The 72,089-nt window shown below is 43.2% G+C and overlaps 3 protein-coding genes and 1 non-coding gene across 4 annotated transcripts; 2 read left to right on the top strand and 2 right to left on the bottom strand.

The window, feature by feature from the left end:
• The first annotated feature begins 18,661 nt into the window (after positions 1-18,661).
• On the top strand, positions 18,662-21,500 carry LOC131217551 (protein RGF1 INDUCIBLE TRANSCRIPTION FACTOR 1). The gene is made up of 5 exons (XM_058212488.1): positions 18,662-18,669; positions 18,781-18,799; positions 19,197-19,442; positions 19,617-19,757; positions 21,149-21,500. The coding sequence occupies exons 1-5, from the start codon at positions 18,662-18,664 to the stop codon at positions 21,482-21,484; spliced, it is 750 nt and encodes a 249-aa protein (XP_058068471.1). The 3' UTR covers positions 21,485-21,500.
• A 9,143-nt stretch (positions 21,501-30,643) lies between these two features.
• LOC131217802 (small nucleolar RNA R71) lies at positions 30,644-30,750 on the top strand. Its single transcript, XR_009157392.1, has one exon. It is a non-coding gene; the product is annotated as a small nucleolar RNA R71 (small nucleolar RNA).
• Positions 30,751-61,474: 30,724 nt separating this feature from the next.
• On the bottom strand, positions 61,475-62,627 carry LOC131217550 (uncharacterized). The gene is made up of 2 exons (XM_058212487.1): positions 62,512-62,627; positions 61,475-61,949 (listed from the first exon to the last, which is right to left on the bottom strand). Exons 1-2 carry the CDS (start codon positions 62,625-62,627, stop codon positions 61,475-61,477), a joined length of 591 nt encoding a protein of 196 aa, XP_058068470.1.
• A 42-nt stretch (positions 62,628-62,669) lies between these two features.
• On the bottom strand, positions 62,670-63,239 carry LOC131217549 (uncharacterized). Its single transcript, XM_058212486.1, has one exon. It carries the CDS (start codon positions 63,237-63,239, stop codon positions 62,670-62,672), a length of 570 nt encoding a protein of 189 aa, XP_058068469.1.
• Positions 63,240-72,089: the final 8,850 nt, after the last annotated feature.

Genomic DNA, 72,089 nt, shown 5'->3' with positions numbered 1-72,089 from the left:
TGGGCCCTACATGCTATAGGTGGGCCTGCAGATGAATGGCCTACATGAAACACATACATCACAGGGTACCTGGCATGACAACACTGTCCAAACATCGTCCATGTAAATCAACACTGTCCAAACATTGTCCGTGTAAATCAACACCATTTAGACACTGTCCAACTCATCAGCAACGTCTAAATATTATCCAGCACCGTCCGGCACAATCTGGATGGTGTGGATAAAGTAAATACATCATGGTGGTCCCAATGCTGGCAAAACAGGTGGATGGCTTGGGATATACCCACATACATCACAATGGTCCTCACTGCACTGTCCATAATGGACGGTGTGGAGACACGATACATACATTAAGGTGGGTCCCATCAACACGTCCAGATGAACGGACAGGGATAAAATACATAATTCATGGTGGGCTACACCACCGTCCAAATACAGATGATATGGATACAAGGCACATCCATCAGGGTGGGTCCCACCCCACACGTGTGACACATGTGGGTGGGTATCATGACCAAAGCAGATGGACGGCTTGGATGTATAAAAAAATACATCACGGTGGGCTGCACTTACCATCATCCAAATACAGACGGTGTGTATAAAACTCTTACATCAAGGTGGCCCCACACGTGCCACACGTGCAGGGTGGCCCCACGAGCTGCTGATGGAGGGACGGCGTATATAACACATATATTACTGTGGGTCCACGTCACCAATTGGATGAACGATTTGGAATATAACACATACCATGTGATGGAATCCATGGAACTTGCTACTCCAGTACAATAACTATATGTCGAGGTGTGGTGCTCCAGCCAATCCACTTTCAGGTGGGTCCACATGTGTGGGACCCACCAGCTACATTACATCAAGCAAGCATTTGTGTTTTCATCTTCACCTGGGCTTGTCCAGACAGACAGGCAGTAAGGCCCTCCGCTGAACAGTCCAACAAGGTGGGCGCCACAGGTAGACGTCATGGATAAAATACATACATCATGGTGGGCCACACACACCTCATCATCATCATCACCATACAAATAGGAAAATAGAGAGAGGGAGAGAGAGAGAGAGAGAGAGAGAGAGAAACGTGAAGGGGAGGGACCCCGCCACTATTGAGCCCTCTCTTAAACAATGCATATATCAAGATGGGTCCCACCATATGTGGGCCCTCAAATCATCAAAAATCGAGATGATGAACACACACCATCGATCTCCTCTTCCTTCTTCTGCCAATGCGATCTAGAGCTCCAAGGGGTGAGATTCAATGGTCAAGATGGACTTTAAATGGTGGGATTAGGTGATAGGAAGGTGGGCCTCACCTAGCTTCTCTCCCATGGACGTCCACCTCTCTCATGGTTTCTTAGGAGATGGAGTTTGAAAATGAGAGAGAGATGAGAGAGAGAGAAAGAGGTGATGTAAGAGGGTGATGGGTGAAAAGGTGAGTGATGGGAGTGTACTTGACATGTAAGGGATGTGTAAGAGAGAGAGTTGACTTTGGGGATGGGTGTTGTACTTGACATGTGAGGTGATTGATGGGATATTCCTCTTGGGATTTGCAATGCATGACGTTTTCCTCAAACTGAACGCAAGCCCACATCTCCTGGCCCAGGTATCGCCTCAGCAAGTGAGACGAGGCGTCGGAACCGTGGCGATGGCACGGTCCTAAAGATATAAGTCTCGGGTCGAGCCGACTCTAGAATATGGGATACGAGTCAGGATCGTATACAAATGTCGATTTCGAATTGCGGATTATTGAAATTCGACCGGGAGGACTGCGGAAGCTTATGGAATGGTACGGGCTAGGATACAGGTCTCACACCTTCTATGAACCATATAAACAGATTTCTTTCAATGATGTAGTCACAAGGAATCTGTGTGAGGACCACATGGAGGACAACCATACTTACCATTGGTCCTACAACTAGAAACATTACCATATGGGGAGAAGTCGTGAATTGTCCATAGCAAGATGGCATGCATGTTGAACTTGTTTTCATGGTATGCGTCGACTATCTTCATCCCCTTCTGCCATAAGTCTTGTAACTCAAAAATCAATGGCTCCAAATACACATCAATATCCTTCCCGGGCTTTTGTAGTCCCTCAATGAGCAAAGTGAGCATAGCAAATTGCGGTTTCATACATAAATGTGGTGGAAGGTTATACGTCACACACATAACAAGCCAAGAACTGTACAACGTGCTGAAAGTGCCAAAGGGGCTAAACCCATCTGTGGCTAGACCTAATTGAACATTTCGAGTTTCTGCTGAAAAATGCTTATATTCGTTGTCAACAAACTTCCATGTGCTGGAGTCCACTGGATGCCTCATCTTTCCACTTTGCATTTTTTCGATTGAGTGTCAAGTCATCTCCTTTGCCATCTATGGTATACTATACATTCTTTGTAGCCTTGGTGTTAATGAAAAATATCTTAACACCTTTACGGATACTTGAGCTCGTCTCGACTTCAAATTAACTTCTGTCTTGTACATAGAAGCACCACAGTTTGGACAATCGTCTTCGTCTCATGCTCTCTCCAGTATAACATGCAGTCATTTGGACATGCATGGATCTTCTGGTAATCAAGACCCAACTTTATAATGATCTTTTTCACTTGGTAGATATTAATTATAGTCTTATTACCAGATGACAAGACACTCTAGAGTAGTTGAAGAAGAGATGTAAAGCTTTGTTCACTTCATCCATGGTTCACCTTTTAATTTAAAGAGTTGCACTATGAAGGTCAGGACGGTGAAATTGTTATAACTAGGATATAACTCAGTCATCGCATCTCGTAGATTGGCTTCAAATTCATTGGTTGAAGCATCTCCAGCAACGTCTTCAGCTTCGGGGGCTACATTGGGTTCATCTTGAATAACTTTGTCCAGGTTATTACCATCGAAGTCTTCAATAACCGCATTAACAATGTTGTTTAAGTCTGCAACACTAGGGTACTGGTGAGAAGTTGATGCACGTTCAGTACACTTGGGCGATGCATTCTCACCATGCATGTTCCACACCCTATATGTTGCATTAAATCCATATTTAATCTGATCTATCACCACATCATCGATTGGGCAGGGTAAACGTAGATATCTGCATTTGGGACATGGACAATGAATGGTTTCTCTACCAAGATGGGTCTGGGTAACGTAAAGTTATCCTCTCCCTAGAGTCCATTGGATATGACCTGTAGGTAGGCACATAATTATACCTAATTCATCATCCAACTAACTATTGACAACATTTATAAAAATGAAATATATCCAACCAATTTTATATAACAACTTGAAACTTAACCTACTGGGAACCGTCATGCACCGTAATATCTTATGGCAGAGCGAGTTCTAAGGAGTTACAAGTTGGATTTCTAGGTTCTTAACTCCGACAGGAGAAGTGGACTTCTAACAAATAGGATTATATTCTTAAAACATCTACAAGCATCATCTTTCAATTCAAGCTATATCAAAACATCACAGATATATGGTTCATTTGAATTAAAGAGGCATTTGGCATTCTATTGAAGTGTTTAATGCACCACATAATCCATTGCATTGTCAGAATCCATATTATATATTTGAATCAAGCTGACCGCTTTACTAAAAAGAGAAGAAAATTAGGGATGATTTCTTTATTTGAGTTAAAGGAATAACAATCATGAAATAAATACCAGTCATAAGGGACTTGAGTAAAATAATACATATTTATGTTATCTTCTTATGCTAGTTAAGAAGTTTGTACTCTCCTTATCTTTTTATGCTTATAAATAAATTTATTAATTTTTTTTTAAGAAAATGGGCCTCTGATTTCATTCAAATAAACAAGATTTACACAAATTTCAGGTAGGTCAGACAAAATTACGACCACACCTATCGTATAGGAACAAAAAAATCAAAAACTGCATAGGGGAAACCAAAACTGCCCAAAACACCTCTACCACGAAGCCTTGAAGCAGATCACTAAAGGCCCCTATAATCCCTCGTAATTGCTTCTCTCAGCATTCCCAGACCAACCTTGTCTAGAAAAATGCAGCCTCTGACCTTAGGCAGGAGATCATAGAAGCAAGAAAAAATTGAAGTGGAGTTGTGTTCGCTACTAAGTCACGCCATCATATCAGCCACCGCGTTATCTTCCTTGTATATGTGACAGAACTGGAACTCCCCCCTGCTCTTAAGCCAGGTAATCCTCACCAACCAATAATCCCACTTCCAGTTGGAAGCGGCCTTCCCCAGTAGAAACCTCACTGCAAGCAGTGAGTTCGATTCTACCACCACCTTAAGGTAACCTTTCTTAATACAGAGGTCCATCCCATCATGGATAGCCCTCAGTTTGGCATTGACATTCGAGCCCACCCCGTATCGAGACGAGAATGCAAACAGGAACTCACCTTTATCACCCCGGTAAATCCCTCCACCACTAGACTGCCCAGGATTCCCAAATGTAGACCCGTCCACATTGATTTTTATCCAACCAGATGGGGGCTTATTCCATCAGACTAGCATAGGAAGATTAGGCTGACGTGTATTCCTTGTGGCGTTGTGCTGATTGCCCTGTTCTCTAGGCTGATAGCCGGACCTATGCAAGGGCCGATTTGTTTGGCCATCATCGTCGGCCCTACCACCGTTGTTAGCATCGGGAAGGTGGACAGACCAGTCACTTGCTGCAGCCCAGCTTGCTACATTATTCCACCGATCTAATGTGGCGAACCACCAATTCACATGTGCAATGGCCGAAGGGATGGACAGCTATTTGCCATCGAATATAGCTGCATTACAACATTTCCAAATCACCCAAAAAATGACCGAATGAGCTAGCTTGTGAGCTACCAGGTTTGCTGAACGGTGGACTGTCGATCCACACCACTGTGAAAGCCTGCTGCCAATAGTTTGAACCTCCACCAGATGAATGCCAAACATGCTACTAACAAACGACCATAAGGCCCTAGCAATGGAACTATTGAGGAAAAGATGATTGATGTTTTCAGACTCATGACTCTGTTGAGAATTGCCAAGACAACATTTGTTCATACTTATCTCTATCTAGATGTGCTAATTGTCTATATCTATATGTGCTAATTGTCTCTATCTAGAGGTCCTAATTGTCTCTATCTCATACAGTTTACATGCGAGTCGAAATTTCGACAGCACCTCCCCATATTCACCAGATATATGTAAAATTCAATACTAACTAGTTGCCACATGTAATCCATTACATATGGATAGAAGAAACCAATTAGTAAAGAACCACATATCCGGAGAAAATATAGAGAGACACTACCAAATTTCAAATTACATGTAAACTGAAAATGATGACAACCTAAGTACATGGTATAGTACCAAACTATCCAAAATGGGGCAATTTAGGAATCCATAAAGAAAAACCATTTTCAGTCCAATGAATGTACTTGTTCAATATAAATTTCTAAATGGGGGGTAGAAGTACATTGCGAATCCACTAGGTGGCATAAATACTAATTAACAACATCATTTAACAAAGGATCATAAGTATAAACATTTAAAGAACAAATGGTTGACACTTGACAACATTTACTTAGCATACCTAGGAAATGTAAAATATATGGTTGCATTCATATGCCGAAATGAATGAATTGCAAAGATTTAGTTTAACCTAAACTACTGTAAATAAATGATGCTTCAAAGTATTAATGATGAGGAAGTAGCTGTCAAGATGCAGTTACATTCCTTTCAAATGCAACTTAAGAATAACATAGTTGTAATTTGGAGCCTAGATGCTCATTATGCATGCTAAGGAAATAACAATTTGGAATTTCTTTTCAAAGGCTACAAGAGAATTTTAGACTGAGAGTTGAGACATTAGACTGAGAATTTCTCTAGGTTCGACCTTGTGCTGCATGTGATGGTGTACCTAGGCTAGCAAACATAAAGTTTATAATGTGAAAGATAGATAGCAAGATATGGGAAATGAAATATACTTCCACCCTTGGTGACTCACTTTTCATACAAGTGGTGTATGCTGACAAGATCTGAACCAATCATTAAGGTAGGCCCTATTACAAAATTAACACCAATTGGATAATGAACATCTGAAAGGTTATTGTTAGATTAGTGTGATTTCTGAGGTTGGACCATCCAAGCTATAGACTACCTAAGGATTGATTTGGATTTCTTGTACATTTCCCATGCATGTGAAAAGCTTATAACTGATTAGCGAAGCCTTTGAATGCATGTCCCTTTCTTCTTCTTTTTATGTTGAGGTGTATGTGAAGAATGAATATTACTCATTTTTCACCATGCTTAATGTTCCAATCTACTACCAGTATTCTACAGACTATGGTATGTTCCATTTCCACATAGCGGAAAGTGAACATGATTGGAGAGAGGGTTCAGAATAGTACAGATTCATCGAGCATTGCCTTTCGTCAGCGGATAGGCAGAAACAACCATGGTTGATCTTTGTTGCTCATCATGTTCTTGGCTATAGTTCAGGGTATAGGTATAGCCTGAGTGGTGAATTTGCAGAGCCTATGGGAAGAGAGAGCCTACAAGAGCTTTGACAGAAGTACAAGGTTGATATTGCACTTTATAGTCATGTCCACCAATATGAAAGGACATGCCTAGTCTACCAGGTATGTATGAATAGAAAATGAATGTGGGTTTTGCTAGGTAATTGTGTGCATTTAAGATAGCATACATCCTAGCTCTTGAACTTCAAGATTACTCTTAAAACCATGATCCCATATGTGGCACATACCCATTTCCTAATTTAATTGCTATATATCACATGTTAGAGTCACTACTCCTAAGTGTGATCGGATTACTTAAAAATGCTAGTGTCTGCAATAGCTACAATGGACCCACACAAGTATGCTCTATGAAAATCCTAGGAATTCTATGCAAACGCACTTGATGGCACTTTGTAAGTGTTCTCACCAGACATATGGAAACGAGGTATGCATTTGCAAGATTAGAGCTTCTCATCAGTGATCCCCACTATTTACAATCCATGTCTCAGAAATCAGGCTGATGTGACCAGTGGGGCCACACCTATAAAACAAATCAATGGTTTAGATATATTAACCAGCAATCCAAATTCTACATAAATGCGTTAGATTGGCGTCGATTTTTAGACATGGAATCTGTGCAAGCATCAGCTAAAGCTTTAATCTTGTATATGTCCCTCGTAAGCACACTCAAACAAGCAGACTTAATAGAGTTTTTCTAAGCCCAGATGCACCTACTGTTCTCAGTCTAATGTCTCAACTCTGATACCTCAACCTTCTCACCAACACCCCTTTAGACCATGTTGGTCATCTAATAACCATTCATCCAATTTGGTTTTTTTAGTATTCATCCGTATTGTTAAATCTATCAACTAAACAATAAATTTATAAATTCCAAGAATTTATGGCCCTTGATAGAGTGGATTGGTGGAAAAGGATTCATGTAGCCAGTCCATTCGAGCACCATCTTCATTCACCTAAAAAGTTAATTGCACAGTAAAAACATAAAGTATGATAGGACCCAAGAAAAAGTGGTGAGCCAAGGAACCTTTAGACTTAAAAGCCAAATTTAAATTAAAACATGGAACCACAAAGAAAGCTATATAAACCTGCTGTTTACTAATCTCTGGTATCTAAGTCGTTGACAGCCAACACCAACAGCACCTGAAGTAACAAAAAACAAAAAACAAAAAACTCATTAATCTGAAAATGAAATGGCCAAAAATGAAAATTGTTGAATAACAGTTAAGTACTAATTAAACAATTTATTAATTTACAAAGTGACCAACTTCATACATCTAAACACCCCTTGGTAGCTCCTTCCTCATGTGACATGGGGTATTTATCAAACAACAAAAGTATTGCTAAAATACAATATTTCATGAACTGAATAACATCCACTATCAATAAAAGTGAAATAAATAAATCAAACATTCTAGATAATAGATACTAGCCAACCAGGTGGATGACTCCTACAAATATTTTATCATGTACTATAGTAGAATGGTTCTAAGATATTGTCAGTTTTTATTCGCATAATAATTTGTGAATTATCATCATAATTTATGAATTATCATCATCATGTAAGTTTCATCCTAACTAATTAGGGTCAGTTACATGAATCCTATTCTAGCATTTCACACCATCAAGGACCATTCTTTAACCTGTACATGTTCCATAGAAAATATATATATATATAGACTCTAAAATATGCAGTTGTGATTAGTCATGGTGTAACCCACTTGACCTTTGGATCGGCCAGATATTTAGAACATGATTTGATGCAGGGGAAACACCAGCTTTAGTGAGGTCATGTAGTGGAAAGATTTGATTGGGGCTGTGTGTTGCTGTTGCTGCTATCAGAGACAAGGCCAAACAACATCACTGAATCCATCTCTCTCTTGCCCACAACCTTTCCTTGTGTCTCTCAATTGTACAATGGATGAGCCATACCAACTAGTCTGTGTAAAATACAAAATAAATAAATAAATAAATAAAATTATAGGATCCCAACATGGGGACATATCATGATCGGGTTTTCTGATTGTACAAGCAAGGCATGTAGTTAAACAATCAAAACCTAGCTTGTAGCAAATGGATCAATGCAGTAAAACTCATTGTAATTAGAACATCCTAGCCACCAATCATGCCCTTTGTTCAATAGAATACAGTCCAGTGCTATCATCCCCAAATGATGCACCGACTACCATCTAACATTCCAACGGTTATCAGCTAAATACAATCGAATGCCTTAAAAAGATCTCTAATAAACAGATATTATGAGAAGCACTTTTTAATAATTCCTCCAGCTACATCATACTGACGAGTTTGATCAAGTTTCGCCAGAAAAATATAAATGTGAATACAGTAATCCAAGAACATCACCAAGAAAAAAAAGCTGATTACATTTCATGACTCACCTTAGCATGAAATATGTATATGAGCTTCTGGATGAACGGTCTGAATCATAACGCCACCGCTAGGCAAAAGGGCGATCAAGGGCGATGAAGATGGCGCTCGAAAGGGGGAAGGGAGAGGAAGAAAAGGGCAGTCAAAAGAGGGAAGGGAGATGAAGAAAAGTGCGGTCGAAAGAGGCAAAATGAAAATTCCTCTCAAAAGAGGGAAGGGCGAGAAAGAAATGGGTGTTCAAGAAAGGGAAAATGAAAAATCCTATCTGAAATCGTATAGGAATTAAAATCCATAAAATGTGAGTTTTACATATTTTATATAATAAACTGTATTCACAGCCGTACAATTATGGGGTCCATTTAGTGGATTGTTAACATGCTATTCCATAAGATAATTATAAATATAAATCATCTACAACAAGACCCATTATTTGGATGGTCTAGATAGCCATATATTAGACCCACAACTTCTATGGACGAGTTTCCACTATTTAACATAAAATGCAAATCTAACATGCCTTTAGCGTACAAATTAAAACGGTAGCTTGGACTTTGGATCTGGTAGGGATCTATGGGCCCCACCATGATGTTCATGTTTAATCCACACCGTAAATCCATTAGTAAGTAATTTTTTAAGATTGATACCAAAAAATTAGATCGAAATAAATCTCGGGTGGACAACACCACAGGAAAATAGTAGCGATTGAACATCCACCCTTAAAAATCTTTACTTTTGCTACGGATTCTTCTGTTTCAGCTACGGATTTTAGCTATCGCTATTACCCACAGCTAAAAGCCGTAGCCAAAAGGGCCACACATCCATCGGCTTTGCTCTATTTTTTGGTAATGCTTGGTACTGGGGATGCTCCAACGTCTAGACCGAATAGATACATGAGCGCTCGAGTGCCGAATACCAGTAGGTCGCGTCTCCCACTGTGTTGTGGTCGATTGGAAGAGGTGTGACCTTACCCGCCCGAATGAAGGGGGCTTGGCTAGGTTGAGTTTGACCAACTCGAGAAATGGGTTCGCTATCGATGAGCCGGGTACATATTACCAGACTACTGGCAAGGTGGATAGTGAGGTCTCTTCCACTCACCTGGTTGCGCACAATGGGGCGACAATCTAGAGTGAAGTGTACTAGACTACGGTGATATCCCAGAGATGTACGGTACTGATATTGTGATGCCCCGTCACTGTTGCACACGTGGGTGGACGCTGATGTGGGTGGGGCCTAAGGGCCTAGGTGAGCTACCAGTGGTTAGCAAGTTACTGTGTTGGCAGGCTACTGTGCATACAGTGGGGCAGAACCTTGTCCCACATCGAAAGTGTTGTGGTGGTTATATGTGGACTTACTGAGTAAAAGTTGCATACTCAACATTTTACTCTTTCATTCATTCATTCATTCGCTATCCACTCAGGCTGGTAGTGTGCGATAAGATCATTATGTGTACCCTCGCAATGGCCATGATTTTGGTTAGGTACGCAACCAACCTGAGATGAGTTTACCACCTTGAGCCTAGTTATACAAATTTAGGACTAGTTTGGATAGAAGTTCCTGGTGATGGACCCCACAGCTTGCGGTACCAAATACTACCATCCTGACTTCACACTCCAGCTTGGTTATCTCTTTTGCACCACATATTACATTTCATCCACAACATATGGCATTTGGTTTACTATCTTTCTGCATCACACGGCTTAAATAAGGCTGATGGTATTCGTGGACTCGTCAGGAATTGAATATTGCAATGCATCCTTAACATATGACATTTGGCTTACTATGACTACGCATTATATGACCGATCTGCACTGCATTCTCTAGATAAGGTCGATGGTAATTATGGAATTGCTAGTATTTTTTATTACTCTGATATTGTATGATTTATGGACTTGTTAATATTTCTGCTTACACTGATATTATATGCTTAGCACATGTATTGCGGGCACACACCACCCTCTGAGCTTCTTAGTAAGATTATGCATGACCGTTGTGTGCAGGTGACGTTAGGTCACAGCAGCATTGAAGCAGGAGGGTGTGCCAAAGCTTTGGAGTTTTATTTCATATATGTATTTCTCTTTCAGCACTATAATCTAATGTTTATATTAGTGGATATGTGGTGATGGTGTTGCCTTTGTGATTTGGGTACACTTATGGTTACGCTCGTTTATAAAAAAAAAAAATCACACTGAAAATCCTCCTTGTAGGATCCCAGGATCAGTACATGGCGTATGGGCACTAGGATTTGAGAATGGGGTACTACAGAGGCTGTCAGTATCGGATTCAGCAATTAGGAATTTTGTGAGCTTAATTTTCAAGTTTGGGGCATGACAGCTGGAATTAAACATTGGTCAGATAGTACCTTTATGCCCCATTCACTCATGTGGCCTAGACGAGCATGCCACATATGTACATACATGAAATCTACTACAGCTTCTGCCACTCCACCTGCTGAAGTGTTTCTGATTGACCTGTAAAGGTTACTGTACCTTTGTGCTCTCATAACCATAAGTGCCCCTTTTGTTACTTTAAGGACACCATCAATACCAATGAACTTCCATCCTATAGCCTCGAGTACACCGAGAGAAATCAGACTCTTCTTCATATCAGAAACGTTCGTGACATCAGTCAAGGTACGTTCCATCCCATCAAACATCTTGATGCTCACTGTACTAATAGTCACAACATTACCAGTATTGTCATTGCCCCTAAAAACTTGTCCACCATCGCATTCTCTATAACTGACGAACCAACTCCGATGAGGAGTCATGTGATATGATGCTTCTATGTCGAGGATCCACTCATCTCCATGATTGTTGTACAAGTGTCTGATCATAGACATAGACAGTACATCACCACCACTTATCTCTTCATCAGATGTGACAACATTGACCTCCTTGGAAGAAGCCACTGAATTTTCTTTCTTCACTTTAAGATTGGTATAATCCTTCTTCATCTGTCTAGACATCCCACAGTTTTAACACTTTAGTTTTCCTTTGCCATTGCCTTTATATTTGGATCTAGATCTTGAAGATCATGTACCTCACTTAGAATTCTTGCCTCTCGTAAGCAGTGTATCAGAATATGTTCTCATATCACCGTTTAGCTTTCTCATAGCCTTCCCTTGAAGGGTTGAGATAACGGTGTCGACACTCGGAATTTTATTTATGGTGCACATTACGTCTTTAAATGACTCATACGATGCTGGAATAGAATTCGACAACATACATGCTTGTTTCTCATCTTTGATCACTTCTTCCATATCTAGCAATTTGCAAACCAATTTATTAAAGTTACTGATATGGGGAGCTAAATCTCCACCCTCTGCCATCTTGAAGTTATACCACTGTAACTTCAAGTGTAGGCAATTTTCAAATGATTTTTTCATATAGATATCCTCTAACTTCACCCATAACTTAGCTGCAGTTTTCTCCCTGAAAATATTATAGAGAACCTCATCCGTGAGACATAAACAGATGGAGTATAAAACCTTCATATTAAGAGTATTCCAATCATCACCAGTCATAGTAGACTTTTGCTCCTCAAGAGCACCATCCTCACCTTGCTTGGTTAAGGAACTGATCATCTTGATCTTCCATAACTCAAAATTATTTTTCCCCAGTACTTCTCAATATCATACCTAGTGCTTTCCATTGATGATAATCCTGCATATTCAAATTTGTGCCCCAATGATAGATCTGATATCACTTGTTGGGATTTGTTTTACGAAATCACACAGATATGGATCTATTATAGCAATCCAAGAGCACCAAGCTAACACAAGAGAACACAAAGATTTAACATGGAAAACCCTTTCGAGAAAAAACCACGGCACAAAGTGACAGAAAATCCACTATGAAAGCATAAATCACAAAAAGAAAAGACTTATCTAATTCAAACAAGCTTGAATCTCACCCTTGTTACACCCTTCGCAACCCTAGAACCCCTTTTAGGAACTTCTATTTATAGTTTAGGAAACCCTACTTACGCACCGACTTTGAATAGTCCAGAAATCGCCTTAAATTTACACAGTCCATGTGCTATTTGTGTAACCTTTGATGAGTTGAGGATCATGAAAATTCCAAATACATTGTTGCTGGACTTCGAGCCGAACTTTCTTTGACCAGTCGAATTTTTTCCAAAACTTTTTAGATTTAAGACATTTGTTAACAATATAGATAGCCAAAATGGGTTATATTGAAAAGGTTTTGTACTACTTTAACATGTAAAATTCTAACACAGTTAGTACTCTATTCCTTGTTGATTGTAAATTATCTTCAGATAAGTGTCCTAGCACAGAAGTGGAGAAGGAGGATATGTCTCAATACCAAATTCGTCGACGGTAAAGAACCTTATATTTGTCATGGTGTATACTAGATTAGACAATGCACAAGTAGTGAGAGTAGTTAAAAAATTATGATGAACCCGGGTGGACATCATTGGACTGTTGTAAAAGCAAATCCTTCATTACTTAAAAGGAACTTTTAAGGCAATTATTTATTATAGTGGCCAAAATTTAGAGTTGGTTGGGTAGATGCAAATTATGTAGGAGTTCATGATAAAATGAGATCTACCATTGGTTATGTTTTCTCTTTGATTAGTGATGCGATAGTTAAATATTGATATTGTCATTAGTGTTATATGCGAGGCCCGTATCCTAGACCATACCATTCCGTAGGCTTTTGCGGTCCTCCTGGTCGAATTTCGGCGACCCGCAACGTGTAGATAGCAGTTGCACGTGACCCTGAGTCGTATCTCATATTCCAGAGTCGGCTCAACCCTATACTTGTACCCTTGCAATCATTCTGTTGCTGCGGTTCCGACGTCGCATCTCACGCGTCGAGGCGATACCTTGGCCAGGAGATGTGGGCCCGCATTCGGTTCAAGGAAAACACCGCCCTTTGTAATCCCAAGAGAATCCATCACATCAAATGTCAAGTACACATCCCATCACTCACACTCATCCCCAAGTACAATACCCATCCCCAAAGTCAACTCTCTCTCTCTTACACATCCCTTACATGTCAAGTACATCCATCACCTTTTACCCATCCCTCATCCATCACACCCATCTCTTACAACCCTCTCTCTCATTTCTCCATCCATTCTCCCAAGCAACCGTCATAGTAAAAGAGCTTCCATGAGAGAGAGCTTTGTGTGTGGCCTACCTTCCTACCACCTAATCCCACCCTCCATTATCAATCTCAACCGTTGAATCATATTCCATTGGAGCTCTAATATGCATTGGCGGAAGAAGGAAGAGGAGATCCAATGGTGGGTGTCCATAGCATTTGATTTTAATGTAGGGTCCACATGATTTGGGACCCACTTGATGTATGCATAGTATGGGGAGGGCCCATAGTGGCGGGGTCCCTTCCCTTCACCGATTTCTCTCTCTTTTTCTATTCCTCTCTCTCTCTCTCTTTCTCTTTTTTTGATGTGTGGCCCACCATGATGTTAGATGGTGGAGATCCACCACTCTATAATTTATTTATTATATCTACACCATCCTGCAGATTCGGACGGTGGAGATCCACCACACCATGATGTATGAGTTTTAATCCACGCCGTCTGTCCATCTAGATGGACCCCACTGTGATGTATTTATCTGCACCGTCCATCTAGACGGTGCTGTGAGGACCACTGTGATGTATGCTTCAGATTTGCACCATCCAGATTTCTGGTCGGTGGGCTAATCATGAGGTGTGCGTTATATCCTAATTGTCCTTGCTGCTGACAGTGGGCCAACACCCTCCCTTGATGTTTGTTTGAATGCAAATACAAATATCACCTTGATTCATAGTTAGTGGGGCCGTACACGTGGACCACACCCTGATTTGATGTAGCATGTGGTACATCCCAACCATCCATCAAGGACGGTGAGACTCCACCATGATGATGGCGTGAGTCAGGCCGTCCGTCCTGGACGCCGGGCGTTTAAAAATATATATATAATATAAATAATATATATATATATATAATATAATATAATAATATAATATACATTAGCAGATGTATATCCGGTGAACCACACTGTCCCTACATGTGGGACCCACCTTGATGTATCTATTCTATAATCCACATCATCCATCTGTCCAATGTACAGGTCTGGACGCTGGAACTTTTTCAAAAAAAAACAAAGAAAGAAGAAAGTATGATAAAGTAATAATATAATATAATATTATATATATATATACACATACATACATTGTATATATATGTACATGGTGGGCCCCATGTGGGACCCACCTGCTAGACATTTTGGTTGGGGAACCTCACACCAGCTATATAGCTAACTTGACGTTAGCAAGTGTCGTGGGGCCCACAGTTGTCCGGCTGGTCAGTTGACATCAGCAAGCTCTATGGGTCTCATTTTATGAATAAGATCTCCACGCCGTCCACCTATTTACATCCAAACCATCCATCCGGATGGTGAGCTCATCTTAAGGCTTGAGACAAAAAAAAAAAAAAAACAGATTTAACTATCAAGTGGACCACACTACCAAAAACAGTGGGGAATGAACGTGTACCATTGAAACTCCTTTGGGGTCACGAAAAGTTTGGACCAATATGGAATATGTTTTCCCTCTTAATTCGGGTATTTGTGACTATATGAATAGATTGGATGGAAAATAAACGTTATGATGGGCCCCTTGGAAATTTTAAGGGCAAAAATCATTATCTCCATTGTTATTTGTAGTATGGTCTAGATGATCTTCCGTTATAATTCATTTGGGTAATGCTCTAAAAATAATTTCTAAAATAGATGAATGGTGTAGGTGGTGCGGCCCATTGATACGGCCCACTTAAAGTATATGAGGCCCATTGGTGCGGCCCATTGATACGACCCACTTGATGTATATGAGGCCCATTGATACGGACCACTTGATGTATATGAGGCCCATTGGTGTGGCCCATTAATACGGCCCACTTGATGTATATGAGGCCCATTGGTGAGGCCCATTGATACAACCCACTTAATGTATATGAGGCCTATTGGTGCAGCCCATTGATACAGCCCACTTGATGTATATGAGGCCCATTGGTGTGGCCCATTAATATGGCCCACTTGATATATATGAGGCCCGTTAATGTGGCATGTTAATATGACACACTTGTTATATATGACGTCCTTTGCGATGTGTGATTCCACCATGATATATGTAATGATGTTTATGGTAGGTCATGCCTTAAGAGCAATGATAGTTTGATGCCCACACTATAAGAGCAATGATGGTTAAATGTCAGCATTATAGCCTTCCCTTCGGCCATTTGTTACGCCAATTACCAATTCTGATTATCGAGGTCGATTAACGAGGCTGATTCCGATTGTCGAGGCCAATTTTGATTATCGAAGTTGATTTCGATTGTCGGGACCGATTCTGATTATCAAGGCCGATTGTTGAGGCCGATTTCGATTGTCGAGGCCGATTCCGCTTTTCGAGGCCGATTCCGATTGTCAGGTTGATTATCGATGCTAATTATTACTGCCGGTTGTCGATGCCGATTATGAGTATGTGACAGCATAACATCATGATATATACCCACACGCATCACCTACATGTTTGTTATGAGATGTGATTGACCATTGCATTGAGGTCTCTTCCACTTACCCAGTTATGCGCTCGGATAGGGGTGGCAAGCTAGCGTTGAGTGTAATAGACCCTGGTAATGATCTTAGAGATGTACGGTATTGATATGTGGACTTATTGAGTGGGAGTTGTATGATCAGCATCTTACTCATTCATTCATTTCATTCACTATCCACTTAGGTTAGTGGTGCACTACTAATTTAATATGTGTACCTTCGCAATGGCCAGGATTTCGGTTAGGCGCGCGACTACCCTGAGGTCAAGAGTTTGCCACATTGAGTCTATCTATCCAAAATTAGGTATGAGACTAGTTTGGATAAAAGTCCCTTATGATGGACCCCGTAGCCTGCGATACTACTTACTATCATCCCGACTTCACACTTCACCTTGGTCATTTCATTCGCACCACATATCGTGTACTATATCCACGGCATGCGGCATTTTAGGTTGCTATGTTTTTGCATTTATATGACCTAGATGATCATGACGGTATTTGTGGACTCATCAAGATTTGCATATTGCATTACTTCCTCAGTATATGATATTGGCTTATTATGTTTTTGCATCGCATAGCCTAGATAAGGCTGATGGTATTTATGGACTTACCAACATGTTTCCGCATTACTTTGATATTATACAATGTATGGATTATCAGTATTTTCGCTTACTCTAATATCTATATGCCTAGCACGTGCATCGCACACACTTTCACCACCCTCTAAGCTTTCTATAAGCTCATGCACGATAGATGCGTGTAGGTGGCGTTAGGTCGCAGCAGCGTTGAGCTTAGAGCATGCAGCGGATTTTTGAAGTATATGATTTTTGAGATATGTATATTTCCCTTTTAGCACTGTAATCAATTATTTATATTAGTGAATATGTGATGATGTTGTTGCCTTTGTGATTTGGGTAAACTTATAGTTATGCTTCTTACGAGATAAATGTACGTTAAAAAATTCCCCTTCTAGGATCCCAGGATTGGAATCTGGTGTATGTACGTTGGGAGCCGAGAATGGCGTATTACGGAGGCTGTTGGCGTCGAATTCGGTGGGCAACATGGTAAGGGATGAACTTTGTTGCATAGGCAACGGACTGCACTTAATCCACTCTTTATATTTTTCTTAACATGGCTCTTTTTTTTTCTCGTAAGGAGGCCGGAAGAAGTTTAATTAACGTTGGAAGAGGAATGTCTAACCTTATTTTTATTAGGCACGCCATGATGTCTTGATGTGCATGTGAAATCCAATACAATCATTAGATATGTGATCTTATTCTACATTTAGAGACAAAGTATCAGGCTGACTTTTGATTTAGGTAGGACACACCAATAGAACAGTAGAGGGAGAGACATCTACCTTTGATTTTTACAGTACCCATAATCATGAGTATGTGAAATCCATTCCATCTATTAGATGCCACATCAAAAGCTAGCATAGAACCCAAAAATCAGGCCCATACTTGATTTAAGTATGCCTCATGAAAGGAATTATTTTAAAAGGTGAGCTATGTTTTAACACTATTTCCAATTGTGTGGTCCACTTGAACCATGGATGGAGTTGATTTTCGGTTCTTATATCTAACATGGGGTGACACGCGTGATGTTCAAGGTGGAATTTACATTAACACCGAAGTGGGACCCACCCAAGTCAGAGATCACTTTCAAACGACCTCTTAAAAGGCTAACATGAAGCAAACGCCCCTCTCTCTCTCTCTCTCTCTCTCTCTCTCAACATTAATTAGCATTTGACAAAATTTTCTCATTGTATGCCCAACTAGTTGTGTGTGAGCATCTCTCTCTCTCTCTCTCTCTCTCTATATATATATATATATATATGTCAGTTTTAAGATGGGAGCGCACCACCTGAGCTTTATTGAAGAGAAAGATCATTAGATTGATGGAGAAGGGTTACGGTTCGAACCGGTGAGCTCTTGATCTGCAGTCAAATGCTCTACAATTTGGACCTTTTCCTCTTCAATTTGAGCCATTAGCTACATTCTTTCAAGGTCCATTTGAAGACCAGAAACCGTACAACAGATCCATATAGGTTCATGGCAATTCTTGGTGGGTCATAAGATGGTCAATCTCAACCGCACAATCATATGCACATCGTCCATATGTCACAATGAACCAGCGTCGGTTCATGTCAAATGAGGTGGGCCAAGAGATGGATGGTCCACCATGGAATGACTAGGTAAGAAGAATCAAAGTTGCATTGGGCAGCTCCCTCTTATTAGATTAGTTTAGGGTTTGAGCCCTCGAGGCAAGAGGAGAGTGGGAATAGTTAAAGGAGAACGTATGGGAGACACGGAAACAACGCCCACGTTCTCGTCATATCCTACTCTTTTTCTTTAATGCTTTCTTCACAACAAGTCCCCTTGACAAACTGTGGTGTATTTCACCAAGGAATAAATATATACCCCATGTTTGCTTGTGAACCTCCATAAATACTCTCTCTCTCTCTCTCTCTCTCTCTCTCTCTCTCTCTCTCTCCCTCCCTCCCTCCCTCCCCATGATCACCTTCATTTCCCTTCTTAGTTTGTAATTTTTAGTTGAGTAAAGGAAGAGCTTCATCGATCGTTGCTGGAATCTCGATGTAATCATGGTATATTTGTCTTTACTATTTTCTTTCTATTTCATTATCGCATGATTTCATTTACCTTGAGAGAGGAATTTGAATGATTATAACGACTACTTACCAGCTGTTTTGATTCTCCATAGGCAATTCGGAAACCTGCATGGTTGGAGGCTCTTACCACACAAAATTTCTTCGTGGGGTGTTCAATTCATGAGAGTGCAAAGAAGAATGAAAAGAACATCTGTTGTTTGGATTGTTGCACTAGCATTTGCCCACACTGTCTGCCTGCACATCACTTCCATAGGCTTGTTCAGGTCCGTCGCTACGTTTACCATGATGTGGTTCGGCTAGAAGACCTTGAAAAGCTCATAGATTGCTCTAATGTTCAGGTTAGTTAAAAAATAAACTTAATAATTTGTTACACTAGCTTGAATGCATCATTTTTTATGTTCTTTCTAAGCTGTTAATAGAGAATAATGGAGAGTTATGCTTCGTTATTCTCTATTAGTTCAGTATATTCTATTACTAGTCACTCATAATTTTATATGCTAATTCTCTTGTAGGCATATACTATTAATAGTGCCAAAGTGGTGTTCATTAAGAAGCGTACGCAGAGCAGGCAGTTCAAGGGCTCTGGAAATTACTGCACCACTTGTGACAGGAGTCTTCAAGAGCCTTATATTCATTGTTCTCTTGGGTGTAAGGTAAGAATCACAGTATAGCTGCATGAACAGTATCTAATTAAACTTTCAGTTTAGGGATAATTTGCAAATCCAAATAATAATGCGTCGCTGTTTAGACATTAAATGTAAATGATTTCTCTAGATTTCGTTGGATATGTAAGAAATTTGCACTGGTAATAATAACCACGTACCCAAAAAGAAAATGAAAAAGAAAAAAAATAAAAAACCACGTACTACATGGGCATTACAGAACAAGTAATTATGTGTGATCTACATAAGTTTCATGATAATCGAAGTGCTGGGTTTTCTCTTATTTTGCAGTTAAGTGATTTTATTGGACAAACAAAAAATATATTAAAACCTAAAAGCTTGAGAAACCCTCCATGGATAGACAACTGCTACCGCACTTTCATATTCATTGAAAATTCAAGATTTATGAGAACAGAATCAACCTAGAATTATTTTCAGAGTAGTTAACAAGTCTCAGTTTTCTTGCTTCTTCTTCTTTCTTTCTTTTTTTTTTTTCCTTTTTTCTTTTTAATGAAAGGTGGGAGAACACTAACTATAATTTTATTGATGATAAGCAAAGCCATTTACAGCAAAAAGAGGGGGAGACAATCACCTTACCCGTCAACATAACCCTTCACAAAGCAGTTTACAAGAATACCACATGAAGGCTTTACAAACCCAAAAAAAGGAAGAAATTAAATATATATATATATATATATATATATATATATATATAGAGAGAGAGAGAGAGAGAGAGAGAGAGAGAGAGAGAGAGAGAGAGAGAGAGAGAGAGAGAGAGATGCAACCGAAGAAGCAAGAAAACCGGCTTACACAGTTACACCACACAGATACCGATTCTTGAACGGTGTAATACGAAGCAACCTCTTATCTCCTCCACGGTTACAACAATTTTTAATACATCCCCACAACTTCTCTTTTTCGCTAAACCATCTTCTACTGAATTGTTTTCGTGGAACATATGTGTCAGATGAAAATTTACCCAAGACAGCACTTCTTTAATCTCCACCTAATAGTACCAAACAATCTCTAGCGTTGCATTTGTAACTTCTTTTGATATTGAATTAGATAGCCATTCTCTACATAGGTGGGCGATGTAAAAATGACTTGTATTAGTAGGAAATACCCAAATACAACGTGGGTGCCATATAGTTACGTGTAATAATTGTAATTTTCATATTTATAAGGGAAGTAATGGTTTTCTTTTACAATGTCCTGTTAAGACAAATAATAATAATAATAATAATAATAATAATAATAAGGTGTAGTAAGAGATTAATTCATTTGCATTCAATTGCAATGGATAGACAATTGTAACGTCGCTCCTAATACTGTGAGAGTATACGTTGGTTTGAGTGTAACGGCCGATCGGTTGATATTGTCAGGTGGACTTCCTACTGAAGCATAACAAGGATCTCTCTGCTTGCTTGAGGACATGTGATTCTTGGCAATTTAGCCCCGACTTCCTTGTTCAAAATGACACAGGTGATGACGAAACCAACGATACTCCTCGTTCAACAGTCGTGGACGATGAGGCCATGGGCTCGTCTTCTGGGTCATCTGGGTCCGATAATCTGAGCCTGGTGTGCACCGATTTCGTTAGAAAGAAGAGGAGTAGTCTGTATGTGTGTGCAAGATCAGCTAGCAACATCTCAGACGAGGACATGGCGACAAGCATCAGTAGAAGGAAAGGCATTCCACATAGATCTCCTCTATGTTAGATTCTCTCTCTCTCTCTCTCTCACTCTCTCTCTCTCTCTGTTTTTTTTTTTACCTCTAACTATTTTGTCGAGGATTTTGTCTTAATGGCATCACGTGATTCCCAATTCCAAGTTTCAATGTACATTTTCCAAAGGCTTTAGTTTTATATATTTATTCGAGTTGTCAATTGTAGGGCTTGTAACTTTCTAATTAGGGTTTGAATGTGATGCAAAAGCCAAAAGCAAGTGTCCCGCACGTGCATGCTGTCTTTATGATAGAAGGGTTTAAACTCTGAGACTCGTCTGATCAAAACAAAAATATTAAATGTAATGTGACCTTCTTGTACAAGTGGACCCACACTGCTCCTCGCATACGTTGGTTTGACCAACCATTGCTTCGCTTTGGACCAATTTCCTCTGCCACACGTACCATGTGCAGCGCCAATCATGTTGTATCTGTGACATCCACTCCGTCCATCAGGTGTTCCACCTCAGACCAATGCCTCATTCAAAGTAAGGTGGGCCAGTTCATTGGCAGCAATTTAAAACCATGCTGAGACATTTAAGTTCACTTGGTGTGGGTCGCCTGAGTTTTAGATACTTGGGCTGATATATGGAGCATCCCTTCATCACAGTGAGATACGCCTCATGAACAGGATGGATTAAACACTATTCGCCTCATGAACACGTTCAATTAAATATTCACACCATAGAGCCACGGGGTAAACCGGCATACAGGGGGAAAAAAAAATTATGAGAAGTGTTTGTTCATAATTATTCTTTGTTGCTAACTCCATGATGATGCACCTAAAATTTTGAGAATAAGCAGTTCAGGCCTAATAGAGTTTGGACTAAAAAATAAAGTGAAATTTTGGTAATATGTGTGTATATGCAAGTGTGTACACCATATATTGTTGTATTTGATGTCTTAAATCATGTTAGATATAGGGCATATTGATGCCATCGAGAGTCTGTTTGATGTCACCTTCGATGGCATCGAATAGTGCTCGATCCCATCGAGATTTTTTGGATTTTCTTCAGTTAGTCACTGGGCTATCATGGCATTTTTTCAATGTCATCGGAGGGTGTTTGATGCCATGTTCACTCCCCAAGTATAGGGTTGTGATGTAGTAATAAACTCGGTGAGGCCGAGGTCGAATCCTAAGGGACTGAAATTTGTACGTTTCCTGAAAATAACTAGAACTAGAAAAAAGATGAAATCTAAATCAGGTAGATTTGAGGAATAATGATGAAATAGTAAAATATGTAGAATTCAAAGGTAGGGAACTAGGGATTCAGAGGATCCACTTGTAGAGATCAGGGAGATCTTGATACCTGCTTCAAAAATCATGGAACTTAAACTGAACTTCCTCTGATATAATTTTAAAGGGATGAAAGGTATATGGATTAGAATGGATTTCATCACCAAACCATGCTCAGGAGACAAAGTCAACAACAGAATTAAACTAATTACCAACCAATCAGATGATTATGAAGGTTAGGAAGGGTACCGCCATCCAAACATGCCCAGGAGATGATGGCGAACAACAGGGCTTCCTGACGTCATAATCAAAGTAAGGAAAAAGAAATACTCAAAGCCATTGCAAACCCATTGTAATGTCAGTCACAAGAGGCCATTAAAAACTACAAATATTCTCATAATTAAATCAAAAATCAATTCAGTCTAAACAAAAGGCATAGCAAAATTCTCCCATCCTGCGACAGGCTTCACCTCTTAGCCCTAGCTAAGAGGTTTAGCCACACATAGCCATAACAGGGCTTATCTCTTAGAAGAAGAAAGAAAAAGCAAAACAAAAAGGAAAAGAAAATACAAACTGCCTACTCTCCCTGTCCACGTTCAAGCTTCTCTCCCACGGCCCTTTTCCAGCTCCCCTTTTTCTCCAGATCCTCCCCTCTTTTTATAGGCACCGGACCCCCCAAGAAGCAGTCCTGAACTCCTCTTTTACGCAGCCCTTTACGCAGAAAAGGTTTCCTGCGTAAACTCTGTTTCTCGCAGCAGGAAACACATAAAAAGCTGCGTTTGGACTGAAGATCCGGACGTTGATCGTCCCGCTTACCGTATCTGCCATCATGGTTAGGGTCAAGCCTGGCTGGGGCTTCCATTAGACGGTTCAGATCTCTGATCCGATCACATTCGGGGTCACACAACTCCAAGGAAGATCCTGATTTTCCGCACGCGCGATCTTGGCTCCAACCTCCGCTGACGTGTTCGGTGGGGCCCACTTCGCTTTTGTTTTGAAAATCCACACCGTCCAATAGATTCATCTCGAAAAAACGTTTTAATATGGTTGGTTTTGGAGTGCTGCTGACGTGGCCCACTTTCTTTTCCATTTTGCCGTCCAAGCTGTGTTTGAACAGTTGAAAACCGATCTGTGTTTTTATCTGGAATTCCGACACCTAGGTGTGGGTTGTGGCTACCCCACGAGACGAATGGACGATCCAGATCATTTATTTGGATGATGAATGGGCCTCACAATCTGTAAAAATGGACGGACAGCGAAAACGCTGTTGCGTTTTCTGATTTGGAAGAAGGAGTTGGTCAGCGTGCGCTGACCGACTATGGCTGTAATGGTGCACGGCTGGTGCACGTGTACACCTTGCACACGCACTGTACATGTGGGTCCCACGGAGATGTTTATGAGATATCTATTCCGTCCATTCGCTTTCCCATTGAATATAAGGCGTTGAGTTAAAAATTAAGGCATATGCAGATGTCATGTGGGCCCAAAATCGACTGTTTATGGGCTGATCTATCTATTAGGCTACTTCTACTGGGATCCAATGGCTGAAATTTGACATGTACAGTTAATTTATGGTCCTCAGGCCATGTATGGAGTTTCGAGCTGAACGAATGGTGGAAACCCTGTGATCTTGCATTCTGGATGATTTTCGGGCCACTTGAGCTTCAGTTTCTCGATTTTTTTGGATCCCTGGCGTGCAAATCTGTCGATCTTGGTCTCTTGGGATCCATCGCTTGCCTTAGTGACTTCAGACTGTTAAATCCATGCTTTTAGTACCCTTTCCCAGTCCAGGCTCGTAAATACGCCCTGCATCACAAACATGATTAAATCAGCCATTAAACGGAATTATGCTTGTAGATCTAAGTAATAACTGGGGTCTAATATGCAATATTTGATCCTCAACACAACCCCCAACCAGCATTTTGCAGGTCCCGAGCAAAGTATGCGGAAGATAAGTTGAAAGTTGCAGAACACATTTTATAAACTCGAGTGATTTTTGAAAATAATCCAGAAATAGAAGTCTACGATTCATGATTGTTGGCATCACTTTCTCCTGAAATCAAGCTCACAGTAAACTTCATAATCAAGTTCAAATATTAATCCCTTAATTAGAACAATTCCAAACATTGAATTCCATGGATGTATAGTCTAATTTCGACTTGTCAACATTAAGATTCACCTCTCTATTTAAGGATATTATTGGTAACCAATAAGAGAATTCATGATAACCCAACTTGGTTTACACATTATCTTTTTATTCTTTTAATATTTGATTGATTTTTTTTTATTTTTTTATTTTTTTCATTAAAAGTAACGCCAAGAAGGGGAATTGAATCCTCACCTATAGGGAGCAAACCTATGGTAAAGACTGTACACTCAATCATTTCAATTTCTCAGGTTAGTTCCTTTCAAGCTTAGTGATCACCAAATTAATCTTTCAATATCGAATGAAACCTTAATGTGTAAGCGAGATGTGACATGTAAAATTATGATTCAATCAATGTTTAAAACTTCTAATCATGGATTAATAGTTCTAACTTAACTGTGAAATCTAACAAATAGTTGAATCCAAGAGTCATAAATTCCAACATCACTTATCTTGTAATTCTAAATCCAAGATAGCCGTCAAAATCGCTTCGAATTCATACGAAATTCTAAAAAAATTTAAAAATTTTCACGATTTCTGCTCAAGACTAAGAAAACACTGATTTGGAAACCTAATCTCCCACCCCCAACCTAAAATCGACATTGTCCTCAATATAAATGATATGAGTATGCAATGCACTTGGGACAACGAAAAGTAAATATGAAGTGATGGGAAGATAGTACCTAGATGATGAATTGAGAGACACTTTCCAAGAGATCGCAGCATGGGCGTCGGTCAGCACGAGAGAGAAGGCAACACAAAAATAAAAATAAAATCCTACTTATACCACTTTCGTAGGTGCTCTCCATTGCATTTAGCATATGCAACAAGCCTTTAAACCCCTAGGTTACCCCTAGTGGACGAGTTGTAGTCTCGTGAGGGTTTGGAGTAATATTACCCACAAACATTGAACTAACTAATGATAAAAATGAAATGAAATGAAGAGCTGGGTTGCCTCCCAGGAGCGCTAAGTATACCGTCTTCAGCTAGACAAATAAAGGAATTACCCTAGTCTTATAAAAGCGATAAACCTACCTACACCTCCATCAAATTAAGAGATCAATCCTGGTAAACAGGAGCAGTCAGGGGCATGGACATATCCTCTGAATCAAATTTCTCGACAAATGGTTTCAATCGATGTCCATTGACTTTAAACTCCTTGCCATTGTCGGGATCTCTTATCTCAACGGCCCTATGAGGAAAAACAGTAACAACAATGTAAGGGCTGGTCCAACGAGATCGAAGCTTACCCGGAAAGAGATGTAATCGAGAATTGTACAAAAGGACCTTCTGACCAGGCGTGAATGATTTTCGCAAAATGTGTTGGTCATGAAATGCTTTCATTTTATCCTTGTAAATTCTCGAATTATTGTACGCATCATTCCGGATTTCTTCAAGTTCATTCAATTGAAGTTTGCGTAGCGAGCCAGCGTTGTCCAGATTGAAATTAAGATTTTTGATCGCCTAGTACGCTTTATGTTCCAGCCCCACAGGCAAGTGACAAGCTTTCCCATAGACAAGTCTAAAGGGAGACATTCCAATAGGGGTTTTAAAGGCAGTACGGTATGCCCATAAGGCATCGGTCAATCGGATTGACCAATCCTTACGATCAGGGTTAATCGTTTTCTCTAAAATGTGTTTAATTTTCCTATTAAAAATCTTAGCTTGCCCACTTGTCTGTGGGTGGTACGGGGTGCTCACCTTATGAGAGATACTATATTTCTTCATTAAGCTCTCAAATGGTTGATTACAAAAGTGTGAGCCTCCATCACTAATGATGGCTCGAGGTGTTCCGAATCGAGAAAGGATGTTTTCTTTTAGGAATTTAATGACCGTGCGATGGTCATTAGTTCGACACGGAATTGCTTCGACCCATTTAGTGACATAATCCACAGCGAGCAAAATATATAGATTTCCAAACAATTGGGGGAATGGTCCCATGAAATCGATGCCCCAGCAATCAAATGCTTCAATGATAAGGATGGGATTTAAAGGCATCATATTTCGACGGGACAATGCTCCTAATTTCTGACAACGCTCACAAGCTTTGCAAAACTCATGAGTGTCCCTAAACATAGTGGGCCAGTAAAAGCCACACTGCAGAATCTTGGTCGTGGTCTTTTTAGTAGAAAAGTGACCACCACAGGCCTGTGAATGACAGAATGAGATGACGCTCTGATGCTCATCGTCTGGTACTCATCTCCTTAGGATTTGGTCTGGGCAATATTTAAATAAATAAGGATCATCCTATAAAAAGTTGCACACCTCGATGAAGAATTTCTTCTTATCTTGCGCAGTCCACTGTGTCGGTATGGAACCTGTGGCAAGATAATTAGCAATATCAGCGAACCGAGGAGAATGGGAAACTCGGAACAGTTGTTCATCAGGGAACATATCATTGATATGGGTCGCCTCAAGGGAATCAGAGGTATTAAGGCGAGAAAGGTGATCGGCCAGTACATTCTCTACTCCCTTTTTATCTTTAATATTCAAATCAAATTATTAGAGTAGAAGGATCCATCGTATCAAACGGGGCTTAGAATCATTCTTAGAAAGAAGATACTTAAGTGCCGCATGATCTGTGTAGATAATAATCTTGGATCCGATCAAGTAGGACCTAAATTTGTCTAAGGCGAACACTACAGCTAAGAGTTCCTTTTCCGTAGTTGAGTAGTTCACTTGGGACGGATTTAAAGTCCTACTCGCGTAATGGATGACGTTGGGTCTCTTATCTTTTCTTTGTCCTAGAACCGCTCCAAGAGCATAATCAGAAGCGTCACACGTAAGCTCAAAATGAAAGCTCCAGTCGGGTGGCTGCATAATAGGTGCAGTCATTAACGTGCCCTTAAGCTTAGTGAAAGCTTCCTGGCATTGCTCAGTCCACTCGTACGGGGCATCCTTTTGAAGAAGATTACATAAAGGACGAGAGAGGAGACTAAAGTCCTTTATGAATCCCCTATAAAATCCTGCATGTCCTAAGAAGGATCGCACGTCTCTGATGTTCTTGGGTGGAGGTAGGTTAGAGATAAGATCGATTTTTGCCTTATCTACCTCGATCCCCTTGGACGAGATGATATGCCCAAGGACAATTCCCTTCTGAACCATGAAATGGCACTTCTCCCAATTAAGTACCAAGTTCTTTTCTTCACATCTTTTCAGCACACATTTAAGACTTTCCAAGCACTTGCTAAAAGATAGACCATAAACAGAGAAATCGTCCATGAAGACCTCTAGATATTGCCCCAACATATCAGAAAAGATGCTAAGCATACATCGCTGAAAGGTGGCAGGGGCATTACATAGTCTGAATGGCATCCTTCGGTAGGTAGAGGTGCCGTAGGGACATGTAAATGTGGTCTTTTCCTGGTCTTTAAGGACTATCTCTATCTGGTTGTAGCCCGAATACCCGTCAAGGAAACTGTAATAGGAATGACCAACTAACCTTTCCAGGATCTGATCAATGAATGGTAAAGGAAAGTGGTCTTTCCTCGCGATGGTATTCAACTTCCAGTAGTCAATGCACATTCTCCAACCAGTAGTGACTCTAGTTAGCACGAGTTCATTATTAGCATTGGCTACGATGGTGATTCCGAACTTCTTAGGGACCACTTGAGTTGGACTCACCCATTGACTATCATATATAGGGTATATGATACCCACGTCCAATAGTTTAAGAACCTCGGCCTTAACCACTTCCTTCATGTTTGGATTTAGTCTACGTTGTGGTTGCTGAGTGGTTTTTGCATTATCGTCAAGATATATGCGGTGAGTACAAATCGAGGGATCGATTCCCTTGAGGTCCGCTATCGTCCATCTCAGGGCTCCTTTATGCTCAATGAGAGTAGATATGAGTATACTCTCCTGTTCTTTCTCTAGGTGGGCAGAGATCACCATCGGGTATGTCTCATCTTGACCTAAATAGGCATATTTCAAATCAGAGGGCAAAGGTTTTAGGTCAAGCTTTAGCGGCTTGAGGTTAGATGGTAGAGGCACTACGTTAGTTTGTGGAAGTCTTCAAATTGTGGCCTCCACCGGTTAACTTCAAGTACCAGTGCAGTATCAAGCAAGGCGCACGTCTCCCTAATCATGTCATCATTAAAATCATGGGAGTGGGCCAGGCACGTCTCTAGATGGTCGGAGGATAAGGTTAGAGGTGTCGTATCTTCCACGAAAGAGTCAATCATGTTAATGTCATGGAAATCGTCATCCTCCTCTAAGTTTCTGCCGTTATTGAAAAAGATGTTTGACTCCAATGTCATATTCCCAAAAGACATGGTCATGACACCATTCCTGCAATTGATAATTGCATTTGAAGTGGCAAGGAATGGGCGGCCAAGAATAACGGGGATCTGAGTGCTTATGTTATTGATGGGTTCGGTGTCCAGGATGATAAAATCTATAGGGTAGTAAAATCTATCAACTTGGACCAACACATCCTCAATTATCCCTCTTGGTACACGAACAGTGCGATCAGCAAGTTGTAGTGTGGTTAGGGTGGGTTTTAATTCACCCAAACCTAATTGTTTGTATACCGAGTAGGGAATCAGATTGACGCTCGCTCCTAACTCAAGAAGTGCGTGATCAATTCGATGGTTCCCGATTACACATGATATGGTTGGGTTACCGGGATCTTTGAATTTCTGTGGCACGTCTTGCTTTAGGATGGGACTCACTTTCTTAGTCAAGAAAATTTTCTTTTGAATACTTTGCCGTCTTTTGGTCATGCATAAGTCTTTCAGAAATTTGGCATATGAAGGAATCTGTTTCATGACATCAAGTAGAGGAATGTTGACTTTCACTTATTTCAACACCTCTAGGATATCCTGAGAGTTAGAGAGAGGTTTTGGTGAAACCAACCATTGGGGGAATGGAGCAACTGGCTTCTCTAGAAGTTCCGGTTCTAATTTTTATAGGGCATCACTAGATTCCTCATTGTTGTCCTCTTCTGGTTCTTGAGGCTTTTCGGGCCTAATCGGAAGAGTTTTATCAATGATCTTTCCACTCCTAAGAGTGGTGATGGATTTAGCATGCCCCATCTGATTTGAAGAGCTGGGATCATTAATCTCGTACTGCGGTTTATGATTGGGGAGAGGTTGTGCAAGAAGCATCCCCTTTTCTATAACCGTCATACGAGAATCTATCTTTTGCATAAAATCTATAATTCCCCGCATTGCCTGAGCCAGCTCTTGTATGAAATTTTGAACCGGTTCCTCTTGAGGTTTCACTTGATTTGGATTTTGATTGAAGAAACCTTGAGGGGTAGCCGTTTGTCCATTCCTCCAACTAAGGTTTGGATGATTTTTCCAACCAGGATTGTACGTATTGGAGTTAGGTCCAGTAAAAGGTCTTTGATAGTTGTTTACAGCATTATCTTGTTCATTCAACACTCCTCGAAAGGAGGGTATTGTAGGACAATTTTCAGTTGTATGAATGTTGCAATCACAGATGCCGCAAACAATTTCATTAACCTTATCCTTCTTTCCTTCCATGGCCTTAACTTTCCTTATGAGCGTAGTCACTTTACACTTGAGATCATCCTCTTCTTTCAAGAGATATAATCCACCTTTCTCCTTTAATTGAGTCGGCCTAGACGTGGTGTTTGATTTTGGGTAATAGTCCCAATATTGTGTTTTTTCAACCAGACTGTCGAGTTAGTCCCATACCTCGTCGACATCTTTATTAATGAACTCTCCATTACACATTGTCTCGACCATTTGGCGCATGGAAGATGTCAGTCCATCGTAGAAAAAATTTGTAATGCGCCACATTTCAAATCCGTGTTGTGGGCATGAACTGACCAAATCTTTGAACCTTTCCCAACATTGGAATAATGTTTCATCTTCATTTTGGGCAAAGTTCATGATTGCTTTTCTGAGGGTAATCGTTTTATGATGTGGGAAGAATTTTTTTATGAATTCCCTCTGCATGTCGTTCCATGTGCCAATGGATCTAGGACGCAGTGAATGTAACCACGTCTTAGCCTTCTCTTTTAAGCAAAAAGGAAAGAGTTTCAGCCTGATTGTATCCTCAGATACATTAGGAAAATATAATGTAGCTATAATCTCATCGAACTCTTTCAAATGTAAATATGGACTTTCTGATTCAAGTCCATAGAATTTGGGAAGGAGTTGGATAACCCCTAGCTTGATGTCCATTTGTCTTGTGTTTTCAGGGAAAATCATACATGAGAGCGTACTCACTCTCGCCGGTTGTAGATAATCTCGTAAAGTACGAGGCGGGGGTGTCTGATGCACCTCATTCTCATCTTGGGTATCCTCTACCCTGGGTGGAAGTAGAGGAGGCTGGTCTTCAGCCATAACTTCAGTTAACTCAGGGGATTTCGAGTGGTGTCTAGTCCTGTAATGGATAGTTAACCCCTCAACCAATCCTCCTTCAGTCAAGAGACGTCGAGTGTTGTCACGGGCCCACTTAGGCATGAAACACTCGTAGCCTTCAATCAAATTTGAAACCTAATCCTAAGAAGGGAAAAGAAAATCTAAAAAGAAAGAGAGGGTTGGAAAGAAGTTACCAAATTGGAGTCCCTAAGTTAAAAACCTGCAAAATAAAATAAAATAAGTTAGATTCTAAAGAGAAGGTCTAGAATTAGAAAATCCATAAAAAAGAAAGATAGAAGTAAAAATAGTTTCTAAAAGAAGAAGATCCTAAACTAGAAAGTAAATTACTAAAAGAGAACTGAAAAATAGAAAGTAGAGAAAGAACTTACTGAATTCGAAATTTCTATCTTAAAGGCCTACAAAATATGAAAGTTAGTTTTTAAACCAAAAGTCTACAAGTAGAAAATTTCTAAAAATAAATTAGGAAACAAAGTTAGATTCTAAAAGAGCCAAAATTAGAAAGAATTTCTAAAAAGGGAAATAACTAACCTAGTTTCTGAAAACAAAAAGAGGAAAGTTTCTAAAAATAAACTATTTCCTAAAAATAGGAAAATACTAGAATTAGAAAATTTCTAAAATTTAAACCCTAATTGTAAAAGTAGAAAAAGTAGAGAAATTAGGAAGGAATTACCAATTTAGAAACTTATGTCAGGATCCTACAAAACAGGAAAACAGGTTAGTTTCTAAAATAGAAAATCTAAACCTAAAGTTAGAAAAAATCCTAATCTTAAACTAATCCTAAAACTAGTTAATTCTAGAAAACGTAACCGTCAATCCCCGGCAACGGCACCAAAAACTTGTTCACTCCCCAAGTAGAGGGTTTTGATGTAGTAATAAACTCGGTGAGACCGAGGTCGAATCCCAAGGGACTGATACCTATACGTTATCTGAAACTAAATAGAACTAGAACTAGACTAAGATGTAATCTAAATCAAGTGAATATGAGGGAATAATTATGAATAAATTAATTAAATTCAAAGGTAGGGAACTAGGGATTCAGAGGATCCACTTGTAGAGATCAGGGAGATCTTGATACCTGCTTCAAAAATCATGGAACTTAAACTGAACTTCCTCTGATATAATTTTAAATGGATGAAAGGTATATGAATTAGAATGGATTCCATCACCAAACCATGCCCAGGAGACAAAGTTAACAATAAGATTAAACTCATTACCAACCAATCAGATGATTATGAAGGTTAGGAAGGGTACCGCCATCCAACCATGCCCAGGAGACGATGGCGAACAACAGGGCTTCCTGACGTCATAATCAAAGTAAGGAAAAAGAAATACTCAAAGCCATTGGAAACCCATTGTAATGTCAGTCACAACAGGCCATTAAAAACTACAAATATTCTCATAATTAAATCAAAAATCAATTCAGTCTAAACAAAAGGCATAACAAAATTCTCCCATCCCGCTACATGCCTCACCTCTTAGCCCTAGCTAAGAGGTTTAGCCACACATAGACATAACAGGGCTTATCTCTTAGAAGAAGAAAGAAAAAGCAAAACAAAAAGGAAAAAAATACAAACTGCCTACTCTCCCTGTCCACGTTCAAGCTTCTCTCCCACGGCCCTTTTCCAGCTCCTCCTGATGCCCCGGTTCTCTCTCTCTCTCTCTCTCTCTCTCTCTCTCTCTTGCTTATATAGTCTGCTAGCAGAGGTTTCCTGCGTAAACTCTGTTTCTCGCAGCAGGAAACGCATAAAAAGCTGCGTTTGGACTGAAGATCCGGACATTGATCGTCCCGCTTACCGTATCTGCCATCATGGCTAGGATCAAGCCTGGCTGGGGCTTCCATTAGACGGTTCAGATCTCTGATCCGATCACATTCGGGGTCACACAACTCCACGGAAGATCCGAATTTTCGGGACGCGCGATCTTGGCTCTAACCTCCGCTGACGTGTTCGGTGGGGCCCACTTCGCTTTTGTTTTGAAAATCCACACCGTCCAGTAGATTTATCTCGAAAAACCATTTTAATATGGTTGGTTTTGGAGTGCTGCTGACGTGGCCCACTTTCTTTTCCATTTTGCCGTCCAAGCTGTGTTTGAACAGTTGAAAACCGATCTGTGTTTTTATCTGGAATTCCGACACCTAGGTGTGGGTTGTGGCTACCCCACGAGACGAATGGACGGTCCAGATCATTTATCTGGGTGATGAACGGGCCTCACAATCTGTAAAAACGGACGGACAACGAAAACGCTGTTGCATTTTTTGATTTGGAAGGAGTCGGTCAGCGTGCGCTGACCGACTATGGCTGTAATGGTGCACGGCTGGTGCACGTGTACACCTTGCACACGCACTGTACATGTGGGTCCCATGGAGATGTTTATGAGATATCTGTTCCGTCCATCCACTTTCCCATTGAATATAGGGCGTTGAGTCAAAAATTGAGGCATATCCAGATGTCGTGTGGGCCCAAAATCGACTGTTTATGGGCTGATCTATCTGTTAGGCCACTTCTACTGGGATCCGATGGCTGAAATTTGACATGTACGGTTAATTTATGGTCCTCAGGCCATGTATGGAGTTTCGAGCTGAACGAATGGTGGAAACCCTGTGATCTTGCATTCTGGATGATTTTCGGGCCACTTGAGCTTCAGTTTCTCGATTTTCTTGGATCCCTGGCGTGCAAATCTGTCGATCTTGGTCTCCTGGGATCCGTCGCTTACCTTGGTGACTTCAGACTGTTAAATCCATGCTTTTAGTACCCTTTCCCAGTACAGGCTCGTAAATACGCCCTGCATCACAAACATGATTAAATCAGCCATTAAACGGAATTATGCTTGTAGATCCAAGTAATAACTGGGGTCTAATATGCAATATTTGACCCTCAACATGCCATCAAACATATCTCTATGCAATCAACAATTTTCAGAAAAACATATTTGTCTCTGGACAGTTGATGAGCTATTTTGATGCCATTAAAGGATTAGTTTCGATAACATTGAAGATTGTTCGACACCATAGAAAGTTTCTGCGCAAATTTACATAAAGTTGAATATTTTCGGGTTTTGTTTCAAATTTTGATTAAGATTCTCCTATATATATAGATATTGGGAGGTATTTCAATGGTTTCTAATTTGTTCTAGGGTTTCAAGGGTATAGTAAGGGTTTGAATCAAGTAAGTTATCTTCTCTTGTAATTTTCTACTTTCATAGTGATTATTTGTCGCTTTGTGTCGTGGCTTTTTTTTTCTTTTTTTTTTCCACAATGGTTTTTCCACATTAAATCACTATGTTCTCTTTGTATTTGCTTGGTGCGACTGTATTACTCTCCTAGATTCATCTACGTGTGCTTCCACGGTCTCCCAATAAGCAGTATCAAAGCTATCTTTAGGGCGCAAGCTTGAATATGTAAGGAGAAGTATCAACGGCTAGAAATCATAAGTATGACATTGTGAAGTACTCGGGTAAAAATAATTTTAAGTTATGGAAGATTAAGATGTTGTTAAGGTGAACATGTGAAAACCTTAAAAATAGTGGAAAGCCAAAATTACGTGTATAGTAATTTTAGAAGTGGAGTAGGTATGTGTCGAATAACGAACCACTGTAATTCTCTATGTATTTGTGGTGATTGCTTTATCTTATTCTCTGTCTTTTCTATTTTGAAAGAGTCATTTAAAGGACATCATGAAATAAGTTTATCTTGCCGAAAGTCTTAGGTGAAGGTTGTCATATGAATTAATTGGAATCAATGTTTTAATAACTTTTGCAATTGAGAATATATTTTTCACAATTCCCCCTCAAGATATATGTAGTTCATCTGTCAAGTGGTATCAGAGCGAGGTGACTCTTTTTGTGATTTACCTCCTAGAACTAGATCTAGAGGTATATGTAACATCCCAAATTTTCATGACCAGAGTTTATACTTGTGCCTGAGGAAATTGGGTGTTAATAATGTAAGGGGATACCTCAAGGTCTCGCCTTAAGTTTCCTCTCATCTAACTCACATCCAATTACATTTGTAATAGTAATCATTCATAAGAATAAAATTAACTGTATCTATCATTCCATAATTAAATAAATTGTCTAATGCTCTCTTAATAGGCACCGATGGGATACCTAAGCCAGGAGTTGTGGGCCCGCGTTTATTTCGAAAAAATGCTGCCTATTGCAATCCCGAGAAGAGAATCTCTACAATCTATCAAATCAATCCTATCAATCGATCAACTACAACACCCAACCCTCTCTCACGCAAAAGTCAACACAACTCATGCCTCTCATGCCACTCTCTTACACAACCCATACCACCCATCACCCATCACTCCATCCATCACCCATCCCTCTCTCCTTACATCTTCTCTCTCTCTCTCATTCTCTCCATCATTCTTCCCTAGCAACTATGTCACGCCCTAAACCCAGAAATCAGACTCACAAGAACCCTGATCACCGAATCCGGTGTTGACAGCCTCCATAGTATCCCATTCTCGGCTCCTAGCGTCTATACGCCAGATTTCAATCCTGGGATCCTACAAGGAGGATTTTTTAGTGTACATTTATCTCGTAATAAGCATAACCACAAGTATACCCAAATTATAAAGGGAACATTATCATCACATATCCACTAATATAAATAGTTGAATACAGTGTTGAAAGGAAAATACATATATCAAAAATTAAAGCTCCATATGTCTACTACATGCTCCAAGCTCAATGCTGTTGCAACCAAATGCCACCTGCACACATCTATCATGCATAAGCTTATAGAAAGCTTAGTGGGTGGTGAAAGTGTGTGCACAAGGTAAGCGTCAAGTAAGCAATATCAGAGTAATCAGAGTAAGCAGAAAGACTGACAGGCCCATAAATCATACAATATCAGAATAATGCAAAAACATGCTGATAGGTCCATAAATACCATTAGTCTTATCCAGGCCATGCGATGCAAAAATATAATAACCAATATCATATATTGAGGATGTAATATATATCAGCTATGCAATACGAAGACAATAAGCCAAATATTATATGCTGAGGATGTAATGCAATAAGCGATGCGAATGAAATGACCAAGCTAGAGTGTGAAGTCGGGATGATAGTACATAGTATCGCAGGCTAAGAGGTCCATCATAAGGGACTTCTATCCAAACCCGTCCCATACCTAAATTTGGATAGTCAGACTTAATGTGGTAAACTCCTGATCATAAGTTAGTCGCGCACCCAACCAAAATCCTAGTCATGCGAAGGTACACAACAATTAGTTGCGTACCACCAGGCCGAGTAGATAGTGAATGAAATGAATGCATGAGTATGTAACTCCTACTCAATAAGTCCACATATCAGTACGGTTCCTCTCTAGAAAATCACTGGGGTCTATTACACTCTAAACCAGATTGCTGCCCCATCGCGCGCAACAAGGCGAGTGGAAGAGACCTCACTATCCGCCTGCCAATATTGGGCCCAACTTGTTGCTAATAGACCCATTCCTCAAGTTGGTTAGACTCAGCTTAGCATTACCCCCTCCTCTCGGGCAGGTAAGGCCATACCCCCTTCCAACCCACCATGACACAGTGGGATACGTAGCCTAACGGTATGCGGCCCTCATGCGCTCATGCATCCACTCGATCTAGATATTGGAGCAACCTATGAAACCAAGAGTGTTTAGGGACTTTCACCTAGGGATATCTATAACATCCCATGTAGAATAAATTTTTGGTATCCCATCTGGCCATCCACGAAATACCTGTGGAGGCTACGACCCTGATGTCGCTAGGGCATACAGTAATCACAGCACACAATGCAAGATGCATGAGTCATACAATCTAATCATGCATCAATCTCGCGCATACCGTGTACTCATGTAAGACAATCTCTGCCTAATAGGGAGTCTCATAATAACATGCCCAATGACATATGCAATGGTCAACCACATCTCATTACAAATATGTAGATAATACGTATGGACATGTGTCATGATGTTATGCTATCACATGCTCATAATCAGAATCAATAACCAACACCGACAATCGGCATCGACAATTGGCATCAACAATGTGGACATTTAACCAACATTGCCCCCAAGGAGTGGCCCACATAGGGTCAAACATATAATGGACCCATGGCCTCACAAAGGGCTTGATATACAGCACCATGGGCCTCACTCAAGAGCTTAATACACATCACGATGGGCCATTCACATGGGCCTAACATACATCACAATGGGCTCCATCACCTAGCCCTCAAATACATCACAATGGGCCTCATCACATAGGCCTCATATATATCACATTGGGCCTTAAACACGGGCTAAATACACATCATAATGGGCCTCAAATACAGGCTGCATATACATCACACAGGCCGAATACACATCACAATGGGCCTCAACTATGGGTCGCATATACATCACATAGGTCTTGACAATCGGCCTCGACAATTGAAATCGGCCTCAACAATCGGAATCAACACTCAGAATCGTCCTTGATACTTGGCCTCGACAATCAGAATCGACCTATACAATCAGCCTCAACAAATCAGAATCGGCCTCAATACTCGACCTCAACAATCGGAATCGGCCTATACAATCGGCCTCGACAATCAGAATTGACCTATACAATCGGCCTCGACAAATCAGAATCGGCCTATACAATTGGCCTCATCAAATTAGAATCGGCCTCGATACTTGGCCTTGACAATCGGATTCAGCTTATACAATCGGCCTCGATAAATCAAAATTGGCCTCAATACTTAGCCTCGATAATTGGAATTAGCCTATATAATCGGCCTCGATAAATCAGAATCGGCCTCGACAAATCAGAATTGACCTCGATACTTGGCCTCGACAATTGAAATCAGCATATACAATCGGCCTCGACAAATCAGAATCGACCTCGATACTCGGCCTTGACAATTGAAATCGACCTATACAATCGACCTCGATAAATCAGAATCGGCCTATACAATCGGCCTCAACAAATCTGAATCGGCCTTGATACTCGACCTCGACAATCGGAATCAGCCTATACAATCGGTCTCGACAAATTAGGATCTACCCCGATACTCGGCCTCAATAATCGGAATCAGCATATACAATTGGCTTGGACAAATCAAAATCGGCCTATACAATTGGCCTCGACAAATCAGAATCGACCTATAAAAAAGGCGGGGTCAATAGCTGAACAACCAATCAACCATAATATAAAGATCGGCCCTTGCTCATGGTTATATCAAATCCGATAGCACAGAGCCATACGTCTATAGTGAATGGGACCCACTGATTAGGGTTAACCCACTAAGAAAATGATGAGAATGGGCCTAACAAGGCCTAAGGAAAGGTCACAATGTGGACATCCAACCATCATTGCCCATCAATGTGGACATCTAACCAACATTGCTCCTAAGGAGTGACCCACATAGAGCCATATGAATAGTGGCCCATGGGCTCACACAAGGGCCTAATATACAATGCCATAGGCCTTACATAAGGGCCTCACTCATGGTCCTCATCTACATCACAATGGGCCGTAACACATAGGCCCTGTATGTGTTAAATGGGTCGCAATATATGGGCCAAAAAACATCTCATTGAGCCTTACTAAATGGGTCAGAAATACATCACAATGGGCCTCATCATATGGGTCAGAAATATATCACAATGGGCCTTACCAAATGGGCTAGAAATACACCACAATGGGCCTTGTATACATCAAGTGGGCCACATCAACAGGCCGCACCAATGGGACACATAAACATCAAGTGGGCCGCATCAACGAGTCACACCAATGGGCCTCATAAACATCAAGTGGGCCGCATCAATGGGTCGCATAATGGGCCTCATAAACAATAAGTGGGCCGTATTAACGGGTCACACCAATGGGCCTCATAAATGTCAAGTAGACTGCATTAACGGGTCGCACCAATAGGCCTCATAAACATCAAGTGGGTCGCACCAATGGGCCTCATAAACATCAAGTGGGTCGCACAAATAGGCCTTATAAACATCAAGTGGGCTGCATCAACGAGTCGCACCAATGGGACTCATAAACATCAAGTGAGCTGCATCAATAGGTCGCACCAATAGGCCTCATAATCATTAAGTGGGCCGCATCAACGGCTCACACCAATGTGTTTCATATATATCAAATAGGCCGCACCGATGGGCTTCATATGTATCAAATTGGGCCCACCCTTATGTATTTTTGAGATCCAACCTATTCATAAGTTAACATAGAGATAAATGAAGTGAAAATAAATATCAACTTAATTGGAAACCACTGTGGCCCTTAGAAGTTTAAACGGTGGATGTCATTATCCACTATTTAAATGGTGGGGTCCACTTGAACTTTAGATCTGACTCATCCTTATACTCATGCCATAAAATGATATCTTAAATGGTTGACAGGTTGGATACAACACATACATCATGGTGGGTCCCACAGATAAACACCGTGGATGGAACAGGCGGGACCCACAGAACTTGGTGCCATATATACAATAATTAGCGGTGGGGTCCACATAGCTGGACGGTGTGGATTACACCCACACATCACCCACATGTGCAACAGTTCTTGCAAACCTTACTGACGTCAATAGAGTGCGGTTATATAGCTGCTGCACGTGCTACCCTGCTGCAAATGAAGGGTAGAGGTGGGTCCCACGTAGGGCCCACCACACCATTTATATTTATAATATATATTATATTATATATATATATATATATATATATATATATATATATATATCATAGCTGCAGGTGGGTCCCCACGTGGGACCTATCATATATAGTATTATATATATTATAATATAATAATATATTTATAATATCAATGTCCAGGCCATCCATGGCCTGGACAGTCACATACATCAAGGTGTGGCCCCACACGTGGGGTGGGTCCCAACAACGTCCAGGCCCTGGACGGCCTAGATCATACACATGCATCATGGTGTTGCCCATCCAAATGGATGGACAATGTGGATGGGGTCCCACAGACCCTGCTACCGTCAATACGGCAGCTAGTAGCTGCCTGTGTCAAGTAGTGCAAGTGGGTCCCACGTAGGGCCCACCACCATATATTGTATATAATATATATATATATAATATTAATTTTTGTTTCTTTTTACTAGCATGTTAGGACACTCCACCGTCAGTTCACACTACACTGTTAGCCACACCCACTGTCAGTTCATGCACTCCACTATTAGCCACGTCCAGCATCCCTTGATGGACAGCTGAATATAATACATACATGTAGGTGGGCCCCACCCTCACATGAGCCACACGTGTGAGGTGGCCCACGTCCAAGGAAAATGGATGAAAAGTGTGGATATACACATACATCATAGTGGGGTCCTTAGCTACTGGACAACATGGTAATACAACACATACAATCATGTGGGACCCTCAGAACTTGCTGTCTATTGTCAGCAAATGGGTCCTACCATTTGGACGGTTTAGATATAATACATGTATCACATGGGACCCACAAAACTTAATGACGTTAGTCAGCCGATTGGGGTCCCACCATTGGATGGTTTGAATGCAACACACGCATCATGGTGGGCTCCATGGTGATTGATGGTGTGGATATGTCACACGCATTGGGTGGGCCGCACATCCAGAGTGAGAGGGAAGAGAGAGAGAAAGAGAGAGAGAGAGAGAGAATCGTGAGAGGGGAGGGACCTCGCCACTATGGGCCCTCCCTACACATGCATATATCAAGATGGGTCCCACAGATGTGGGCTCTCAAATCACAAAATCAAATAATAAAATCACCCACCTATGATCTTCTCCTCCTTCCGCCAAAGCATGCTAGAGCTCCAAAGGAACAATTCCAACGGTTGAGATGAAACTTGGATGGTGGAGATGGGAGATAGAAAGTGGGCCACACAAAGCTCTATCTCATGGAGCTTGCTTGGACGTGGGTTGCTTAGGAGGAAATGAGAGAGAGATGAGAGAGAGAGAGAGGTGAGAGTGATGTAAGAGGGTGATGGGTGAAAAGGTGAGTGATGGGTGATGTGTACTTTAACATGTGAGGGATGGTTTGCTTTGACTTTGGGGTTACTTGGAGATGGGGTTTTGTACTTGACATGAGAGGTGATTGATGGGATTGATTGATGAGATATTTCTCTTAGGATTGCAACGTGCGGCGTTTTCCTCGAACTGAACATGGGCCCACATTTTCTAGCCTGGGTATTGTCTCATTGCGTGAGACACGACGTCAGAACCGCGGTGACAGTGTGGTCGCAAGGGTATAAGTCTCGGGTCACGCTGACTCTGATATACGGGACAACTCAAGATCTCGTGTAAATACCGGTAACAGATCACGGGTCATAGGAATTCTTTCTTAGCAACTAGGGTGGACATCCAAGCTTTTCAAAAGGAGAAGTTAGGTGTGGCCCCCTTACTACCCCATAATCTCTCATCTCCGCCCTTCAATCTTAATATTCCACCATCAAAGAGAAAGCTTAGGAGCTTAGCATTGCAAGGAGCTAAGAAGGAGCAAAATCAGTGGGTGATCATAGCGCTAGATGTTGATTTTGATTTAAAGCCCACATTCGATGGTATCCATTTAATGTATACAATGTAAGAGAGGGAGGGCCCATAGAAGCAGGGTCCCTCCCCTCCATCACATCTCTCTCTCTCTCTCTCTCTCTTTCATTTTTATAGTGGTGATAAGGTGTGTGGCCCACCTAATGTGTTCAGCCAAAATCCAGGCTATATATCCAGATTTTTCTAGGCATCCAGTTGGTGGAGCCAACCTTGCTGTCCACTGCTAGACAGGTCTGGATGAAGGAAACCGCAAATATAAGCTTTGTTCAAAGCTACTGGTGGGTCCCACACGTATGGACCCACCTCATGCATATGTTGCAATCTGGACCATCCATCAGCTGGACGGCCAGCAACTGGATGCTGCAATTGATGTCAACAAGTTTTGTGGGGTCCCATCATGAGGTAGTGTTATAACCAGACCATTCGTCCGTTTTTCTGACGAGTGGGACCCACCCACACGTGTTGCATGTGTGGGGTGGGGCCCACCTCTAATATATGTATTTTATATCCCTGTTGTCTATTCCTTTTACAGGACAGTGGGTCCCATTACTGACTGACGTCAGCAATTTCTATGGGCCACCATGATGTACGTGTATATCTAAACCATTCGTCCATCAGGCAGCCGTGTGGGGCCCACCCACATGTGATGCACATGTGGGATGGGGTCCACCTTAATGTTTATATTCTACATCTGCACCATTCATGGATTGGGATGGTGTTGTGGGGCCAACATGATGTATGTGTTTTATACACCCCGTCCATTGTTGGATGATGGGGCCCACCTTGCATGTGTGACACGTGTGTGGTGGGACCCACCTTGATGTATGCATTTTGTATCCACACCGTCCGTCCCTGGACGGTGTGCCGTGGGACCCACCTTGATGTATTTATTCTATATCCACTCCGTCCATCTATTCAGGGCAGGTGGGACCCACCATGATTTATGTATTTTATCAGTACCGTCCATTTGGATGGGTGGTGTGGGGGCCACATGATGTTTGTGTTTCTCCCAGCCATCCAGCTAGATGTGTGGAGCTCATCTTTGATGTGTGTGGTTTACATCCACGCTGTCCGTTTTGCTGGACAGGTGGGACCCCCACCTTAAATGTATGTGTTTCATTCCTGTAAGAGACATTGTGATGTATGAATTATATATTTATGCTGCCGTGATGTATGATGTATCTACGCTACCCATCCATTTTTCCTGGATTATGGGCTACCTCATGAGACCCATTTTGTGGTGTATTAGGCCCACCTAGATATATGTAATATAGGCCCATGGGATGTGGCCCATTTGGAATGTATAGGGCCCACCTTAATGTGATGTGTTTATGGCCCATTGTGATGAATATTTGGCCCATGGATGAGGCCCAATGTGATGTATTTGCGGCCCACTTGATGTATATGAGGCCTTTTGTTATGGCCCATCTTGATGTATATGTGGCCCATGTGATGTGGCCCATTATGATGTATATGTGGCCCATGAGTGAGGCCCGATGTGTTGTATATGAGGTCCATGTAATGCGACCCATTGCAATGTAAGAGGCTCATGAGATGTGACCCATTGCGATGTGTAAGGCCCATGTGATGTGATGAGGCCCATTATGATTTATGAGACCTTTGTGTATGGCCCATTGAGATTCTATGTGGCCCATTATGTTGTGTATAAGGCCCTTGTGTGAGGACATGGGTCTACTATACGTTAGGCTCTATGTGGACCACTCTATGGGAGCAATGTTGGTTAAATGTCCACATTGATGGGCAATAATGGTTAAATGTCCATATTGTGACCTTCCCTTAGATCTTATTAGGCCCATTTGCATCTTTCTCTAAGTAGATTGACCCTAATCATTAGGCCCCATTGATATGTGCATGACCCATTTATTCATATTGGGATGACCCATAATGTTGGGCCCCCATTGGTTGCAAGTAAGATTGTTTTAATCTTAAAGTCCATCTATGGACCCCGCCGTAAATATAAGACAATTATCGATGCCGATTATGAGTATGTGATGGCATAACATCATGATACATGGCCATACGCATCATCTGCATGCTTGATATGAGATATGGTTGACCATTGTATATGCCATTGGGCAGATTATTATGAGACTCCCTGAGAGATGGAGTTACCACACATGATCGCGCGGCATGCGCAGGTTTGACGCATGACTGGATGGTTGACTTATGCATCTTCCATTTTATGATATGACCACCGTATGCCCTAGCAACATCATGGTCGTGGCCTCCACAAGCTTGTCGTAGATGGCCAGATGGGACACTAAAAATATTTGGTTCTACCATATGGGCGCCATAGATGTCCCTGAGTGAAAATTCTTAAACCCCTGAGGCTAGGGAATGCTCCAACGACAATATCGAGTAGATATACATGAGGACATAATGGTTGTATACTAGTAGGCCACGTCTCCTACTGTGTCGTGGTCAGTTGGAAGGGGGTGTGACCTTACCCGCCTGAGTGAGGGGCAATATCTAGGTTAAGTTTGACCAGATTGAAGAATGGGTACGCTATCAATGAGCGGGGCCGGATATAAGCAAGTGGATAGTGAGGTCTCTTCCACTTACCCAGTTGTGCTCTTGAATAGGGGCGGCAAGCTGGCGTAATGTGTACTAGACCCCGATAATGATCCCATAGATGTATGGTACTGACATGTGAACTTATTGAGCAGGAGTTGCATACTCAGCATTTTACTCATTCATTCATTTAGTCACTATCTACTCGGGCTGGTGGTGTGCAGCTAATTTGTTATGTGTACGTTCGCAATGACCAGGATTTCAGTTGAGGCATGCAACCAACCTGAAATTAAGAGTTTCCCACATTGAGTCTGGCTATCCAAATTTAGGTATTGGACTAGTTTGGATAGAAGTCCCATGTGATGGACCCCATAGCCTGCAATACTACATACTATCATCCTGACTTCACACTCTAGCTTGGTCATTTCATTCACATCGTATATTACATTGCCTCTCCAACACATAACATTTGGTTTACTATGCTTCTGTTTTACATGGCTTAGATACGGCTGATAATATTCGTGGACTCATTAGGATTTGCATATTGCATTGCATCCTTAGTATATGATATTTGGCTTGCTATGTCTTTGTATTACATAATTAATCTACATTGCTTCATTAGTATATGATATTGATTTATTATGTTTTTGCATTGCATAGCCTGAATAAGGCTGATGGTATTTCTAGACTTACCAGCATGTTTACGTACTGCTCTGATATTGCATACTTAACACTTACCTTGCTCACACACTTACACTACCCTCTAAGCTTTCTATAAGCTTATGCATGATCGATGTGTGCAGGTGGCGTTAGGTCACCGCAGCGTTGAGCTTGGAGCGTGTAGCTGTCTTCTAGAGCTTCGATTTTTGATAAATGTATTTTCCTTTCAGCACTATTCAACTGTTTATATTAGTGGATATATGATGATGATGTTGCCATTATGATTTGGGTAAACTTGTAGTTATGTTTCTTATGAAATAAATGTACGTTGAAAAATCCTCCTTGTAGGATCCCAGGATCAGAATCTGGTGTATGGGCACTAGAAACTGAGAATGGGGTACTATGGAGGCTGTCGGTACCGGATTTGGTGATCGGGAATTCTGTGAGTCCATTTTCTAAGTTTGGGGTGTGACAGAAGTTAGTATCAGAGCATAACTTAGGAATACCTAAGGATAACATCACATATCTGCTGATAGCTACCCTACACTCTATGATTGTTGAGAACTTAAAATGATTAGATCCCCGAGTTCGAATAACTTAGAAACTTTCTAACATATCTCTCTATCGTTGAGATTGTGAGGCCGTATAGTATTCCAGTTTTGATTGTTTCTGACCCGGATCTAAGGATCAGTGGGGTCATCATAGTGCTGATGAGGCATCTTAGGAGCAAGAGGCTGAGATTCATGAGCATTATCCCCATCTCTTAGGTGTTTAATTATGTTGGTATGTTGTGTTTTGATTATATCTATAATGATAAGATTTTCCTCCCTTGTAAGATCTGTATTGGTTGTGTTGTGGTTTAAATTTTGAGGAAGAAATTTTTATTAGGAAAGGAGAGCTATTAGGCCTGTATCCTAGTCCATACCATGTCATAGACTCTTGCGATCCTCCCTTTCAAATTCTGGCAACCCGCGGCCTGTAATCAGTATTTGCGTGCGACCCTAAGTCGCATCACGTATATTAGAGTCAGCTTGACCTGATACTTGTACCCTCGCGACCGCGCTATCACCATGGTTTCAATGTCGCGTCTCTCACACCAATGCGATACCTAGGCCAGGAGTTGTGGGCTCATGTTTATTTTAAGAAAAAGCTGCGCATTATAATTCCAATAAGAGAATCTCTATGTAGACACTGGAAATCGGCGCCCATGCTGGGACTAAATGTTTTATGTTTTTGGTGATGGGGGTGATTAGGTTGATTTACGGATGTTGGAGTCGCCACTAGCCAATAAAATTCAGAATCCCACAGTTGGCTAGAACTCGCGGAATATGTAAAGTTGGAGAAATCTGAAGACTCTCCTACCTTAGGTTGACTCCTAATCTGCGATCCAAGATTCTAAGTAAGGGACCTCGGTTACAAAGAGGGAAGGTGTTAGGCACCCTCTTTGCTCGTACAAACATACGATCTCTACTTTGTGTGGTAGAGTAATCTCAAGGGAATGATGAATGCTGTGGTCGTGATGGGATTAGGCATATATGGATTTATGATGCAGTGAGATCCGAGATTTCGGCAGGCCACAGAGCATACGTCCAATAATGTGTCTAGAAGGCGGATGTGATGATGCTTATATAAAAAGGTAAGAAAAATGGACTAGATCATTAGGAATTTCTGATGTAGCAGGATTCGATGTATGGCAATCCACAGAGCATACGTTCACAAGAGATCTAGAGAAGCAGGGGGGTTGAGAGGGGAATAAATATTATGATGAATGCTTGTAGGATGATAAATCCTTGGCTTGATTTTTGAATGGGCTAAGACATAGACTGAACCATGACTAATCTGGGCTGAGCTTTATGGGTTAGAAAGGTTGAGAAGAAGGTTAGGGGGTGGCTAAAAAAATCAGGATTTTGAAAGCTTGGGAGCTCCTTTCCTTTCCCTCATTCTCTTCCTCTCCCACTCTCCTCCTCTCTCACTCTCTTTCTCTTGGTTGTTGTTGTCGAAATGAGAAGTGGAGAGGGCTATTTATGGCCTTCTCCAATGGCATTACTGTAATTATTAGGTTTGAGAGGGTTAAAAGCTGAGGTGGCAAGTGGTGCTTGGTGGAGGGGAGAGAGATGCCATGTGGCACACTCCCATTGTCTCTTGAGGCTGCTAAAACTCTAAATAGTGGAGATGGAAGCGGTAAATCCAGGGGAAAGTTGACTTTTGGACGCTGGGACAGCTGTCCACACGCGGGCTGCGAGCGGTGACATTTGGAGTACCGTAGGTGGTAGTCAGACTACCTCCCGCGGTAGTTAGATTACCTCCTTGGCAGCGTTCGGGCTGGGCCTGAGCGTGTGGGTTTTGCATGACGCGTTGGTTCGTTCGATGGCCTCCTTTTTTTAATTTCTATGGCCCATATAGGTGGATTTAGGTTCGGGTAAAGGGCTCTAGCCAGGGTGCAGGGTAAAGGTGGGGTCGTATGCAGATTAAATAGTTCGGATTATGGTTTCTGGCTGCGGATTGAAAGTTTGGGGATTTTGGACCAGGGTCTTAGGTTTAGGATGGGATTTGGGTTTGGTTATGATCGCGGTTCCCAGATTGTCTTAGCCTTCTCGAGATGTTAGCCTAGGTGGGGTGTCTACAGATGCCTCTCTTTAGCCGAGGTTGCAAGCAACCAAAGGCCAAAGCCAGTGGACACCCCACCCTCCTAGTTAGAAAGGATAGTGATTCGAATCTATTGCCTACCATTGTTTCATTATTAGTTGACTGTTTGGAAAAAGATGACTTGCACACATTACGCGGGTTGAGGAAAATGTTGTGATTGTCCCCTGCGTATTCTTCGCGACTTTACGGGTCACCAATCACAACCCTTTCACGTCAGATTGTTGATAGCATTGGAAGGTAAGTCTGAAAAGTAAGGGCCTCTGCGCATTTGTTGCGGCTTTACGAGGATTCCCATACTGTTTGTGTCACACCCCAAACCTGAAAATCGGACTCACAAGAACCCTGATCGCCGAATCCGGTGTCGACAGCCTCCGTAGTACCCCATTCTCGGCTTCCAGAACCTATACGCCAGATTCCGATCCTGGGATCCTACAAGGAGGATTTTTCGGTGTACATTTATCTCATAATAAGCATAACCACAAGTATACCCAAATCATAAAGGCAACATCATCATCACATATCCACTAATATAAACAGTTGAATACAATACTGAAAGGGAAATACATATGTTAAAATCAAAGCTCCACAAGTCTGCTGCACACTCCAAGCTCAATGCTGTTGCAACCTAACGCCACCTGCACGCATCTATCGTGCATAAGCTTATAGAAAGCTTAGTGGGTGGTGAAAGTGTGTGCATAAGATAAGTGTCAAGTAAGCAATATCAGAGTAATCAGAGCAATCGGAGAAAACGAAAATACTGACAGGCCCATAAATCATACAATATCATAATAATGCGAAAACATGTTAATAGACCCATAAATACCATCAGCCTTATCTAGGCTATGCGATGCAAAAATATAATAACCAATATCATATACTGAGGAAGCAATGTGATTCAATTATACAATGCGAAGACAGTAAGCCAAATACTATGTGCTGAGGATGTAATGCAATATGCAATGCGACTGAAATGACCAAGTTGGAGTGTGAAGTCGAGATGATAGTACGTAGTATCGCAAGCTACGGGATCCATCACAAGGGACTTCTATTTAAACTAGTCCCATACCTAAATTTGGATAGTCAGACTCAATGTGATAAACTCCTGATCTCAGGTTAGTCGCGCGACCAACCGAAATCTTGGTCATGCGAAGGTACACAACAATTAGTTACGTACCACCAGCCCGAGTGGATAGTGAATGAAATGAATACATGAGTATGCAACTCCTACTTAATAAGTCCACATATCAGTATGGTTCCTCTCTGGAAAATCATCGGGGTCTATTACACTCCAAACCAGGTTGCCGCCCCATCACGTGCAACAAGGTGAGTGGAAGAGACCTCACTATCCGCCTGCCAATATTAGGCCCAACTCGTTGATAGCGGACCCATTCCACGAGCTAGTCAGACTCAGCCTAGCATTGCTCCCTCCTCTCGGGCAGGTAAGGCCATACCCCCTTCCAACCGACCACGACACAGTGGGAGACGTGACCTAACGGTATACGGCCCTTATGCGCTCATGCATCCACTCGGTTTAGACGTTGGAGCAACCTCTGGAGCCAAGAAGGTTTAGGGACTTTCACCCACGGATATCTTAGCACCCATGTAGAACAGATTTTCGGTGTCCCATTTGGCCATCCATGAAATACCTGTAGAGGCTATGCCCCTGATGTCGCTAGGGCGTACAGTAATCACAACGCACAATGCAAGATGCATGAGTCATACAATCCAGTCATGCATCAATCCTGCTTATACCGTGCGCTCATGTGAGATAACCTCCGCCTATTAGGGAGTCTCATAACAACATGCTCAATGACATATGCAATGATCAACCACATCTCATAACAAACATGCAGATAATGCGCATGAGCATGTATCATGATGCTATGCTATCATATACTCATAATCAGCCTCGATAATGTTGACATTTAACCAACATTGCCCCCAAGGAATGGACCACATAGAGCCTAACATATAGTGGATCCATGGCCTCACTCAAGAGCTTAATACACATCACGATGGGCCTCTCACATGGGCCTAATATACATCACAATGGGCTCCATCGCCTGGCCCTCAAATGCACCATAATGGGCCTCATTATATAGGCCTCATGTACATCACATAAGTCTCGAAATCGGTCCTAACAATCGAAATCGGGCTCAACAATCGGAATCGGCCTATACAATCGGCCTCGACAAATCAGAATCGGCTTCGATACTCGGCCTCAACAATCGGAATCGGCCTATACAATCGGCATCGACAAATCAAAATCGGCCTTAATACTCAGCCTCAACAATCGACCTCAATCGGAATCGGCAACTGGTCATGATACCGATCTCGATCGCTAATCGGTCAATCGGCCACGACAATCAAAATCGGTCACGATAATCGACCTTAATTGCTAATCGGTCAATCGACCATGACAATCAAAATCGATCAATACTCAAAATCGACAAATCGGTCATGATATTCGGCCTGATCGCTAATCGGTCAATCGGCCACGACAATCAAAATCGATCGATACTTAAAATTGGAAAATCAGTCACGATATCCGGCCTCGATCGCTAATCGGTCAATCGGCCACGACAATTAAAATCGATCGATACTCAGAATCGGCAAATCGGTCACGATAATCGACCTTGATCGTAAATCGGTCAATCGGCCACGACAGTTAAAATCGATCGATGCTCAGAATTGGCAAATCGGTCACAATAATCGACCTTGATCGCTAATCGGTCAATTGGCCACGATAATCAAAATCGATCAATACTTAGAATCGGTAAATCGGTCACGATAATCGACCTTGATCGCTAATCGGTCAATCAGCCACGACTATCAAAATCGATCGATACTCAGAATCGGCAAATCGGTCACGATAATTGACCTCGATCGATAATCGGTCAATCGACCACGACAATCAAAATCGATCGATACTCAGAATCAGCAAATCGGTCAAGATAATCGACCTTGATTGCTAATCGGTCAATCGGTCACGACAATTAAAATCGATCGATACTCAGAATCAGCAAATCGGTATCGGTGAGAATGAGCCTAATAAGGCCTAAGGGAAGGTCACAACGTGGACATCCAATTATCATTGCACATCAATGTGGACATTCAACCAATATCGATCCCAAGCAATGACCTACATAGAGCCAAACATAAGCCCATGGCCTCACACAAAGGCCTAATATACATCACAATGGGCCTCACTCATGGGCCACATATGCATCACATTGGGCCCCACTTATGGGCCTCAAATATATCACAATGGGTCACATCCCCGGGCCGCCCCATTGGGCCTCATATACAACAAGTGGATCGCATCCACGGCCGCACCAATTATCTATCTATAGAGATCATTTTAGAGTATTATAAAAAAAATGAATCATATCAAGAGATCATATGGACCATACCACACATAACAGTGGTGATAATGATTTCCACCATTAAAATAAAGAGGGCCCACCATAGCGTTTACCTCTCATCCGGTCTGTTCATAAGGTCACAAAGACCTGGATAAACAATTATCATGTTGGTCCAAAACTACTGTAACCCAAAGGGTTTCAATGGTAGACATTCAATCCCACTATTTCTGCAGTGTGGTTCACTTGATACTAGATCTGTCTTACTTTTCGTCTCAAGCCTTGAGACGTGACACCAAACGGATGAATGGTTTAGATGTAACACATACATCAGCGGGCCCCACAGAATTGCTGGTGTCGTGGGGCCCATTGATGGGCGGTCTAGGTGCAGCACATGCATCAATTGTGGGGTAGCCAGCACATCAGATGGATGGACGGTTTGGATTAAATACATCCAGCAGAGTGAGGGGTCCACGAGCAAGTCGAGTGAATGGACGGTTTGGATGAAATACATCTATCAGTGGTGGCCCCATCTGCCACCATCCAAATGGACGGATGAAGTGGATTGTACATACATCACGGTGACCCTTATCCCCTGCTGTACGTGCAGCAGCTACAAGAAAAGTACATATATTGTGGTGGGCCACATCTAAATGGACGGCGTGAATGAAGCACACACATCATGTGGGACCTTGCAAATGTACGGTGTGGATAATACCCACGAGACTGGCACCAATACAACAGCCCTGGATTGCTCGCCTAGTAAATGGACGGTCTGGATCACCGGACCCATTTCACCTGCTGACGTCACTAGCTGGGGCCCACCGTCCCTAATAATGGACGGTGAGGATAAAGGCATTCATCATGGTGGATCCCACGCGAGGTCCACATGTATAATATATATTATATTAATATATGATATTATGTATATATAAAATAGGTGGGTCAGGGTCACACCGTCCGTGAGACTGGACGGTGTGGATGGTTGCATAATAAGGTGGGCTCCACCATTATATTTATTATAATATTAAATATTATATTACATATACATCTCAAACATCACATGGATCGTCCAGATGGACGGCTGAAGTAACAAAACATCATGGTGGCCTCTCACACAGCTGTCCAGATGGACGATGAAGTGGAGATATGATACATACATCATCGTGGGCCCCACCATCATTAATGGACGGTTTGGATATAACAATACCTCATGGTGGAGGTCCACATACCGAGCTAACATCCAACCCAGCAACTATATAGGTGGGATTTCCACCGTCCAGATATCTGGACACTGTGGATATAAATATAAATCATGGTGGGCCCACGTATGGACAACTGTCCACTAGAAATTTGAATCTGCTTTATAGCCTGGACGACGTGGTTATACTTCACGCCATCAGGGTGGGTCCCACGTCCAGGTGTGGACTGTGTGGATATTTAACACATCATAACATGATGCCACGCCCAGACCCTGATGGATGACACATGGATGAAATACATGCCTCATGAGAAATTCACAGAACCTGTTGACGTTAATTCATCAGCAAGGTGTTGCTAGTCGTCCAGCAAATGGACGGCACAGACACATCATATGCACGAGGTGGGTCTCACCAGATGGATGGTGTTGATAATACATCAAGGTGTGTCCACATGGTGGCCCACCACGGCACTGGATCAACTGATATTTATGTTTTTTGTTCTTTCATCCAGCCTGTCCATCTGATCAGGTGGGCCCAACATGTGGATGGTCTGGATTAGGTGGGCCACACTCCATCACAAAAAGGGAGAGAGAGAGATAGAGAGAGAGAGAGACGGTGAAGGTGAGGGACCCCGCCACTATGGGCCCCTCTTAGATCCCATCATATACATCAAAATGGGTCCCATCATAAGTGGGACCTACATCAAGATCATAATTTAGAGTTACGAACACCCACCTTTGATCTCTTCTTCTTCCGTCAATGCATGATAAAGCTCCAAAGGGACATTTTTGACAGTTGAGATGGGCTTAGGATTATGGGATCGGGTGGTAGGAAGGTGGGCCACACTAGCTCCTCCATGAAAGCCATGGACGTTGGGATCTCATGGATGCTTGAAAATGAAGAAAAATGAGGGACAGAAAATGAGGTGATGGGAGAGAGGGATGGTGAAGTGACATGAGAGGTAAGGTGCTTGTTGACTTTTAGGGAGGGTAGTTGTACTTGGGGATGGAATGGAGTGATGGGTTGTACTTTGATTGATTGATGGATTGATGTGACGTTTTGTAGAGATTCTCTTGGGTTATGCAACATGCGGCGTTTTCCTCGAACCGAACGCGGGCCCACATCTCCTGACTTAGGTATCGTCTTGGCCCATGAGATACGGCATCGAAACCGCAGTGACGGCGCGGTGGCTAGGGTACAAGTCTTGGGTTGAGTCGACTCAGGTTGACGGCGTGTGACTCAGGATTACATGCAAATACTGGTTAAGGGTCTAAGGTTGCCGAAATTCGACTGAGAAGACCGTGAAAGTCTACGAAACGGTACTGTCTAGTATACGGGTCTTACAGTTTGGTTTGTCATTTCTTTTGATACGTAATCACCCTAGGAGTATTCGTTCCATTTGATCATCAAAGTGGTTAGTTGCCCTGCGCATCGGTGCAGTGTTACGGGGAACTCACTACGCTGACTTGGATTCTATCAAATTTTCTGAACATCTCGGACTAGGTATGTGTAGGTAATCTTTTTCCATGCAGTTTGCTGATTCTGATACTTTGGTTAGAACAGATTGTTGTCACTTTGAGTTTGATTATTCTTCCCAGAGATAAATGCAATCATTTCTACTAGCATTCATACGACTGTCCAGATATAGAGATCGGGCCAATCGTAAATGTATCATGTACGGATTCGATTACCCTTTGGGGAAATCGAGAGTGATCGAATCTTATTTAGTTGTTTGCACTGACCTCAACTGGAGAATATGGAAAATTCCTCAGTGTACTCTGCACAGCGTGCATTTTTGAAAACTTTGTTTGAAAGTTGTTCCCTTTGGAGCTAGACCCCTTGGAGATTTTATTTGAAAGTATTTTTGGATTTTTTTGGAAAATATCCGTTTGATTTCGCGGATGAGCGTCGTCGTTTGGTTTTTTATTTGTAGTAAAGTTAGATGGCCTCAACTAATAAATTAATGGGGCTAATAATTTTTGAATTTTTTGGATTTTTGGAAGATTCAGATGGTTGTGATCGTCCATTTTTTTTTTTTGGAAGAGTCATCCTCTGTAGAGCTAGACTCCCTAGGGATGTTGCTTTGAAAACATTATTTTATTTATATATATATATATAATTTTCTTTTTCTTCTTTTTTAATTTTTTGTTTCGTTTTTGGTTTTTCCAGCAATTCTCAAGGTTCAGTTTCTCATGAGAATTTGGACTTGTCATGAGATTTTGAGAGGAATCTTTTATTCTTTTTTTATTTTTTTTATTTTTATCTTTTATTGAGTTATTGTCCAATGGTTAGAGGTGAAAACCGGTTGCTCCAACCCACCCTAAGGGGACAGGACCGCTGCCCTAGGGCGCTTTTGGTCGGGCAACAGTCGGACTACCGCCCGCGGTAGTACGGCTACCGTCGGTCCATCATTTGGACCGTTGGTCCGTTGGGTGCGCCGGTCCATCCAATGACACCTCCTTATTTGAATCCAGCATTTGGGATGTCCAAGGACTCCATTGTGGTCCCTGAAATTTATCTTGGTGGAGTTTTCTTGATTTTTCAGCTTATATATATATATATATATTGCATTTCCTTAATTTCAGGTAATCTTAGCCATTGAGTTCTAACTGGATCTTTGTTGGGCCATTCATTTATGGAGCTTTTGATGGGTTGGATTTCTTCTTGGGTTTAGAGAGGGCCATGATCGAGACCGTTGGACCATCTGTATTGTATCTGATCCATTGGATTTTGTTGATTTTTTTGGGCCAAATGCTTTGTTGTATTTTTTAAAAAATTTTTTTGTTGGAATGGGGTGTGATAACAAAAGGGGCCCCATCCTTAGAACTTCATTTATTTTGATTTTTTGATTATTTTTTTGGATGATTTAGACCATTGGATGGATGATGTGGGGCCTACTTGAGTGTATGGATGGTGTAGATTGTGAGGGTTGGCCATTTTGGTGAATGATGGATGGATGGGATTTTTCAAGTGGTCCCCACATCATGATCTTGATGCAGTTAGATGTGTTGGATGATGGTCTTTGAAAGATGGGCCTTTAAAAAATGGGTTTTGGAAAATGGGCCTTTTGAAGTGGGTCTTGGGAAGATGGTCCCTTGAATATGGGCCTTGGAAGTGGGCTTGGGCCTTATGGAGATGGGCTTTTTTGGAAATGGACTTGGATCTCGAAATGGGCTTTGAGATGGGCTCGGGCCTTGAGATGGGTTTGGGCCTTGGAATGGGTCATTTTGGAAATGGACTTGGGTCTCGGAATGGGTTTTTTGAAGTGGGCCTTGGAAGTGGGCTTGGGCCTTATGGAGATGGGCTTTTTTGGAAATGGGCCTGGAACTCATGTGCCCTTTGAAATGGGCCTGGACATGGGCTTTTTTGAATGGGGCCTTGAAATGAGCCTTGTCATGGGCTTTTTGAAGTGGGCCTTAGAAGTAGGTCTTTTTGGAAATGGGCCTTTTCATGGGCTTTTTGAAGTGGGCCTTGGAAGTGAGCTTGGGCCTTATGGAGATGGGCTTTTTTGGAAATGGGCCTGGAACTCATGTGCCCTTTAAATTGGGCCTGGACATGGGCTTTTTGAATGGGGCCTTGAAATGGGCCTTGTCATGGGCTTTTTGAAGTGGGCCTTGGAAGTGGGTCTTTTTGGAAATGGGCTTGGGCCTTGAGAAGGATACTCACTTGTGGACTTTGCTTGTGCAGCATGCCTCGTCGTGAAAGAAATGAGGCCGGTCCTTCTTGTCAGTCGACTGATCCGTGCTATGTGCTGCGAGAGGGCCGACACCTATTTGACATAGCCCGAGTGGGTGGCGTGCTTGTGATCTTGAGAGGACGAGGGGTCAGGACTCGTTGGCCTGACTGGTTCCATGATCCTCAACCGCTAGTTTTTGAAGTCTTGGAGCGCACTCCATTCGCTCATCTATTCCGGATTCGTCTGAGCAAGACAAATATGTCTTTCTTATCTGCTTTAGCTGAGTGGTGGCACTCTGAGACCCACACCTTTCAGCTACCTTTTGGGGAGTGGGGCATCACTCTTTATGATGTATACATGCAGCTGGGTCTCCGATATGACGGAGGACCTGTCCCTTTCGAGGATGACCTTCCGGTACCTTCCGAGGATGACTGGATGGAATTATTGGGGATGATGCCAGATGCCACAGACTTTACTGGTCCTTGATTCAAACTTCTCTGGCTATCGTCGAACTTTGCCAGGCAGATCCCTGAGACCAAAGCTACGGCTGTGGTGAAGGCTTATGCCCTGATTTTATACACTATGGGAGCGATGATCTTCTGCCACGGGACTGAGCTTGTGAGTTCCCGCCTATTGTCACTTGTGTCAGACATCACCTTTCCCATATCGTACAATTGGAATGCGGCCCTCCTGGCCCATTTGTACGAAGGGTTGGATAAGGCCAGTCATTGTATTAGCTGATCCCTGACTGGATTTTACCCAGTCATCGAGGTACCTTCTTGATGTCTTTTCTGCACTATTGTCTCTGGGGATGGTGTGGTATGTCCTTCTCTTATTGCATTTTTATGCAGGTCTGCTTTTTTGACCACTTTCCCCACTTTGCACCCACCTTGATTGATCATTCGCCTCCCTTTCCTCGCATGATGTTGTGGTACAAGGATAACCACAGGTGCATGCATCTATTTTTTAATCTTGCGTGGAGGTCGAACATCGATGCCCTTGTCCCTAATGTGTAAGTGATTTGCCATATTTTGTGCTCCCCATGTATTGCTTTTCCTGTCATCTTTCAACCCTTGACTTTTTCCTTTTTTGCAGTTCTATACCAGGCCGTATCTTCAATCGAATGTGGCACTTACTCCTGGAGCTCAGGAGGCTTTTCAAGCCTCAAGACGTCGTCGCATTCTGAAGGACCCACGTGTGACGAAGTGGTACCTTGGGGAGAGGCTTTTTTGGCAACTGACTGGTAGTCTCTTAGTGCCAGTTAGTTTGCCTTCGGGTCCATTTGATTGGAGATCTATCCCTGAGAGAGAATTGGCCGCTGCCTTGGAGGGTTTTTACGCTAGCGCCTTTGTTAATCTGAATAGAGAGTACAACTCTTGGTGTGAGCAGTACAGCATTGGTCCGATCTTGCAGCCTAGCTACGCTCCTGGTGGCGGCGCACGTTTTGCTGGAGGAGGGATCTTGGGGGCCCATTTTCATTGCAAGGATAAGAACGCTTATATTCTTGATGACGATTAGTTTCTTACATCATGTAATCATGTATCCTTAATTATGTAAGCCCACATTTATATGAAACATTAGTTGCTTCATGTTGCCTTCTCGGACCATCTTTTGAACATTTTTGCAATCCCATGGAGGTGTGTTCTATGATTCCAGCCTTCTGAAGTGGACACTGTTCGATCTTCGTCCGAAAGTGGGCCCGGGCGGTAGTCTGACTACTGCCGGCGGTAGTCGGACTACCACCTGTTGACTTTTGTCACCGGTTCTATCCTGTTAGGTGCCTCATCGATGCAAGAATATCAGATTTGACGGCGGTGGTTTGAGTACCGCAGGTGGTAATCGGAGTACCATTTCAGTTCGTCTTTTCTTCCAGCGAATTCCATCTTCTCTGTTTATTCTTTTTGTCTCTCCTCTGTTATTCTCATCCTGCCCTGGCCGTCCGATTGTTTTCTTTGTCCCATTCTTCTTCTTTTTGTCCTTTCCCTTTTGTTCCTTTCTTCTTTTATCCTCTTTTTTATTTTTTTGATTGATTATGGCTAGCCCTAATGAAAGGGTTGGTGGATCCCTAAATGGTGGGCCCATAAATGATGGAGAGGGTCCTTTTAGGGAGGCATTGATGGAGGTTGATGGAGGAGTGATGGGTTCTTTTGAGGGGGTAAATGTTATTTATGGCTTGAGTCTCTCCTCCAACAATAGTGGTTATGGGGATGGGCTGATGGGATTGGATGCTTTTGATGTGTCCATACCAGATGGACCACCGAGATTTGCAGGTGTTGATATGATGAGGATGGATGGTTTGAATGGTGAGGAAAGTGCGATAATGGCGACTAATGGCGATGATTATGGGTGGGGTGGATGATAGCGTTATGGTGATGGATAGTATGATGTTGATGGGTGATGTAGGTGTGATGGATCAGGCCTTAATAGGTGGTGGGTCCCACTTTGGCGGCTCGAGCGGTTTGGACTTGGCAGGTGACGTACTCCTTATAGATGGCTTGGGTCAGATTTTTGGTGTAGATTTTGGGGCAGTGATGGGACAGTCAGCTACTGTCAGGATCTAGGGTGCAGGTCTTGTCAGCCATTGGGACACTTCAGGCGTTGCGGCTCCTGGGGTTTGTGTATTTCAGACTACTACTGATGTGGCAATTGTTGGTGGCCTGGGCCCATGTATTGCAGCTTTCCAAGACACTTTGCGAGATGCGATGAGCGAGTCTGACTTCTTCCATCATCATGAGATAGACCTATTGGATGAGGTGATGCCTATCTTAGATGACTCGCCTGTGGATCTTGGGTTCCAGATTGTAAAGGGCGTGCCCGTACGGACTTATTGGTTACAGCCATGTGACACTTGCTCTGAGCGGTTGCACATCTGGATTGAGAGTCTGACGGAGTTTGAGATATCTAAGCTGAGTTCCTTGGGCTTACGAGAGGTCCTCCATTTCCATCGAGTTCGCCTAGATTGGTGACTATTGAGTGCGGCGTTATATGACTGGGTTCCATCTCTGAACTTATTTTCCTTTAATGATTTGGAGTTGGGCCCATCTCTAGAGGAGTTCTCATGCCTGTCTGGTCTTCCTCTTACCCAGGAGCCTTACGTGCCCTCGTCTGAACCGGTTCATTCTTCTGATCTGATCTCCTGGTTCAGATTCTTTACTGCTCTCCCTACTGCTAAGGGTAGGGTGGGCGAGCTTTCGCTTGAGGTTTTCTATGATCGTTGTTCTACCTCCCAAGGTGGCCATAGATCAGATCACCAGCTTTAGTGTCTGAATGCGCTGATATTTTGTGTCCTAACTGAGCTGATTTTCTCAGGCTAGCGGCAGTCATCATTGGTGGTTTAACTGGATGTATTTCATCATGTCTTGCATTGTAGGAGCATTATATCTGTGGTGCTGGCGGAGCTCTTTTTGGGACTGACTGAGTGCTCACTTGGACGCACCCGTATCCTCCGAGGCTATTGTTCCTTTCTTCAAGTACTCTTTGTTCTGATCTCTTCCTTTTTTGCTTGCAACTTGAGCTTGGTTTATTCCTCTCCCAAGTATGGTTGTGGGAACATTTTTATATTACCCTTGTGCTTGTATGGCCCGATTCCCACCGTGATGATGTGTTGTCTTTGTTGCTTGATGGCCTTCCCCTTGGTGCTGAGGCCTCTGAGTCATTGTACTACCGCATGCTCTCTCAGCTTCAAGGGTGGGAGATTAGTTGGGAGGCCACCTGGCTCAGTCGCTTGCCATTGATTTGTAGTGTGGCTCACACTCCCTTGCTTTTGCTGGGTCTGCGGGGGTATTGCTCTTACCATCCTATGCGATTCCTTCGTTAGTTCAGCTTTTGGCAAGATATTCCGGAGTTCACCTTTTCTGGATTTGGACATGCTTCTCTTCCTTCCGATTTGATTGCCTTGTATAGAAGAGTCTGGATTTCTTGGCAAGGCTCCTTGGATGTGACAGCTCTGGATCTCGAGTCTTGGGCTCCTCCCCTAGCAACAGTATCGTATCAACGATGGGTTACGGAGCAGTCACTTTATCGATAGGTCCCTGACTGGTATTTGGCTGATGAGGCTGCCGATCAGGATATGGTGGGCGACATTGCTTCATCCTCCTCATATGTCGTTGATTCATTTAAGGCCTTTGAGGAGCGCCCTTTCAACAATCCGTCCTTTTTGCTACCCACACATGGTCACCTGATCTCCGAGATCGCTGTCCTTCGCCACACATGTGAGGATATGGCTTGCCGATTAGCAGTGGGATGATGGTATGATGAGAGCATGCTTGCGGCACATCGCCTAGATATGGATGAGGCCTTTTACCTGCGTATGGAGGTAGAGAGGCTCAGGCAGAATTGTCGCTATACGAGAGATAGGAGCTTACCTGTAATTCCCGATGTTGACCATTCGCTTATGAGAAAATTTTATTTTTGCTTTTATGAAGAGAGAAAGTAAAGATTTTCACAGAGAATAAAATTTAGTTCGTGCCAAATTTGCTAGTGTTTGCTTGTGTTTGGATTTGTGTTTTAGATGATTGGGATCAGAATCTTGGGCTTAGCCCACATTGTGCGCAGTAGTCTAGATTGTGTTCTTAGGGTCTTGGTTTCCTGAGAGGGTGTCTGAGATCTCATTCTCTGGATTTGAGCAGGGTCTGATAGAGTACTGATCCGAAGTTGATTTTTCCTTGTATCTCATTACGGTGCTTGTTGCCTCGGCTTCTCTGTACCTGTACTTTTTTTGTTTGTTTTTTTTATTTCTCTCTTTCTATTTTTGCCCGTAGCGGCTTTTCAGGTTTTCACCACGTCCAGCTTTCTCGTCATTTTTGCCCATGGCGTCCTTTCGTATTTTCACCATGCCCTGAGTTTTTTTATCTTGCTTGCCCCTTGGCAGCTGTGCTATTTTTACCCTTGGCGCCCTTTTAGGTTTTCACTAAGTCCACTACATGCCCATTGTTTTTACTCGAACCTCCCTTTCAGGTTTTTAACTCGCCCGTTCTGCTTAGGGATGCCTTTTTTTTTTATTTTTTTTTTGAAGTGCTGGGAGTGATGGGTGGACTTCCTTCATAGCCAGCCAACTGGTTTCCTTCCTATCCTTGTCTTTGAATATAATCGTAAGCTGCTTTTAGTTGGATTGTTTGGGGATGTGGTATGGACTTCCCCTTTCTGGGTCTTCTTTTTGGGATTTTCTTCTTCTTTTTTTCTATTTTTTTTTGTTTTCCCTCATTTTTTTTTGTGTTTTCTTTCCTTTTTTTGATATTTTCTTCTTCTTTTTTTTACGATTTTCTTCTTCTTCTTCTTTTCTTTTCATTTTTTTTTTCTTTTTTTTAACGATTTCGGGAGAGACGACGTGTGTTTCTGATAGGAGAGGTGGCGGATATATATATAAATTTTATTTTCGGTGGAAATGAAGGGGCAGCTTTGCGATTGTAATCATTGACAGAGTCAGGTATGGTTGCCCGTGATAGATTTTCACACTATCGGCGTTGATGGGCTTGGGAAGATTTTCCCCTTTCAGGTTAGTGAGTCGAAGGGCGCCTCCTTGGAGTACTTGACGAATGATTAGCGGTCCTTCCCATGAGAGTTTGAATTTTCTGCTGGGATCTGGTAAGTGTGGTGGCAAGATACGCTTCATGACCATGTCGCCGACTTTGAAGCTTCTTTTTCAGACCCTCTTGTTGTAGGCTCGAGCGATCCTTCTTTGATAACATTGGGAGTGGCTTAGCGGTCGTAAGCGCTTTTCATCTGCCAGATGCAGCTGATCATACCTTGCTTGTTGCCATTTGCCTTCTTCGACTTCACTTTCCAGCAGTATCCGTAGTGATGGGATTTCAATTTCGACTGGCAGCACTGCTTCCATTCCATATACGAGCTCATATGGAGTTGCGCCTGTAACAGACCATACAGACGTTCGATAGGCCCAATGTGTGTAGGGAAGCATTTCTGACCAATCACGATATGTCTTCACCATCCTCTCCAGTATGTGGATGATAGTCTTATTTGCGGCTTCGACCCCACCGTTCATTTGAGGATGGTAGGGACTTGACCGATGGCGTTGAATCTTGAACTTATTAAGGAAATTGCCCATCTTTTTATTGACGAACGGCATTCCATTGTCTGTGACGAAGGCCTGAGGGATCCTATATCATCTAATGATGTTATTCTTCATAAAATTGACCACATGAGATGCAGCGATGGTGGTGTAGGATGTTCCCTCTATCCGTTTGGTGAAGTAATCTATTGCCACCAGGATGTATTCATGCCCGTTTGAAGTTTTGGGGCTCATCTTGCCGATGATGTCCAATCCTCATACAGAGAAGGGCCACGGTGATGTCAGGTTATAGAGTTCAGAAGCGGGTGCATGGATCTGGTTCGCATACTCCTGACACTTGAAGCATATCCTGACGTGTTTGCAGCAATCTGTCTCCATCGTAAGCCAATAATAGCCGATTCGTAGGATCTTTTTTGCCATCATATGTCCATTCATGTGTGGGCTGCATAGTCCTTCATGGATTTCTGAAATAATTTGTTCCGCTTGTCTCATCCACATAGCAGAGAAGGACTTGGTTAAAGGATCGCTTGTAAAGGATGCCTCCAATGATCACGAACTGTGCCGCTAGCCGTTGGATGGTACGTCGATCAACTGGTGTTGCTCTTTCCGGGTACTTCTAATGTTCGAGGTATTCCTTGATGTATGTGTACCATGACTGATTATTTGAGGGAGGTTCAGGTTCGTTAATCTGTACGCAGAATGCAGGTTCTTCTTGGAGCTTGATGGTGAGTTCCCATTTAGCCACTCCTTTTGAGATCTCCAACATTGAGGCAAGGGTAGCCAGAGCATCCACGCATTAGTTCTTGACTCAGGGCATGTAAGAGAATGTGATCTCATCGAATTCTTTGATTAAATTCTCCAGATACATGTGATAAGGGATCAACTTTTCATCATTAGTCTTCCAATCACCCTTTATTTGATTGATGATGAGTTGTGAATCACTGAAGACTTGTAACTTCTTCACGTTGAGGATGATGGCTTCTCTTAGACCGGCGATGCATGCCTCATACTCTGCTACGTTGTTAGTGCATTGGAATGCCAGCCTTCTAGATATGGGAATTGGGACGTCCTCGGGAAAGTAGAGTATGACACATACTCCACTCCCTTTTGAGTTTTCCGCTCCGTCGAAGAAGAGTGTCCACACTCCTGCCTTCATTTCTTCTTCTTCTTTAATCAGGAGAATGTCCTCGTCAGAGAAGAAGGTCTTCACTGGTTGATAATCGGGCAGGGAGTGTGCTGCTAAGTGATCGGCCAGTGCTTGCCCCTTGATTGCCTTCTGAGTGACATATGTGATGTCAAATTCTGAAAGCAGTAGCTGCCATTTTGCTATCCTGCCCGTTTGTGCTGGTTTTTCAAACAAGTACTTCAACGGGTCCATGCGAGTAAGTAGAAGGATCGGGTGAGCGATCATATACTGTCGTAGCCGCTGTGTTGCCCAGACCAGGGCAAGGCATGTCTTTTCTAAGCTGGAATATTTGGCTTCATAGTTTGTGAATCGTTGGCTTAGATAGTAGTTTACTTGCTCTTTTCTTCCAGTATCATCGTGTTGGCCAAGAACACAACCGATTGCTTTTGCTGTGATGGAGATATACTACAGTTAGGGCCTACCTGGAGTAGGTGGCATGAGCACTGGGGGATTTAGTAGGTATTTCTTGATCCTATCGAAGGCCGCTTGACAGTCGTCATTCCATTCCTTTAGAGAGTTCTTTTGTAGTAGCTTGCTGCGGTTCCAACGCCGTGACTTGCGCCCCGAACCGATACCCAGGCAAAGATGTGGACCCGCGTTTAATTCGAAGAAACACCGCGCGTTGCGGATTCCGAGGGAATCTCTACAATTAGTCCCATTAATCAACCATTAAAGCATCCCATACCTTAAGTACAATAACCCATTTCCACCTTTTTCAAAAGTCTACCCTCTTTCCACCTCACCACTCCTCTTTTTCCATTTTCAACATCAACCATACCCCCTTTTTACAATTTTTTAACCCAAACCATCCCCCATCACTCCATCACCCATATCTCTCTCTCTCTCCCTTACAAGTTTTATTTTATTTTATTTTTATTTTTTTCTTTTATATTAATGAGGTTATGTGGCCCACTTGAATGGACCCCACCATGAGGTAGGTATTTTATCCAAACTATTTATAAGTGGGGCCCACCTTATATGTGTAGTGCTCATGCCATCCATCACAGGGTGGTCCACCTAAGCAGGGCCCACCCCCAACGGATATGCCAAGTCCAGCGTCCAGGGACGCTGGACGTCTGCTGGGAATAAACACAAATATCAGCTTCTAACTAAGCTTTGGGGTGGCCCTTCCATGTAGGCCCCACCTTGATGTATGTCTTCAATCCACACCAACCATTCCTTTCCCAAGCCTCTTTTAGGCGTTGAGCCGAAAGATGGGATTAATCGGACCTTCAGGCGGGCCATACCCTACCAAATGGTGGTTTTCACCATTGAAACCTTTCCTAATTTCCTATACGCCAAAACATGTCCGATATTGGACTTGAACTGCTCGTGGTGAGCCATGGAAGAACACTGGACGGCGTGGATTCACTGGATATGGACCCCACCTGCGAAATCCTTACAAAAACAGAAAAAAAAATAAAATATTTCAACACAGCAGCGGCTGCTGCTGTGTCAGGCGGCAGCAGGCGCTGCTTGCATCTAAACCGTTCATAGGGTGGGCCACCCCCTGACATGGGCCCACCCCAAAAATCAGCTCGATCCAAGACTCAGGTGGCCCACACCATAATAAACAGTGGGACTGGACTTCTACCTTTGAGATCCTTTTGGGGTCCACAGAAGTTTTGGATCAGGGTGAAGTTTGTTTTCACCGTTCATCTAGGCCCATGTGGCCTTATCAACGGGTTGGATGACATAGAAACATTACGGTGGGCCCCACATGGAGCCCACACAGATGTATGTGTTTTATCTCCACCGTCCGCCTGGACGGTGGAGCTCACTGTGTGTGTGTGTGTGCGTGTGTGTGTGGGTGCGTGTGTGTGCTGGTGTGTGTATATATATTTATATATAATATTATATTATATATAATATTATATGTTATATGTATATATATAATATTATATTATATATAATATTATATGTTACATATATAAATATATATATATATATATTATATTATATATAATTTATTGATGGTGGGAGGCCCACCTCAGTACTTGTGGCCCATGGTTGAGGCCCACTTTGATGTATATATAGAGCCCATGGGTCGAGGCCCATTTAATGTATTAGGGGCCCATGGGTCGAGGCCCATTAAGATGTAATGTGGCTAATGGGTTGAGGCCCATTTGATGCACGTATGGGGCCCAACTGGCGAGGCCCATTTGATATATATAAGGCCCATGTGAGTAGGCCCATTTGATGCATATATGGGACCCAACTGTCGAGGCCCATTTGACACATGGAAGGCCCATAAGATTAGGCCCATTTGATACGTTCTAAAGCCCACAGTTTATAGTCCATTGCAATGCACCTAAGGCCCATTGGCGCGGCCCAATGATGTGGCCCACTTGATGAATACAAGGCCCATATGATATGGCCCATTTGACGTATTTAAGGCCCAATGGGACGTGCCTAAGGTCCATTGCAATGTACGATCCCAATATGATTTATGTAATGATGTTTACGTCAGGGCTATGCCTTGGGAGCAATGGTGGTTTGACGTCCACATTGCAAGTATAGTGTGGTTAAATGTCCGCATTATGACTTTCCCTAGGGCCCATTGTTAGGCTCGTTATGTGTAGGCCGTCTAGGCCCACCTTCGTTATGCACGTCACCCATCCTATATAGCATGTTTAATTCCATGATTCATGATCATATGCATCATATGTATGCTTGATATGAGAAATGACTGATCATAGCATATGTCTTTGGGCAGATTGTTTAGGGACTCCCGGAGGTGTTGCCCTACATGAGCGATAGATACGCACAGGATTGTTGTATGACTGGATAGTGTGATTCATGCATTCACATTATGTGATATGGTTACTATACGCCCTAGCTACATCAGGGCCGTAGCCTCCACAGACGTATCGTGGTTGGAAGGATTGGATACCGGAAATACTGTTCTACATGGGGTGCGATAGATACCCTGGGTGAAAGTCCCTAAACCCTTATGGTACCAGGAGGTTGCTCCAACGTCTAGACCGAGTGGATGCATGAGCGCTGAGTGCCGATTACCAAACGGTTGAGCTTTCCACTGTGTCGTGGTCGGTTGGAAGGGGGTGCGGCCTTACCAGCCCGAGAGTAGGGGCAATGCTAGGCTGAGTCTGACCAGCTCGAGGAATGGGTCCGCTATTGACGAGCCGAGCCCGATATTGGCAGGCGGATAGTGAGGTCTTTTCCACTCACCTTATTGCGCGCGATGGGGCGGCAATCGGCTTGGAGTGTACTAGACCCCAGTGATATTTCAGATTTTTGAGCTGTATTGATATGTGGGATTAGATGAGGATTTGTATGCTTGACTTGCATTTTGCATTGCATGGCCTTGGTATGGCCGACATCATTCTTTGCACCGCATGGCCTTGGTACGGCTAATGGGATTCTTAGCATTCATCAGCATGTTCCGCATTACTCTGATACTGCCTAACTACATTATCACCTTAAGCATACACTTTCACCACCCTCTAAGCTTTCTATAAGCTTATGCACGACCGTTGCGTGCAGGTGACGTTGGATCGCAGCAGCGCTGAGGCGTGGCTGATCTTTTGGAGCTCTTTTTTTTGTCTATCATCATTGTATTTCCTTTATGCTCATTGTACTTGTAAAGTTTTTGATTATAGTGGAAATGTGATGGAGTTTTTGGTTGTTGTTTGTGGGTTATGCCTTTGGTTATGCTTATTACTAATTGAACTGATGTTGAAAATCCTCCTTGTAGCATCCCAGGATCGGAACCTGGCGAATGGGCGCTGGGAGCCGAGAATGGGGTTTTACGGAGGCTGTCGGCGCCAGATTCGGCGATCGGGAATTTTGTGAGCCCGGTTTCCGAGTTTGGGGCGTGACAGAAGTTGGTATCACAGCATAACTCGGGAATAACCAAGAACAACATTACATATCTGCTATGAATGATTTAAGTCCTAAGTTCGGGTAGTCTAGTGATCTTTTATTACCGACCCTTAACGAGTGTGCCTCCGAGAGTTTTCAAAGTTAATTAGGCACCTTCGCTCTTTCCTATAGGACATGGCGCGCAGGAGAGTGACCCGATCGACTCCTGCACCACCACCTGAGACTCCGGCTCCACCACCTGCGGCTCCCGCACTACCACCTACGATTCCTGCCCCACCACCCGAGATTCCTGCTGCCCAGCCTGAGGATGCCGCTCCTCTACCAGGGATTCATGCTGCCCAGCCTATGGGTGCAGCTCCTCCACCAGACCGTGCGAGCCGACCGTATCGTGAGTGCTTCCGCTACGGCAGATCTGCCGCGTGGCACCCACTTCGAGCGAGCGAGACCCCGTCGTTTCTCCGGCATAGGCGAGCAGAGCGCTCGAGTGCCCTCCTTCGAGAGTTCCGACGCCTCGATCCCCGGCATTTCCAGGGAGCCAGACCCGAACGTGGCCGAGAGATGGCGCGCGGAATAGAAGATATTTGAGACGATGGGATGCGCGACCGAGCGGCGAGTTCGATTAGCCGTGTTTCTTCTCCATGGTGAGGCCGAGCACCGGTGGGGATCAGTCTCCAGCAGCGGGCGCTGATTTTGTGTGGACTTGGGAGGATTTCGTGGATCGGTTTGGACAGTGTTTTTCCGATCACATCCGACGTCAGCGGGCGTTGGAGTTTGAGGCCTTGGTGCAGGGTGATATGACGGTGGCTCGGTATGCCGCTCGTTTTGTAGCAGTCCCGATTTGCACCTTACTTAGTGGATGATGAGGAGCGGAGAGCCCGCCGATTTGAGGCGGCTTGTGTTACGGTCTTCGAGGCCGTGTTATTGGGCATGAGCTCCCTACCTTCGAGGAAGTGGTGCGGAAGGCCCGATTTTTGAGGGAGTGGGACGGTTCTCGATCGATCGCGGTCGAGAGGAGAGCCGGAAGAGGCGAGCTTCTTCCGGTGATACGCAGCAGGGTCGACCACAAGAGGCGCACAGGTCGCCCGGCCTTCCGAGCGCTAGGCACCTCGAGCACCACCTCCGAGGCAATTTCACCGGCACTTGTTTTAGGTGCGGTGCGGCGAGGACACCGTATGTGGGAGTGTCCTCGTCCCTAGCAGCAGAGAGAGGTCCACAGCGCCTCCACCACCGCGCGGCGAGAGACCCTCACGGCGGCGAGAGGCCCCCACAGCGGCGGCGGCCTCCACCGCGAGACCACCTCGCGGCGGCATCGGCACCGGCCTCGAGGCCGCAGCAGCGAGGCGGCGATTTCGACCGCCTCGGCCGGCAGCGGCACGCTCGAGAGGGACGAGGCACCTCCCGGCCGGCTCGAGCTCGATTCTATGCGGCCCAGCAGGATCCTCAGTCATCTGGAGGAGTCGTTGAGGGTATACTTCCTGTATCTGCATGCATTGCACGTGTGTTGTTTGATTCTGGTGCATCGCATTCTTTCGTGGCCGAGAGTTTTTGCCGATTGACTGGTTTACCGTTGGAGTCTGCTCATGAGGGGTTGACAGTATCGACTCCCTTGGGGAAGACTGCAGTGTTGGGCCGATTTTGCTCGTCTTGCCCCGTTCTGGTTGGGGATATCTTTTTGCCTGCCGATCTGTTTGCTTTGCCTATGTCCGAGTTCGACGTCATCCTGGGCATGGATTGGCTTGCCGAGTATCACGCCATATTGGATTGCTCCGCAAGGACAGTCACGTTTTGTATACCTGGCTTGCCGCAGTTCCAGTTCATTGCTGAGCCCAGAGGAGAGCCGTTGTCTTGTTTGATGTCTTGTGCCATAGAGGAGCCCTTAGCGGTGAGCGTCGACCAGTTGCCTGTGGTTTGCGATTTTCCCGATGTGTTTCAGGAGATTCCGGGATTACCGCCTCGTCGACTCACCGAGTTTCAGATTGATCTCGTGCCCGGTACTGCGCCTATTTCAAAGGCCCCATATCGTATGGCACCATTGGAGTTGCGGGAACTGCAGAAGCAGTTGGACGAGTTGCGTGAGTTAGGCTTTATCCGTCCGAGCAGTTCGCCGTGGGGAGCGCCGGTACTCTTCGTAAAGAAGAAGGATGGCTCGTTGAGGCTCTGCGTAGATTACCGCGAGCTCAACAAGGTCACGATCAAGAACAAGTACCCGCTCCCGAGGATTGATGATTTGTTTGATCAGCAGAGGTGCAGTTCTTTTCGAAGATTGACTTGCGTTCAGGTTATCATCAGATGGGTTCGAGAGGAGGACATTACGAAGACAGCATTCGGGACGCGTTATGGTCATTTCGAGTTTGGTCATGTCCTTGACTGACCAATGCGCCAGCGATGTTCATGCGATTGATGAACGAGGTCTTCCGTCCGTATCTCGATCGGTTTGTTGTAGTCTTCATCGGCGACATTCGATTTATTCGAGGACTCGTGAGGAGCATGAACGGCATTTGGAGGTTACGTTACAGACCCTCCGTGCACACCAGTTGTATGTGAAGCTGGAGAAGTGCGAGTTTTGGCAGGAGGAGGTGAAGTTTCTCGGTCACGTGGTGACGAGGGAGGGTGTCGCAGTGGACCCCTTGAAGGTTGAGGCAGTGCGTCAGTGAGGCCAGCCTACGACTGCGTCCGAGATCCGCAGTTTCCTTGGTTTAGCGGGCTACTACCGGCGCTTCATTGAGGGCTTCTCTCGTATTGCAGCCCCGTTGACCAGGTTGACCCCGAAGGGCGCAGAGTTTATTTGGAGTGACGCTTGTGAGCGAGCATTTATGGAGTTAAAGGACTGTCTGACGTCCGCTCCTGTCCTCACTCTTCCCTCTGGGAGTGACGGATTTATTGTATTTACTGATGCCTCGCATATTGGTTTGAGTGTTGTCCTGATGCAGCACGGTAGGCGTGTAGCCTTCGCGTCTCGCCAGCTCAAAATTCATGAGCTGAATTACCCCACGCATGATTTAGAATTGGCTGCAGTTGTCTTCGCACTAAAAGTGTGGAGACACTATCTCTATGGGGTTAGGTTCGAGCTCTTTTCTGACCACGAGCTTGAAGTACCTCTTCTCGCAGTCTGAGTTGAACATGAGGCAGAGGCGTTGGATGGAGCTCCTGAAGGACTATGATTTCGATCTCCAGTACCACCCGAGCAAGGCGAACGTGGTGGCGGATGCCCTCAGCCGTCAGCCACGAGGCCTGGTGGCGCATATGATGATTCAGGAGTGGCGGATGCTCGAGGATATAGCAGAGTACGACTTTGAGTTTGGCTTGCAGTCTTCTATTGTGCAGTTATCGAGCCTGTCGATTCAACCCTCTCTTGTCGCAAGGGTGATCGAGGCTCAGCAGGCAGACGAGTCGTTACAGGATTACCGAGCAGAGGCAGCATCCGAGGGTCAGGCAGATTGGCAGATTGGTACAGATGGTGGACTTCGCTTCAGAGGCCGATTATGTGTCCCGGATATTCCTGAGCTACGTAGAGATCTTATGACCGAGGCACATCGATCGCGGTTTTCTATCCACCCTGGCTCGACGAAGATGTACCGTGACATGAGGTGAGTATTTTGGGCGGGGATGAAGCGCCGGATCGCCGGCTTTGTGGCCGAGTGTGACACGTGCCAGCGTGTCAAGGCCGATCATCAGAGACCCCTGGTCTATTGCAGCCGTTGAGTGTCCCGATGTGGAAGTGGGAGCACGTGTCGACAGATTTCATTATGGGCTTGCCGAGGACTCAGTGCAGTCATGACGCCATCTGGGTTGTCGTTGATCGACTGACGAAGTCGGCACATTTTATTGCGATACGTGCGACTTGGCCTTTGGACCGGCTTGCGAGATTATTCATTGAGGATATTGTGAGACTGCATGGCGTTCCAGTCTCGATCGTTTCTGACCGAGACCCGAGGTTCACGTCTCAGTTTTGGGGAAACTTCCAGAGAGCGATGGGTTCTGATTTGCAACTCAGCACCGCGTACCATCCGCAGACCGATGGCCAGACCGAGAGGGTCAACCAGATCCTTGAGGATATGCTTCGGGCCTGTGCGATTGATTTTGGGGGTAGCTGGGATGAGCATCTGCGTTTGGCTGAGTTCGCATACAATAACAGTTATCAGGCGACCATTGGCATGGCTCCTTTTGAGGCACTATATGGCAGACCATGCAGATCACCGAGTTGTTGGACCGAGGTTGGAGAGCGTCGTCTCCTAGGTCCCGAGCTTGTGCAGGAGACGTCAGAGGCTATTGATATCATCAGGCAGAGGATGCGCACAGCTCAGAGCCGGTAGAAGAGTTTTGCTGATCGTCGGCGTCGTCCCTTGGAGTTTAATGTAGGGGACCATGTGTATCTCAAGGTCTCGCCCATGAAGGGCGTAGTTCGATTTGGAGCGAAGGGCAAGCTTGCCCCGAGATTCATAGGACCTTTTGAGATCACTGGGCGCGTTGGTGCCGTGGCCTATCGGCTTGCCTTACCATCTCAGTTGTCCAGGCGTCCACAACATTTTTCATGTCTCCATGTTGAGGAAGTGTGGGTCAGACATCGTTCCTGTTATTGATTAGCAGCTATTAGAGGTTCGTGAGGACGCTTCCTATATTAAGCAGCCAGTCCATATCCTTGATTGGAAGGAGCAGGTCATCCGGACCAAGGTCATTCCGCTGGTGAAGGTCCAGTGAGGTCACCTTTCTGCTGAGGAGGCTTCTTGGTAGCGTGAGGCTGAGATTTGAGAGCGTTATCCCCATCTCTTTGAAGATTGATCATGTGTTGTATTTTGTATGTTATCTCTGATTTTATATAGTGATGTTATGTTTCTTCTCTCTCTTGAGTTCTGCCTAGTTGCGATGATTGTGTAAATTTCGAGGACGAAATTTCTATTAGGAGGGGAGAGCTGTAAGACCCGTATCCTAATCCGTACTGTTCCGTTAGCTTCCGCGGTCCTTCCGGTCAAATTCCGGCAACCTTCGCACCGTATTCGGTGTTTGCGCACGATCCTAAGCCAGGTCCCGCGCACCGACGTCGGCTTGATCCGAAAGTTATATCATAGCGACTGCGTCGTCGCCGCGGTTCCAACGCCGTGACTTGCGCACCGAACCGATACCCAGGCAAGAAGATGCCGATCAGCGTTTATTCCGAAGAAACACCGCGCGTTGCGGATTTCGAGGGAATCTCTACAATTA

Source organism: Magnolia sinica, chromosome 10, assembly GCF_029962835.1.
Source record: "Magnolia sinica isolate HGM2019 chromosome 10, MsV1, whole genome shotgun sequence".
Lineage (NCBI taxonomy): Eukaryota > Viridiplantae > Streptophyta > Magnoliopsida > Magnoliales > Magnoliaceae > Magnolia > Magnolia sinica.
Note: the sequence above shows the minus strand (reverse complement) of the source record. Positions and strands in the feature narration are given on the sequence as shown.

Bases quoted from the DNA above. Each gene is read 5' to 3' on its own strand.
- LOC131217551 (XM_058212488.1), top strand. The intron at 19,443-19,616 runs GTTAGTTAAAAA...ATTCTCTTGTAG, and splicing joins TAGATTGCTCTAATGTTCAG to GCATATACTATTAATAGTGC. The intron at 19,758-21,148 runs GTAAGAATCACA...TGATATTGTCAG, and splicing joins ATTGTTCTCTTGGGTGTAAG to GTGGACTTCCTACTGAAGCA.
- LOC131217550 (XM_058212487.1), bottom strand. From the start codon at position 62,627: ATGTTGGAGATCTCAAAAGGAGTGGCTAAATGGGAACTCACCATCAAG. The intron at 61,950-62,511 runs GTACACATACAT...TAGATGATATAG, and splicing joins CCCTCAAATAATCAGTCATG to GATCCCTCAGGCCTTCGTCA.
- LOC131217549 (XM_058212486.1), bottom strand. From the start codon at position 63,239: ATGGACCCGTTGAAGTACTTGTTTGAAAAACCAGCACAAACGGGCAGG.